General features: G+C 56.0%; 3 protein-coding genes across 10 annotated transcripts in view; 2 read left to right on the top strand and 1 right to left on the bottom strand.

Moving 5' to 3' along the window:
- The window catches only part of PLCB2 (phospholipase C beta 2), a 19,855-nt gene extending 4,202 nt beyond the window's left edge, over positions 1-15,653 (top strand). Inside the window, exons 3-32 of one of the 7 annotated variants that reach the window (XM_059372511.1) lie at positions 419-487; positions 1,136-1,276; positions 1,433-1,512; positions 1,612-1,665; positions 1,776-1,851; positions 4,217-4,317; positions 4,477-4,643; positions 4,746-4,892; positions 5,050-5,207; positions 5,505-5,587; positions 5,863-5,947; positions 6,526-6,688; positions 6,812-6,921; positions 7,043-7,139; positions 8,208-8,292; positions 8,433-8,557; positions 9,097-9,251; positions 9,773-9,937; positions 10,539-10,638; positions 11,149-11,253; positions 11,393-11,487; positions 11,611-11,686; positions 11,925-11,969; positions 12,086-12,308; positions 12,409-12,583; positions 12,709-12,785; positions 12,879-12,974; positions 13,440-13,497; positions 14,181-14,267; positions 14,612-15,653. In XM_059372511.1, coding sequence (XP_059228494.1) covers positions 419-487; positions 1,136-1,276; positions 1,433-1,512; positions 1,612-1,665; positions 1,776-1,851; positions 4,217-4,317; positions 4,477-4,643; positions 4,746-4,892; positions 5,050-5,207; positions 5,505-5,587; positions 5,863-5,947; positions 6,526-6,688; positions 6,812-6,921; positions 7,043-7,139; positions 8,208-8,292; positions 8,433-8,557; positions 9,097-9,251; positions 9,773-9,937; positions 10,539-10,638; positions 11,149-11,253; positions 11,393-11,487; positions 11,611-11,686; positions 11,925-11,969; positions 12,086-12,308; positions 12,409-12,583; positions 12,709-12,785; positions 12,879-12,974; positions 13,440-13,497; positions 14,181-14,267; positions 14,612-14,815 — 3,402 coding nt within the window. In that variant the 3' untranslated portion in view covers positions 14,816-15,653. The other 6 variants (XM_059372506.1, XM_059372508.1, XM_059372507.1 and 3 more) reach the window with 6 other exon arrangements.
- A 5,044-nt stretch (positions 15,654-20,697) lies between these two features.
- On the top strand, positions 20,698-21,846 carry ANKRD63 (ankyrin repeat domain 63). Its single transcript, XM_059371174.1, has one exon. It carries the CDS (start codon positions 20,698-20,700, stop codon positions 21,844-21,846), a length of 1,149 nt encoding a protein of 382 aa, XP_059227157.1.
- Positions 21,847-26,156: 4,310 nt separating this feature from the next.
- Positions 26,157-62,278, bottom strand: PAK6 (p21 (RAC1) activated kinase 6). Of its 2 annotated transcripts, XM_059372504.1 has the most exons (11): positions 61,773-62,278; positions 60,900-60,982; positions 49,369-49,486; positions 38,411-38,619; positions 36,832-37,491; positions 30,704-31,216; positions 30,458-30,591; positions 29,980-30,106; positions 29,729-29,854; positions 29,151-29,285; positions 26,157-27,766 (listed from the first exon to the last, which is right to left on the bottom strand). In XM_059372504.1, exons 4-11 carry the CDS (start codon positions 38,612-38,614, stop codon positions 27,599-27,601), a joined length of 2,067 nt encoding a protein of 688 aa, XP_059228487.1. In that variant the 5' UTR covers positions 38,615-38,619; positions 49,369-49,486; positions 60,900-60,982; positions 61,773-62,278; the 3' UTR covers positions 26,157-27,598. The 2 variants fall into 2 exon arrangements, with proteins under 2 accessions (XP_059228487.1, XP_059228488.1); XM_059372505.1 differs by lacking the exons at positions 60,900-60,982; positions 61,773-62,278 and adding an exon at positions 50,047-50,134.
- Positions 62,279-67,737: the final 5,459 nt, after the last annotated feature.

The raw sequence follows: 67,737 nt of genomic DNA, 5'->3' as shown, positions 1-67,737 counted from the left end.
CCCTGGGAGAGGGAAAGGAAAAAGCCTGTTTCGCTACCTGTGGTTCTGGGAAACTTGAGGGCTCAGACAGATCCAGAAGGGTTGTAGGGATGTAGGGGAGGGAGGGGGAGCTTGGGGTGAGTCCAGGAGAGTGTGGGCAAAATCGCAGGCCACAGCTCCGGTGTCACTTGAGTGGCCAGGGAAGGAAAGGACAGAAGAAGGGAGGAGGCTCACCATGAACGGGGAGAACTTGATTGGTGGGAAGGGAAGGTTGGGGTCCACCAACCTTCCAGGGGCCACCCTGGAAAGTCTTGGCTTCTACAGAAGGCAGTCGGCCAAGATGTGAAGGGGCATTGGAAGTTCCCTCCCCTCTGTTCTTCATTCTTCACTGATCTTTTTGTCTACATCCCTTCTTTGCTCCTGCTGGGGCACGCTCCAGGAGATGGAGTTTCTGGATATCACCAACATCAGGGATACCCGCTTTGGGAAGTTTGCCAAGATACCCAAGGTAGGCGGGCCCAGTGGCAGCCCAGGCTCAGCATGGCCACAAGCTCTGTGCGGGGAGAGCAGGAATCCCTGTGGAGGTAGCAAGCCTGATCTCTACAGCAAAAGGAAGAGTTCCCAGGTTGGGCAGCAGGGCCTCCTCCCTGAGTTGAGGAAGGGGTGTGGCTGCCCCTGAGCTTGCCAGAGCTTTGGTACCAGGGAATTATGAAGAGATGTCAGGTGGCCAGGTCCTGCCCCCAGAGCAGCTCAGACTACCTGGGAGTGTGGCTTATGCCCACCGCACTCCCCGTCTCGCTTGCCTGTATTTGTCTAAAGCTGGCAGGAAAATTGGAGGAAGGGGCTGGCGGAAAGCAGGTTTCTATGAGACTGGGAGCTAAGAATCCATCTCCAAATGGAAAATGGCAAACACGATACTCAGCACACCCAGGCTGGGCTGCCGGCTTCATCTCTTCCTGTGGGCTCTTCGCCCACACTCCAGCACCTGGAGTCAGGGAGGCCAAGATGCTGAGGCCCACCCATGGGGGGATGGGATTCCACCCTAAATGGCCACCGTTCTAGTGGTTCTAGTGCGGTGGGGAGGGAATGGGAGGACTGCAGTGGAGAGGGGACAGGGGCACGCTTCTGATCCTCACTGTGACTCTGCTTCCTGCAGAGCCAGAAGCTCCGGGACGTCTTCAACATGGACTTCCCCGACAACAACTTCCTCCTCAAGACACTCACTGTGGTGTCTGGCCCTGACATGGTAGACCTCACCTTCCACAACTTCGTCTCCTATAAGGAGAATGTGGGCAAGGTGCGCCGAAGGGTGTGTGGGGAGGTGTGCGGCGCAGGCCTGGGGCTGGGTACCTGGGGTAGCTCGGGGTTCCTGCAGGACAGGCCTGGGCTGCAGGGGGTGGGGGCATCCATGTGTGACCAGGGGTTCTCACTGCTGTGCTTTGGGGTCCTGCAGAGCTGGGCCGAAGATGTGCTGGCCCTCGTCAAGCACCCACTGACAGCCAATGCCTCCCGTAGCACCTTCTTGGACAAAATGTAAGTGCCTGTGTGCCCGGCCTCTGTGTGCCTGACATCCGCGTGTGGGCTCCATGTGCCAGCCCCAGGGCCTTGATAAGCCACTTTCTGCCCCACTAGCCTGGTGAAGCTCAAGATGCAGCTCAACCCCGAAGGGAAGATTCCTGTGAAAAAGTGAGTCTCCCCTGCTCTCCCTCTCCCCACACTTCCGCCCAGCTCCGCGAAGCCTTCCTTCTCCAGGTCTGATCCGGCTCTTTGGCTCCTGCCTTTCTCTGCTCCTTTAGTTTTTTCCAGATGTTTCCTGCTGACCGCAAGCGGGTGGAAGCTGCCCTCAGCGCTTGCCACCTCCCAAAAGGCAAGGTGAGTGGTTTTCCTGGCCCAGCCCAGGCCCTCCCCTGAGCTGGCCAGGCCCGGTTGGGGGTGGCAGGGCCCAGCCAATAGCCTGAAAAGCCAGTTAACCCCAGAGCACTGGTTTCTGTTACAAGGCACAGAGATCCCAGGGAGTGGGGATGGGGTGCCTGGGTCCAGAGCAGCTGGGTCTCTCTGCCTACACCTGGGTGGCTACAGAGGGCAGTGGTTGGTGGACTGCGTTTAGGGCAAGCACCCAGGGTGGGGAAGGGGTTAGTTCTGCAGAGTGTGGGGGGAGGGGAACAGACCAAGTCTTGAAGCTGCCAAGATCTAGCCTTTAGCTCAACCCAGGAAAACATTATTTTTTTTTCCCTTCTGATTAAATGATTTTTAATTACAAGATGTAGGCTGGGTCACCCCATGAGGGACCTTCTGTGGATTACAAAAAGGAGCCCTCTGGGCAGATACAGCCTGAGCCCAGGGTTTGCGCCTGGCTAGGGAAGTGGATCTCAAGACCCCGGGGCCCCCTTGGCCAGAGCCTTTGTATGGGGTACCACCTGCACCCCATGGGGTTTTGCCTCATGATAAGAATTTGTAATTTATAAATAAAACTAAGACCTCATCCGTCACCTGTCCACAAGGGGCCCAGGAAGACTCCTCCCTCTCAAGTCACAGCTCAAGCATTCTGGTGCCCCCTTGATGTTGAAGGTCACAGGAACGCAAGCATGAGGGTGGAGAGAGGGTGGGAACGGGCTCCTGCGGACGGCCCTGCTGCCAGGACCTCTACTACACTTCCACCCTCCTTCTCTCCTGCCTCCTGAGCTCCCGCCTTGGCCATCCTCCTTACGTGTCAGCTCTCCTTGTGTCCCAGTAGAAGTCACTGACCCCTCTTCGCTTGGAGCCAATGGGTCCAAGATCCAGTCTTAGGGAGATACGGTCTGGCTCTCTTGTTCAGACCCTCTGCTCTAGCTCCAAATTAAGCCTGATATTACCCTTCCAGATCCTGGACTATGTTTAAGGGGCTTTTCTGGGTTGGAATGCAAAGGCACAGATGCCCCACAGACCACTAATCTCCTTGCAGTTTCTTTCTATAAAGTTGCCTAAGCTGGACATTACAGACTACGTGACCTTTGACATCAGGCTTCAATCCTTTAGCATAAGGGTTTCCGGGTTCTTCCACGCTCTAGTCCAGATCGGCATGTTGTGCCTTTTCACCGCTGAGTGATATTGCGGGATTTGGAGTTATCACCTTTTGCTTCTGTGTTCATCAGCTGATGACCTTTGGGTTGTGGCCACATCTTAATCATTTCGAATAAGGCTGCTATGAACCTTCGAGTGCATGACTTTGTCGGGAAGTGTGTTTTCACTCTGTATACCTAGAGGTAGAATAGCTTGGTCACATGGAGACTCTGTATTTAACATTGTGAGGAACTGCCAAACCATTTTCCAAAGTGACTGACCACTGTACCATCATACCGACAATGTCCGAAGGTTCCCATCTCCTCAATGACACTTGTTATTGTCTTTTTAGAATTGGACTTGTCCTGTGGGAGTGAAGTGGTATCTCCTTGTGTTTTTGGTTTGCGGTTCCCAAGTGACTAACGAGATGGAGGATCTTTTCATGTGTTCACTGGTCATTTGCATATCTTCTTTGAAGAAATGTCTGTTCAAATCTTCTGCCTGTCTTTCCACTGGGTTTTTTTGGTCCCTTTACTGTTGAGTTGTCCCTTCCTGGATATTTGATTTGCAAATATTTCCCCCTCTTCTGTAGACTGTCTTTTCGCTATCCTTCGAAGCACAGAAGTTTTTAATTTGGAAAAAAAAAAAAACACAAAACTTTTTAATTTGGATGAAGTCCAGTTTGTCTTTTCTGTGGCCGCTCCTCGTGCTTCCTGGCGCCTCCAGCCACTACTGTTGAATTGTCTATTTGCCTTTCATTGCTGTCAGGCTTTGCTCATGCACTGGGGGGCTCTGCTGTTAGGTGCGTTGTTTCTATTCGAGATACCTCTTTTGGAACATCTGCCCTCTACTTAAAAAAAAAAGAAAGAAAGAAAGAAAGAAGACCACCCACAGCTCTGGCAGACCTGCTTACTTCTAACCCTTTCTTCTTCCTTCTGTGGTTGTTCCTAGTTCTGATCCTGCCCCAGCCAAGGGACTAGCCAGTGTCCAAGTTCAGGGTCAAGACAGACCAGCTCAGCATGCTCTCTGCTCAGCAACCAGCCCCTTGAAAAGTGGGTGCTCAGGAGCCTGCTCCGTGCTGCTCTGCCTGCCCTGAGCCCTCCCTCTGACAGGCTCCCTTGTACAGGTCTGGGCTTCATTTGTGGTTTTTAGCATGGAAAAGGTGGGTGCAGCAATGATCAGGTCATTCTTCCCCCAGAACGATGCCATCAATCCTGAGGACTTCCCAGAATCCGTCTACAAGAGTTTCCTCATGAGCCTCTGTCCTCGGCCAGAAATAGACGAGATCTTCACTTCCTAGTGAGCTTCCGTGTTTGGGCTGGGCCTGGGGAAGGGGCTGGTGGCTAAAATCCCCTTGCCTTGCTGGGAATTAGGTGGCTTTTCTGGAGAAGGCGGTAGTCCGTGCTCTCTAGCCCCGGGGTGGGGGGGCCACAGACCTGTGCCCTCTCTGGCTTGCAGCCACGCCAAGGCCAAACCCTACATGACCAAAGAACACCTGACCAAGTTCATCAACCAGAAACAGAGGGACCCCCGTCTCAACTCTCTGCTGTTTCCACTGGCACGGCCTGACCAGGTGCGGGGCCTCATCGACAAGTATGAGCCCAGTGGCATCAACGTGCAGAGGGGTGAGGACTCAGGGAGCCCCTCCCCTCTGTGGCCTGACCCGCCCTGCTCAGGGGCTGCAACCCTGACAGCTCTCCCCTCCGGCCTCTGCCCCGCACCCCCAGGCCAGCTCTCCCCCGAGGGCATGGTGTGGTTTCTCTGCGGGCCTGAGAACAGCGTGCTGGCCCAGGACAAGCTGCTTCTCCACCAGGACATGACGCAGCCCCTCAACCATTACTTCATCAACTCCTCACACAACACTTACCTGACAGGTGACCAGGGTGCTCTCTCCTCTTGGGGTGTGGGTGCAGCTCCTGTTCCCCTGAATCCATCCCTCTGCGGGGCGAGCCAGCGGGCTGCAAAAGGACAGACGGTGTGGGAGTGGGCGGGGGCGAGCTGGACCGGCCTCTCCCCTCTGCTCTGGCTCAGCCGGCCAGTTCTCTGGCCTGTCGTCGGCCGAGATGTACCGCCAGGTGCTGCTGGCCGGCTGCCGCTGCGTGGAGCTGGACTGCTGGAAGGGCAAGCCCCCTGACGAGGAGCCCATTATCACCCATGGCTTCACCATGACCACAGACATCTACTTCAAGGTCAGACTCGGGGCGGGCATGGAAGCTGGTGGCAGTGGCACTAGGGAAGGGCCCCAGTGTAGGGATTAGGGGAGCGGGTGAAAATAGAAAAGAAGGATGGCTGGGAGGCCTCAGATCAGTGAGGGGACTAGAGGGGACCCTAGGAGACAGGGCCAACAGGGACCCTCCAGTTCTCTGCATATTGAAACTGGGGAGTGGAGAAGGGTGCCGCTGGGGGCAGGGGTGGGGTGGGGTGGGGTGGGTGAGGAGGGACCTGGGCCACTGACCACCTCCCCACCTGGCCCTCTTCTCCTCCAGGAAGCAATTGAAGCCATTGCAGAAAGTGCCTTTAAGACCTCCCCCTATCCTGTCATTCTGTCATTTGAAAACCATGTGGACTCGTGCGTATCAGACCAGACCTGTTTGGCCTCCTTCTCTCCCCTGTCCCCATCTCCTGCCCGCATCTGCTTTCCCGCAGCCCTCCCCCACCTCTAGTCATGCCCTGCAGCTCTCCCACCGCCCAGGGTGTTCATACAAGCTCCTCAGGACCTCAGGCTCTGCTGCCTATGTCCCTACCTCCCTGCATCCCCAATGAGATGACCTGGGTCAGGGGTCCAGAAGGATGGACAAGAGGGGGTGGAGCTGCTGAACCCTACGTCAGTTCTGCTCCCTGCAGACCCCGCCAACAGGCCAAGATGGCTGAATACTGCCGGATGACGTTTGGGGAGATGCTGCTCACAGAGCCCTTGGAAAAGTTCCCAGTGAGTGGACTTCACTATGGGACATCTGGGCCTGGGGGCAGGGGGCCTGGGGAAGCGTGGTGGCCAGGTTAAGGAGGCAGATGTCCCCAGAGGATGCTGGGATTTATCTGGGAGGATTGTGGGGCCAGGATCCTATCACTTACCATGTGTCAGGCACTGTGCTGGGCTTTAAGGGGCCTGTTAGTGACAAAGACACAGTCCTAGCTCTCAGGTCACTCACCTTTAGTGGGGCCATAAACAAGTAACCAAGCCAGCGCAACCAGTGGCTGCTATGGGAGTACCTGGGCATCAGGGAGGGCTTCCTGGAGGAAAGGATGGCAAGCTGGAATCCAAGGGGTAACTGGATTTATCTTGATGAGAGTAAGGAAATGGCATTCTAGGCAAGTGAGGGAGAAGAGTGTTGTCTGAGGAAACTGGGTAAGTTGGGATGGCAGGAGCACCGCTCAAGATGGGGGAAATTGTGGGAGGCGAAGCAGGGCAGGAGAACAGGCAGGGCAGATGGAACACAGCTTGGGAAGAAGGAGCTTAGGCTGCACCCTGAAGGCATGGAGATGGTGCTGACCATCTCTCTCCCACAGTTGAAACCAGGCATCCCCCTGCCCAGCCCTGAGGATCTCCGAGGCAAGATCCTCATCAAGAACAAAAAGAACCAGTTTTCTGTCCCAGCAACCCCCAGCAAGGAGCCGGGTGGGGGTGCTGAGAACAACTGCCCACCCAGAGCCTCGGTGGGAGAGGACCCAGGTGTGTCAGCCCGGGTGGCGAGGGGTTGGGGTGTGGAAGCGCCTAGAGGGGGAGAGAGGGGCTGGGCCTGGAGGCCACGTGTAGGGACCGTGGTCCCAGTGCTGAAAGATGTGCGTGTGGCAGTGTGGGCTGGTGAGGACGGGGCAGAGCCGGAGGAGGAAGAGGTGGAAGAGGAGGAGGAGGAGTCGGGAAACTTGGATGAGGAGGAGCTCAAGAAGATGCAGTCGGATGAGGTGTGTAGGGGGCAGCCCCGAACCCCTCCTGCTGTCCCCAGGGCGGAGCCCTCCAGGAGCTGGCATGGGGCCACCTCCCTGGGTTGCCCTCCCCTTCTCCATCCTCCCCTCTCCTCCCTAGGGCACAGCAGGCCTAGAGGTGACAGCTTACGAGGAGATGTCCAGCCTAGTGAATTACATCCAGCCCACCAAGTTCATCTCCTTTGAGTTCTCTGCCCGTAAGTGAGCACGTGGTGGGAGGAAAATGCTAGCGGGAAGCTAGGCTGGACTCAGGAGAAGGCCCTTGAGAAGTATGTCCTGACAGTAGAGCAGCTGGATGGGTGGGAGGAAGGGGAAAAGGGAACCCCCCTTTCTTGGACGTGGGGGCTCTATTTATAGAAAGAGCCAGCAGAGGAGGCAGGCAAAGGGCTTTTTTCAGTGGCAGTGGCTCCTAGCTTCCCTGTGCTGTACTAAGGCACTTGGCACCAACCAGAATGCTCTGGAGTGTGTCGGTGACAGGCAGGCCACTTAGGACAGGCCATCTGAACCCTACTGGCCTGGGGCTCCTGCAGCCTCCTGCAGGCTCTGTGGCTCCTGGGGGGCCAAATGGTGCCTGGGGCTGGCCCACGCCCAGGAGCACTGACCCCGCAGGGCAGGGCGTCAGAGCTCCAGAGAAGAGCCACAGGCAGAGAAACCGGCCAGGGTACATCTGCCCCTCCCTCGCAACCCTCCCTCTCTGTGTGCACACACACTACTTAGCTTCACTGCTCTTCTCAGCGGGGCGTGCCCCTGAGGTGGACACCTTTTTCTACACACACTTGTGCAGTGTAGGCCTCTACCGCACTGACTGCTAGGGCCTGGAACCCGCAGTCCGCAGCCCCCACCTAGGCCAACCCCGGGCATGCCTGCCCCCCCCCACCTCCAGTGTACACCTCCCACCCATGGCCCCAGCCCTCACGTTTCAGCCAAAGCTTGAGTGCTCACCCTCTGCACATCCTCCCGTCTTCCTGACCCCCTGGGCTCCCCTTCTCTGTGCCATCCCAGGCTTGCGCCCCTCACCCTCCAGAACTGTGGCCCACACCCCCTCCGCGTGCATATCTCCCGCCCATATCCTTCACCCCCAGCCCACCGTTACCCACCCAGACTGCATAGCAGTTTGGCCTCTTCAACACTTGAGCCTGGGGGGATTGCTAGGTTGAAGGGATGTCTGTGCTGGAGGGAGCTACCCCAGAAGGGAGGGCAGGGAGGAGGGCCGGGGTCGGGGGAACCCACCTGACAGCCCCCCCCCACCTTTCTCTCCCACACAGAGAAAAACAGAAGTTACGTCATCTCGTCCTTCACAGAGCTCAAGGCCTATGACCTGCTCTCCAAGGCCTCAGTGCAGTTCGTGGAGTATCCTTGAGGCCTCCCTAGCCAGGGTCCCCAGGTGGGGCGGTGGGGTGGGGAAGGCCTGGGGACAGGGTGCACAGAGGGAGCTGCTGGGTCCTCCGGGTGTGGACAGGCCTCGGGCTAGCTCCTCAACTCCCAGGTAGCTACAACAAGCGCCAGATGAGTCGCATTTACCCGAAGGGCACACGCATGGACTCCTCCAACTACATGCCCCAGATGTTCTGGAACGCCGGTTGCCAGATGGTGGCCCTCAACTTCCAGACCATGGGTGAGGGTACTCCGAGGCCCCTAAGAACCTGCACCCGCTCTCTGCCTCTCTTACTTTCACCCCATTCCTGGGGGGTTGTCTTTAGAACAGACCTGGAGTCCTGAGGTTGGCTGAGGCTGTGGTAGCACATGTGGGCATGTCAGCGGTTAGGGATATAAATGCCTTGGCTCGCGCCTATATGATGGCACATGTATGAGTGAGTACACATGTGATGAGGCCAGAGTGCTGGCCCAAGTTCTGGCTGCTGTGCCTGAATGAGCCCACAGAAACCCTGGCTTCACTGGTCTCAGCCTCCACTGTGAGTAATGGACCGACCGTGGCCTTGCTTCCGCTAACTTCCACCTGTCGAGCCTTCCTGAGTGATGAGACACCCTAGAGAAACAGGCTGGGTCATGAGAATCCCTCATCATTCTAGTCCACCCAAGCTTCCCGTTCCACAAGACGGGAGAGGCTGAGGGACGTAGGAGATCGAGACTAGGTGCAGATGTGGGGCAGGGCCTTGCTCACAGAGTGCCCTTGTCTCACAACCCCCTCCCCAGACCTGCCCATGCAGCAGAACATGGCATTGTTTGAGTTCAACGGGCAGAGTGGCTACCTCCTCAAGCATGAGTTCATGCGGCGGCCGGACAAGCAGTTCAACCCCTTCTCAGTGGACCGCATCGACGTGGTGGTGGCTACCACCCTTTCCATCACGGCAAGCCCCTGAGGCAGACATGTGGCTGGGAGGGCTGGGACACAGGAGCTCTACTCCTCCACTCCCAACCCCCTCCCCTGATATCCTGAAAACTTCAGCCCAAGCCAGTTCTTGCAGTAGAGAGTTGCCTTGGAAACTGCCTCCTCCTCAGCACTGGAGGCTGCCTCTTGGTCCCCATGGAAACCAAGGGGAAGGGCTGAGGCTGGGGTGGGGGAGGGGAGAAGAGTGGGCAGAGTGGGGCTGCAGGAGCCCCAGGACCTCGGGGAGGGAGGGTGCTGTTTTCCTTCTTTGCCTGGGGAGGAAGGTGGGGAGGCCCATGACTCTTCCCTGAATGCTGGAAGCACCTAGTGGCCCAGAGCTTAGCCGAAGTCCTTGAGCCACATGGCCCCAGCTGGATGGGGTTCTTCACAGTAGCCAAGAACAGGTGCTTCAGCTCCAGGAGCTAGAGGCTCTAGGTTAGAGGCAAGAGCTCTGGGTGGGGGGTGGTAGAGAGCTGAGGCTGGCCTCCCATGGGTCCCCAGGTCATCTCTGGACAGTTCCTGTCAGATCGCAGTGTGCGCACATATGTGGAAGTGGAACTCTTTGGCCTTCCCGGGGACCCCAAGAGGCGCTATCGCACGAAGCTGTCACCCACCGCCAACTCCATCAATCCTGTCTGGAAGGAGGAGCCTTTTGTCTTTGAGAAGGTGGGGAGCTAGGGCATGGCAAGGGCTGGGATCTGTCCCCACTTCTTGGCCTCTACTCATAGAAAAGAGAACTAAATAACAGTCCTTGATTTTTCAACTCTCCCTACCCCTCGCCCTGTGCCCTCCTGATTTTTAAGAGTCCAAAATTCACATTTACTGAAATTTACTTACTGAACAATTTTATGTGTGAATCTGTGTGTGTATGTGCACGCGCAGGTGCACGTGTGTTCACGCACATGTGTGTTCATGTTAGGATGAGAGGCAGAAATGTGAACTCCTAGTCCAGGGTACAGAGTCCCAGTCCAGCAGGGGTCTTTTGTCCTGATTCAATACTCATTGGTAAGGCTGTTCAGGACTGTCTGCACCAGGACCCCCAAGCCCTGGGCTGCCTAGCCAACCCTTCTCCCCTGTGTGGACCAGCCATGGCATGAGCTAAGAGGATGCCTATGTGTGTGGCCTAAGAGTGTGCCCTCTGTCCTCGCCAAATCTGGTAACACCTGCCATGTTCTCACACTGACACTAAGACTTCTGAAGCCAGGGACGTGGGCAGCATGGCCATCCTCTCCCCTCCCCAGCTTGTCCTGTCCCAAACTCTCCCTAGATCTTGATGCCTGAGCTGGCATCCCTCAGGGTGGCTGTACTGGAGGAAGGCAACAAATTTCTTGGACACCGCATCATCCCCATTAATGCCCTGAATTCTGGTAAGGATGGAGTCCTTCTTTGCTGTTGCTAGTCAGTCTGAGACCAAGGCCAGCATTAGGAGCCTGTCCCAGCGCTGCAGCAGCTTCTGGGGGTGTCCCTGAGACCTTACCTAATCCTCTCACGTAGAAGGACTGGGGCAAGAAGAGGAAACTGACAGCAGTGGGGCCTCTGCCACAGAATGCCTATAATTTTCTGGAACTACTGGGGCAATTTACCAAGGACCTGATACTTATGGGAAACCTAAGATGAGTTATGGGTTTATAACACTTTCTCACTTAATCCTAACCATAACCACATGAGGGAGATCCTATTCACCCCATTTCACAGCTAAAGAAAATCTCAAGAGCTTTAAAGGAAACTGCCCAACGTCACATAAGGAGGAAGGTACAAAACCAGACTCAGACTCTGGTCTCCCTTCCTCTAAACCAGAGGCCTTGAGTACTGGGCTGCTCCTACAGTGCTGGGTGGCCTTGGGCATGGCTTACCGCCCAACCCCTCCTGCCCAACAGGCTACCACCATCTGTGCCTGCATAGCGAGAGCAACTTGCCCCTTACCATGCCCGCCCTTTTTGTCTTCCTGGAGTTGAAGGACTATGTACCTGACACCTGGGCAGGTAGGTGGTCCACTCCACCTCTTCCTCCTCAAGCCAACCTCCAGAGTTGGGTATGATAGGATAGTCTGGGGGTAGGTGGGATGGGGGTGCCTTCCAGGGACAACTCCACACCAGTCCCAGGATGCCCCTATGCACCCAGATCTCACCGTGGCTCTGGCCAATCCCATCAAGTTCTTCAGTGCCCATGACAAGAAGTCTGTGAAGCTCAAGGAAGCCATGGAAGGTCTGCCTGAGGTCTGTGCTGCCTGGTCCAGGAGCTTTGCCCTCGGAGGGAGGATGAGGGAGGGGCCAGGGTCCTAGGCTGAGAGGCAGAGAGAGCTGTTGGAGCCTTGTTCTTAATCTATTCTCCCTACACAGAAACCCTTCCCACTTGGGAGTCCAATTGTCCGCCCGGTCAACGGGGCCTTGGCCCCAACGAGCAATGGGTCTGCAGGTATGCACCGTAGTATCCTCCCGCAGAATGGAAGGGCCTTGACCTCTCCAGCGGTACCCACAGAAATATCCCCCCAAAACACACTTTCACTTGGGATGCGAAAGACTGCTGGGAAAGTGCGCTGCAGGGGGTCCATCCTGCCACACCCCCCACACCAGGGGTCGGGGAGGAGCCGGCCAGAACCAACCCCCCACCCCTACCCCGGGACCCCTGTCAGCCCACCCTGTGGCTCTTGCAGTAGCTGGGGCCAGGGCCAAGGAGGAGGCTATGAAAGAAGCTACGGGTAAGGCCTGCTGAGTCCGAGTGATCTTGAGAACGAGCCCGGGGGATGGTCCAGGACCCCGTGGGGTGGGAATGGGGGGCTCCCGGGCGGCGCGCACCTCACCCCGGCCCCCGCAGAGCCCCAGACCGCCAGCCCGGAGGAGCTGCGGGAGCTGAAGGGCGTCCTGAAGCTGCAGCGGCGGCACGAGAAGGAGCTGCGGGACCTGGAGCGGCGCGGCGCGCGGCGCTGGGAGGAGCTGCTGCAGAGGGGCGCGGCGGAGCTGGCCGGGCTGGGGCAGCCCAGCGCGGGGGGCTGCGGGGGCCGCCGGCTCGGCCCCGGCAAGGGCTCTCGAAAGAAGAGGTAAGGGCAGCTGCGGCGGCAGCGGCGGGCTCAGCCCTCCGGCGCCGGCGGGCTGGGGGCGGCCGAGGGCTCAAGGCCGGTCCCCACGTGGCGTCCGCAGGACCCTGCAGTGCGAGGAGGCCGCCGGGCCCGCGCCGGGCGAGGGCCGCGAGGGCTCCGAGGGCGCGGACGCGCGTGCGCGTGAGCTGCAGGACCGGCTAGAGCTGGAGCTGCTGCAGCAGGGTGAGGAGCAGTACGAGTGCATCCTGAAGCGCAAAGAGCAGCACGTGGCTGAGGTGCCTGCGCGGGGGGAGGGGCGGGAGCCACAACCCAACCAACCTGCCCCTGCCCCTGCCCCTGCCCCAGCCTCCGCACAGCAAAGGGCTTCTCTAACTAAGCCGGTCCCTGCACTGCCCCGCAGCAAATCGCCAAGATGATGGAGCTGGCCAGAGAGAAGCAGGCGGCAGAGCTGAAGACCCTCAAGGAGACCCTGGATATGTATGATTGCCTCCCACCCATGCCTGACCCTCACCTCCCACCGGGAGGGCTCAGGTCCCACAGAACATCTCCCTGATATTTGTCTCTCTGTAGTGACACCAAAGAGATGAAGAAAAAGCTGGAGGCCAAGAGGCTGGAGCGGATTCAGGCCATGGTCAAAGTCACCCCTGACAAGATGGCTCAGGAAAGGTGCGCCCTTAACTCAAACTCCAGGGCCAGTCTGAGCAGAGACCACACTAGGTGGGAAGGGGACCTCCCTGTAAGTGGATCCTGACTCGCTTCCCAGAGATGTGCCTGTCCCGTGGCTCTGGAAGGTCACCCCATTTCTGTCGCCTCTGATCAGAGCGTTCTCCATGGGCCACAGAAGCCATCACCCTGAGCAAAGAGAGTTTCAGGGAAAACTAATCATAGGAACAGGATGGTGAAACCAAGCCCTCTCCTCAGACAGCCCCTGGAGCTCCCAAAGGCCCCTTAACCTCCTCCTTGGCTTCCTATGATTACCACCACCGTCCTGCCCCCCCTCCCACCCACCCTCGGGCGGTATCTGCTCCTATGGTAGAGTTCTCATTTGGTCTACACCCTGAAAAGACTTGGTCATACCCAACTCTTCCTAGGGGCCTCTTGCCCTCTCTGAAACTCTGATCACCCCAACAGACTGAAGAGAGAGATTAACAACTCTCACATCCAGGAGGTGGTGCAAGTCATTAAGCAGGTGTGTAAGAGCTGTGTCTTTCACACACACACATACACTCATGCTCTACATAGAAGGGATGGGGTGGTCCCAGGCTTTTAAGTTGTCTTCAGGAAGCACACAGTCCTGAGTGGCCCATGCAGCTGGGGATGGGAGGAGGCAGTGAAGGGAAGATGGAGCTCCTGGACCACTCCAGGGTTCTGGCCTTTATGTGGAGGTTAGGGTACCAGCCTAAAGAGATCTGTCTCTGGCCAGCTGCCCTGGATGAAAATGACAAGGGCTAGCTGGCCAGGGGAGGATGGCATTGGGATGGGTGGGTATGAGGGAGTGAGGGGGACTTCCTGAGGCTCCAAAGAGTCAGAAGAGGAAGTAAAGCCCTGCTGAGAATGGACTTAAAGCTCTCCTGGGTCTATTAACAACAGTAACAGAGCTGGCTGAGCTGGGTTGCTTGGGAGGGGGATTCTATGGGGTCTGTTTACTGAATCCAGATCTTGTGTGGTATGCTTTAAGCCAGGAACTGTCTCATACAGTCCTGCACAACCCAGCAAGACAGACTATTATCTTCATTTTATACATTTAAAAAGAACTGTTCAAAGGTTAACAAATTTGTCCCAAGTCCTATTGCTGGATAAGGGACTAGCTGGATTCCAAGTCAGGTTGCCTGTCTGGGCTGTCCTGATTCCCTGCCTCTCACTCCCACCCAGATGACAGAAAACCTGGAGAAGCACCAAGAGAAGCTGGAGGAGAAGCAGGCAGCCTGCCTGGAACAGATCCGGGAGATGGAAAAGCAGGTGTGACAGGGTCTACCGCCCTGCCCGCCAGGAGAATTGTCCTGCACTGGGGAGCTGCCAGTCAGGAGATGGGTGGGGGCAGGAAGGGAATTCACCCCTTGCTGGTGGCTGCAGGTCCTCATTCCTGCGGGATCCTGGGGCCCTTTAAGATGAGGCAGCTCTACAGCTCTTTACTTGGTTGGGATCCCCTTCTCTGGCAGGCTCCCTGATGGTCTCCACTACCCCTCACCACCCGTCTCCTGGAAGATCTGAACAGACTGGGCATCTCCATGTTTGACTATCCAGGGGAGGGACAGTGAGCAGGTGGGCCCCTCCTGAGCCAGGTGGTGGTCTTGTCCCTACAGTTCCAGCAGGAGGTGCTAGCAGAGTACAAAGTCCGGATGAAGGGCCTGGAGGCTGAGGTGAAGGAGTCAGTGAAGGCCTGCCTCAGGAACTGCTTACCCTCTGAGGCCAAGGACAAGCCTGAGAGGCCCTATGAGGCCTTCAGGGAGCTGTGTGACCAGGACCCACTCACAGCAAAGGCAGGCGCCGAGGAGAGCCGCCTCTGATGCCCTCACCCCACTGGGACATTCTGTAAGGATATTCACTCTTCTCTCGGATGGGGTTCCATTCCCCCAGGAGGATAGGCCCATTCTAAGGCTGGGGGAAGCTGGGACTCTTTTGGACTCTGGAGTCCCTTCCTCAACAACCAGGCTAGAGGAGGAGGCCGGAAACAGGTACCATCAGGGCAGGGGCCCATCTGAGGTTTCAAGGTCCTTTCCAATCTGACTTCCTACTCCTCATCCTTCTTCTCTGCCTCTGAGTGTCTCACATTTGTTGAGGGCAAAAGGATACGGACTGAGAGGCAGAAAATGGGGTCATGGCACCACTCTCCTTTCCTTAGTGTGTCACCAGTGACGCCCCACTCTGGACTCTGTGTCCTTTCCTGGAGGGTTAGGCCTAGCTGTCTGGAGCCTCCACTGAAGCCCCTCTAGGTCAAGCAGGACCAAACTCCTAACCCTTCTGCTGTAAGCCCCTTCTCAGACCTGTCTTGAGTCGGCCACCTTGTCAGTTCCCTGATACAGAGCCTGTCCGAGCTCCCTGGGGACAGCTGCTTCCAGGATCCTGGGCTGAGGTCCCTTCCCTGGCCTTCTGCCTGTGGGGGATGGGAAGCTGACATGGAAAAGCTGCCTCAGCTGTCTGCTGAGACGACTGGGCCTCTGGCTAGTAGGGAGAGCTAAAGAAGGCCTTTGGGGGGACTCTCCTAGGCCTGGTGGGGGGTGGGTACATCCTCAGTATGTACCCCTGCTCAGGCTGCCTAATAAGGTTAGCATCATTTTTCTCACCTTTGAGAATTATTTATTTTTCTCCTCCTCACTCCTACTAAAGAGAATCCTCCTCCCAATATTTCCTGCCTAAGCCTGGTCTTTGTTCTACAGCTGAGAAATGGGGGGTTGGATGGGAGTATGCTCCTGAAATGAAATGGCCTGGGAGAATCCCAGGGTGAGGTCCCTTCCAGAGCCCAGTGAAATCGCCTTGCTTCTGGGCCTGAAGGGGATTCACTTCCCTTTCTGTCAGCTCTGATGCCACAACCACTGGAAAATGAGGTCTCCCCTCTTCTCCACCCCCCACCTAGACGTGGCCCTTCCTTGTCTCTACCCTCAGGGCTGTAGCAGAAGAGCCTAGGGCAATTGTGCCCCCTTCCTCTTGGGGAGTTGTGAACTTCCAGGCCACCTGGACCCCTTTAGGCAGGTGTAACAACGGTCAGATTCTACACCAGGTGGTTATGGTTGAATCCAACACTTGCTCGAAACGGGTTTGTAGGCAGCTGTTCACTGCACCTGTGGCGTGATCCCAGATCCCAAATGGGAACAGGCACTGGCTTGGGGGAAGGCAGGTGGGGATTGATTCTGGGAAGAGGTTGTTTTCTCATCAGAGAGTTATTACAAATGCCATTAGCTATGAGCCCCGTGCCTTCGGAAAATAAACGGAACCACCACCACTACCCTCCATCCCTCTGGGGCCCTGACCTCTGGGATCCTAGTGTTCCCTGGTTACAGGTTGGGACTAGGGGCCCTGCCCAATCACAGGAGTAAGGCCTGTCATTGACACATCTGGTTTTCACACGCACTGGCTATAGTCAAGAGTGGGATACCTGTACCCCAGAGCAGTGCCCTGTCTTTAGCTCTCCTGCTGGGCACTCAATTGCCCCATCTCTCTGCCAGCCCAGGGATATAGCCTTACAGGAATGATGATCCAAGCTAGAGGAATTCACTGACCCAAGCACGTGGGCATAAGCCAGAGCCAACACCAAAAAGAGCCCACTGGAGAGTCCCTAGCTTCTGCCAATGACTGCTGAGGGCAAGGAGACCAGACCAGGCAGAGTCCTTGGGCCCCCAGGGTGGAGCTGGGAAGCCCAGGAATGGACTAGGAGAGCACAAGAGGCTGGGAGCTTCCCAGGAGGCCCAGATACCCACCTCTCTGCTTCCTGTACTCTGGAAAAAGGGTGGCCCTGGAGATGACTTCATCTCTGGCTGCAGGGGAAGTGCTGGGGAGGAGTTAAGGCCCTCCCTCAGGGCCCAGGGTAGGTGAATCCCTGTTGTGTACCCGTGGGCCAGGGGCAAGGTTCCCTGTCCACTCATTGTGCCTTAGTTTCACTTTTTACGTCAAGGGAAGGGTTCCTACCCCCTTCTCAGTCCCATTGCTGACTCAGATACCAGAGTCCCCTGCTGACTCACCCCATCCCCTGCACCCCCCACTCCTCCCCAGCTCTCTGGATCTCCCAGCCATGTGCCACCAGGCCCAACCCTGCTGAGCTGGTGCAACGTGACAGGCTGAGGGGGCTGGTGATACTTGAGGAGGAAAGAAGGGGGTCTGGGAGGGGGTGGCCAGCGGCAGACAGAGTGACAGACTGCAGACAGGAGCCTAGGAGCCTAGGTAGCACGCCTCTGGGAAGACGCCCTTTTGCCAGCCTGGGGCCTGCAAAGGGTGAGGCTCGGCAGGTGGAGGGGAAGTGAGTGGGGAGTGCCGATTGTGCGCCTGCCTGCTCCCTGCGGCAGCTCCTTCTCCTGTCAGCCTTCGGCTCCCTAAGCGACAGCTTCTAATTCCGGCTGTCGGGGCCTCAGTGCTCTGCAGCACACGCGCAGCGGGTTTTTTTTTTTTTTTTTTTTTTTTTTTTTCAGTTTTGCTATTTCTTTTCTGTTCAGAACATACTGAGCCTACGGAAAAGTCAGAGCAAAGGCTCTGGGGCCTGAGACATGCCACCATCCCATCCCAACACAGGCCTGGCAGGGCTGGGGGTACCAGTTGGAGCAAATGCACTGGCTGCTCCTTCTGGACAGTGGCCAGCAGGGCACTCTGGGCCAGTCTAGGGCGAGGCCCTAACAGGGCCCTGCTTCCGCTCCTCAGCTTCCCTGCAACTGTCTCCACCCCAGCAGGAGGGACACAAATGAGGCAGAGTTGTCTCAGAGAAGCTCACAGAGGAGGGGCCCTGGTTCTTTAGGACCAAGCAGGCACCCATGCCATCTTCCCACTGCTTTTCTCCTCTCCCTGCACTGGGTGACCTCCAGCTTGTCAGGCTGGCCTGCCACACACAGATTCCAGGGTTACCTCCTTCTCCGACTCTGGAAACAGAAGGAAAGGAAGAAAGCAATTTCCCTCATGCTGCAGAAAAGGGCAATCGATTCATGAAGGGAAGAAAGTCTTTCTTCTGCTATCTGAGTAGAAGGAGAGCTTTCCTGCAACCCTCCTGGGGTTGGATAGTCTGTGTCCCCCCCCAGGGTGACACTCCAGGTGAGGCCCCCACGTCTGGGGGTGAGACGTGGCTTTCTACACTCTGAATAACCTAACCTTACAGCTCTTTCCGTGACACTCCCTAGCTTGATCTTGCCTAAAACAGGCAGAGATAGCACTGTGGGCTTCGTTTTGCTGAGAAGGAAGGCCTTCAAGCTGGGACTTAATTCTGAGGTCAAATGCCGTGCCCTTTCCGTGGCACCATGAGAGAAAATCGGCAGAGCAGGGGGATTAGAGAACGCAAAAATGATAAAGGGGGTAGGGGCTTGACAGTATATACAGGCATACATCACATGCACTGCCCCCCCCCACCCCAGAATAGAGGAAAGTGGGAGACCCTGCTCCATGGCTGTGCCCAGGATGCTAGGTGGGCATCCCTGAAGCCTAGGAGCTAGAGAAAGGCAAGAAGCCTGCAGTGCAGGGCCCTGTGTGCTCTTCACCACTCACCTATCTGGACCCACTGTCTCCTTCCCAAAGGCGAATCCTCTCCTTGCCCAGAACCTTTTCCCAGACCGCATCTTATCAAGGCTCCGCCCAGCCTCACAACAGCTGTATCATTCCCCTTATTGCCTATCTTCCATAGGAAGGTACTTGGTAAAGCAGCTCTCAGTACTGTCCCCTAGAGGTGTTTTTCCTGCTTCCATGTCTTTGCTTCAGGAACCCTGTCTGGAATGTCTTCCTTATTTCCTGGAAGCCAGATTCTCCCCCGCCCCCCATCCTTGAAGACCACCTCCAGATTGCCCTGGAGCACCTCACACCTCGCTCTACCTTTCCCTCTAAGCAGTGGCTTGGTTTTGTTTGGATATAACAGGTGTAGCCAGCCCTCTGCTGATAGCCTCTACACTTTTATGCTGATCTTGTCATCCTGCTTGTGAGGGATGGTCTCTTCTCTCCAGAACTGAGCTTCTGCTTCTGTATTTCCTACAGCTGGGGAACACAATGCCCAGCTCGGGAAAAGTCTCAGTAAATTCTGTTATGAGTTGATAACTGATTCACTTCTTTAGACTTCACAAATAATTCATTCTACCCCCCACCCCGGTAGCCCCCTCTGAGGAGCCCTGACTCCCCTCAACACAGGCCTGAGCACCACTGCCCCCCACCTCAGGAGGGAGAGGGGATGCGGTTTTTCCACCCCCCAGTGACGCTGGCTCTCTCCTTCCCTTCCAAATGGGTCAGCTAGTAGTCAAAATCAGAGCCCGGTGGGCTGGGGGTGGTTTTGTGCTTGGGAGGGAGACGAGGACCGTAGGGGAGCCTTGCGTAGGTCTCTCACATTTTTCCGGGGTGGCGGCCGGCCCCGAAGCGGTGGGGAGGCGGCGCGGGGGAGTCGTGAACGCGGCAGCAGCACTCTCGAATCCCCAGGCGCCCGCCCTGGCGGCCGCGTCTCGGCTCCGCCCGCCTGTCAGCCGCCGGGAACCGGCGCTCGGGCGCGTGGTCGGGGTTGGAGACGTCGGAGATTGGAGGGCGCAGTCTCCCCGCCACCCCCGCTCCGAGCGAGCGTGTGCGGGAGGAACAATTGTATGCGAGTGCGTGATTCGCTACACTTCGAGTGGCAGTTCTCAGCCAGAATAAGCGCCCCTCACCCCGCGCGCAGCGCAGCGCAGGTACCCCCACACCCCCGCCAATTACTCGCTGTTCGCCTTTTGCCGCCGCCACCCAGCTCCATTATGGTCAGTTCTGCCCTAATGGGGTCCCATTTCCTTCCTCCTGGATCGCTGGGAGGCAGTCCTCCGCCTTCCTCGACGGGCGCGAGGTCCTAAGTTTGTAAGGCTCCGAGGGCACTGACTCCGGTAGGGGCGGAGAGCGGGGAGACGAGACGAGACGACTGTGACTTTGGGATTGGCCTGGCCTGGTGCATGTGGCCCCCCAGCTAGCAGCCACCGCCCGCGCCCCGCAACCGCCGCGGCAGCCCCAGGGGAGCGCGGAGGAGGAGCCGCTCCCCGACTTCGTGGCCCACGAAAGGGTGGGGGTCAGGGGCGGTCTCTCCCGCCAGGTGCGCTCCTGCCCTGACGGCTCAGCCCGCTTCCCGGGCAGCCATTGCCATGGAGACCCCCGAGGCTATAAAGCCGGATAAGCAGGCAGGCGGCGACTTCCGCGCCACTGAGCCCCCCAAGTAAGGAGCAAGCGCCCCGGTGTGGCCCGGCCCCCGCGAGCGGGGAGGAGGCGGAGGAGCGGCGCCAGCAGCTTGAGGAGCGGCGCGCCCCGCCAGGGCTGGATGCAGGCGCGCACGGCGGGCGCCACCGTCTCATCGGGGGAGCGGGGGCTGTCCCGGGTGAGGGTGAGTGGCGCGGCTCCAAGCCACAAGGGGCGGAGGGGCACCGGGCAAGCGGAAAACAGCGGGACAGACAGAAGGGGGCCGAGCTTTGGCTCCCGTAGTCTCGTGGCGGGCCAGGCGCGGAGCCCAGAGTAGCAAGCAACCTACACCTCCAGGCGGGAAGCCCTGGGAAGGAGCTGCGAGACGCCAGGCGTGCGGCCCAGGAGCGGCGGGGGAAAGGGATCCGCTGGGGCACAAGAGTGGAAACGTCGGGACCCTCGGCTGCAGCCACCCACGCGCTGAGGGAGCCACACCAGAGCACCAGTGGGGCCAAGAGCCCAGCGGGGCGCGGGAACAGGGGCGCCCCCGTGCGGAGCTGCCGGCCGCCTAGGAGCGGCGGCCGGGGCCATGCTCAAGCCCAAGGACCTGTGCCCCCGAGCGGGTACGCGCACCTTCCTGGAGGCCATGCAAGCGGGCAAAGTGCACCTGGCCCGCTTTGTACTGGATGCGCTGGACCGCAGCATCATCGACTGCCGCGCGGAGCAGGGCCGCACGCCGCTCATGGTGGCGGTGGGGCTGCCGGACCCCGCGCTGCGTTCGCGCTTCGTGAGGCTACTGCTGGAGCAGGGTGCGGCCGTGAACCTGCGGGACGAGCGCGGTCGCACAGCGCTCAGCTTGGCGTGCGAGCGCGGCCACCTGGACGCGGTGCAGCTGTTGGTGCAGTTCAGCGGCGACCCCGAAGCGGCCGACTCGGCGGGCAATAGCCCAGTGATGTGGGCGGCGGCGTGCGGCCACGGGGCGGTGCTCGAGTTCCTGGTGCGCTCTTTCCGCCGCCTAGGCCTGCGCCTCGACCGCACCAACCGAGCGGGTCTCACCGCGCTGCAGCTGGCAGCCGCTCGCGGCCACGGGACCTGCGTGCAAGCCCTCACCGGGCCCTGGGGCCGCGCAGCTGCCGCCGCCGCGGCCCGGGGCTCCAACTCCGACAGCCCCCCCGGCCGTCCGGCTCCCGCGCCCAGCCCGGAGCGCCGACGACCCAGTCCCCGCCGTTTACCTCGGCCTCTCCTGGCGCGCTTTGCGCGAGCTGCCGGCGGCCACGGTCATGGCGGCGAGGCTGGGTCAGGGGGCAAGGGCTCCGGCCGGCACCGCGCACAGGGCAGCGAGAGGCCCGAGCTGGGCCGGAGCATGAGCCTAGCACTGGGTGCTGTAACCGAGGAGGAAGCGGCTCGGCTGCGGGCGGGAGCACTGATGGCCCGACAACACTCGCCCCAGTCTTCAGGGTCCGGGCGGTGGCGTTCGCAGGAGGTGCTGGAGGGAGCGCCTCCGACCTTAGTGCAAGCCCCCATTGGCCTGAGCCCCCACCCGGAGGGCGGCCCCGGCTCTGGCCGTTTGGGTTTGCGCCGACGTTCCACAGCTCCAGACATCCCCAGCCTGGTCGGGGAGGCCTCAGGGCCCGAGAGCGGCGCGGAGTTAGAGGCCAACGCTCTGCCCCACTCGGTGCCTGGGCCTCAGCCTTGGCAGGGGGACACGGAGGCCGTGGTGCTGCACGCTCAGCGGTAAACAGCGTCGAGGTTGAGCCCTGCTCCTCCTCTTCTTATGTCTCTCCTCTGCTGGGATTTCTTTTTTCCAAGTCCCTCATTTTCCTAGCAGTTTCCCTGGCCTGTGATCCCATAATCTGTCCCCACTGCCCAGACAAGACCCCTAATCTTCTCTCTGAAAAGAAGCCCTATTTTATTTATTTATTTATTTATTTATTTATTTATTTATGCTTGTCGGTATTCCCTGCCTAGGTCTCTCACCTTCCCTACAGCGTACCTTTCCTGTCCTAGAGGGGAGGAATAGAAGATGGATTCTGGAGACTAGACAGCCTTTCAGCCAGGAAGATGGACCCCCTACCCTGAGCCCTAAGGCTCGGTTCTGAGCCTTGCCGACTCCTGCTGGGTCACCTCCTCCTTACCCCTTTCATACATCGGCAGCCAGGCAGCAGAAGAGCTTGACTTGTAGAACAAAGACCTAGTCTCCCCCTTTGCCTAGTGATGTGCCCCGTAATGCCGCAGGCTACTGAAGTCTCCCTTCCTAGGTGTTGGAGACAGAAAGCAAGGAGACCAGTCTTTGAGCCCTTCTGGACAGGAGGGCTGATTATGAAGGAATCTGGAGGTTAAGGTTTTCTGGGGGAAAAGCTCCTGCCTCCAGAAGATGAGATCATATTTAGGGGTGGGAGAGGCCCTGGTATTGAAGGCTAATTGTCCCCTGAAATAGCTTCTGGGTAATTTCAGCTCCCACCGGCAGACCCAGTTTTCAGCTTCATGATGTGGGGTCATTGGACTATAGCAACGCCTGTGGAGCCCAGCTCCCAGCACCTGAGCCCAGCTTCAGCTGGGCGGCATTTGAGTTTTACCTTTGAGGTCTCACCCCTCAGGGTCCAGCCTTATTTCCTCTCACTCTTAGAGCCTGAAATGGAAAGGACTTGGCCCTTCCCTGCTCCCACCACTTCCCAGCTCCCCTGGCAGTGCACGTGGGTTCCCCCCTAGGGTGGAATGGTTGGGAAGGCTTGGTTTAATTGTATTTCTTCCAATCCTCAAAGAACTCGTGTTTTGAGTCTTTGTATATGAAGCCGAAAGCAGCGGGTCTGATCCGAGGCTTAAGAACCTGACAATATCTCTTTAAATAGAAGCTCTGCGAGGGGGATAATTGACTGAAGTGTTTGCCACGTTAAACGGCGGCGCGCGGGAGTCGGGAAGCCCACACGAGCCGCAGGTCCGGGTTTAAATTACATCAAACTCCTGAGAGAGCTGGAAGGGGGCTGTTAAAGGGCTCCTGCTTCTCGCTGGGCCTTTAATGGAGGGCAGGGCGGATGATGGATGCTGGAGGTCGAGACCAAGGACCCCTGCCTCTGCCGAGGAGGCGCGTGGGACGCTGGCCCGGCCCAGCTTCATTACTGGGCAGATTAGTGAGTCAGAGGCAACCGTGGAGAGGTGGTTAAATGCCCTTTCCCGGCAGGTTCCTTCCTCTTCCCTCCCTCCCTGCCTTCCCCTTTGTGCAGGCCTGAGAGGCTGGCGGGGGTGGGGAGAGTTTTAGCCGATCTGGAGAACGCGTGCCCCAAGATCTTGCGAAAGCGCTAGCACAGGTATCTGTGCGTCCAGCCCGCAGGATCGTTGGCGCCTGGGGGCTCTCTTTGTGAACCCTGAAGGTTGAACGTGCAGCGCCTCACCCGTCTGAAGTGGGGTCCTTTCAAGACGTTGATCTATATACGCCTTTGCAGAACGGAAGGTTTCTCACGTGAACTCTAAGGAAACTGCCCGGAGCGAGAGTGATCTGTGCTGAGATACTGGTCCCGGAGGTGAGCGGCCCTGGTGTAGGTGTCAGACTCCTCCCAAATCTTTCCACTTCCCTAAGGTCTGCAAGGCCGCGCCCTCTCCCCGCGCCCTGCGCTGGACGTGATCTCTGGTGCCCCCTGGTGGCAGCGCTGAGCTTTCCTCGCGGCGCCCGGGCTAGCAGTTTGGACTTCTGGTTTTACTAGGGATCGTCGCAATGTACTTCTCCCTCTGTGTGCATTGACCCATGGAACCCTCTTCCTCTAGCAGTATGTTAAATCCGGATACTTGAAGTCATTTCCCAGCAGTGAAGTGAGGGACAGTAAACACAAAAACTCGGATTTGGAATAGCAGGAGCCCAGACCTGTCTTCACTAAGGACCCCAAGATCTTCCAAGTTAAGGCTCCCAAGTTCAGAGAGCTTCTGCTCTGTTCTGAACAATAGGAGTCTCCAACCCCTTGTTTATAATTTCTGAAGCTTGGGACCTGCACTGTTTTCTTCTGATGAGATTTGCTTTCATTTTGGGGTGTTTTGCCCTCCCCCTACTCGTTTCTTCCCATACACCTGCCTCTCCTCAGTACCACTGTCTGGGCGGTGGAACAATACAGATGCACTTGAAAAGCCAAAAGGAGAGGATCTGGGGTGGGATGGGGGATAATTGGACATCCCAAGTACAAACTCAGTTTTTTTTGTTTGTTTGTTTGTTTGTTTCCTGATCCTGGCTTGCTCACTTATTCCCTGTCTGTGTTTAATTTTCACGCAGGTTTTTTTTTTTTTTTTTAAGATTTTATTTATCTATTTGACAGACAGAGACCACAAGTAGGCAGAGAGGCAGGCAGAGACAGAGAGATGGGAAAGCAGGCTCCCCGCTGAGCAGACAGCCCAATGTGGGGCTCCACCCCGGGACTCTGGGACCATGACCCAAGCCCAAGGCAGAGGCTTTAACCCACTGAGCCACCCAGGTGCCACCTTCATGGAGTTTTTTTTAATGGTGTAAGGATACAAGTATTTGGCTTCTTCAGAACATAATAAGGTCTTGGTTGAACATTAGGTAGGAGGTGCTGTCATCTTTCAAATGTCGCTGACCTGTGACTTTCTGGTTCATTGTCACCCTGGGGCCCTCCTTCCTTATTGAATAAACAACCATGAGGGCTCATCTCCACCGAATTGCCAAGGGCTTGGTGGTTGAAAGCAATGTTCTTAAAAAAAAAAAACCCACAGCAGATCTTTCCTGTCTGCACTGAATTGTGTTTGACTGACTTGCTGTTCTTGCAGATTCTTACTGGGCCCAGCTCTGTGCAGAAGTTCCCTGTGTCCCTGCATTTTGCTCTCCTGCTCTTCCTACTCATTGTCAGCCCCAGAGCTTTGACGCTGGGCTGGGGTCCTCTCGAGCTCACTCCACTTTAGAAGAGACTTTTCTAAACCATTTTCTTTTCCCAACTCTTGTTGCTTTCATCATTGTGCAGAATTGCCCAGGCCACTGGATCTCGGTACCCTAACATCAAGCTCAGAACTAGTCTGTGTGGGAGGCTAAGTGACGTACACATACGCTTTTGGAATGACACTGTGGTGGAAGGACTATTAGAACTCAGAAGAATAGTTAATAAATCCAGTATTATTCAGTTGCAAGAACTGGCCTCTCTTTGCCTTGCCAACGGCTCCTGATTGGGCGCTCCCTTTGGGGTGGCAGAAGGGTGTGCTTGCTTCCTGGCAAGCTTCCATCTTCCATCAGCCTCCATCCCTGCCTGTCCCACTAGGCACTGCGGCTGCATCCTGGAGGCAGGACTGAGTTGGTGGACTAAGACCCTCCGACCAGGGCAGCTGTCTGGGTGGGACTGCTTGCGGAGAGCAGGAAAAGGTCGGCATGACTCCTGGATGCTGCCTGAGAGGTTTCCCTGAACCCTGGGCTGGGGTGGGGGGAGCGGAGTGGAGGGGGCTGGGGGACGCAGGATGAGCTCTCAGGAAGGCAGTGCTGGAACCAGAGTCAGAGCTAGAAGTTGAAAGAGAATTCCAGCCACCTCCCCTACCTGCAGGACTAGCACCAAGGTCTCTTGATTTTCAGCCACCAAACTGCTCTTTGATAACCCCTCAGTTCTGAGAACCGAAACAGACTGCTTTCTCTCTGGAAGCAGCTCCAGGCCACTTCCTAGGGAAAGCCTGGGGAGAGCAGCCTCTGACTTGCCTTAGAGTGAGAAGCGAAAGGGAGAAGGGGGGCACTGAGGCAGAAAGTGGTTATAGCCCTGGTGGCTATAACCGGAGCCCCTCTGGTACCAGCAAGCACAGCCCATGGCCCTGGGCCTTCCTGGCGGGGTTCTGGTCCCTTGGAAGGAGAGCTCTGTCTCTTTCTCATCTATTTCAGCCCCGAGGGCCTTTCACTTCCTGTTTCCCTCCTTATCTGCCTTCACGGGCCCACAGGCCACCAGGGAATTGGGTTTTCTGTGGACTTGGAGTGGCTGCTGGGGAGCTTACATGGTGGGGAAGGGGGCAACCAGACCCCCACTGCAAGTATCCAGCTTGAAGACAGCCTGGCTCCGTTCTCAGAGACAACAGCCCAGACGTTTTTGAACACTCAGTTTAATTTAAAACAGGCACAAGTGCAAACAATTCACAAAAGTTTCTAGGGAAGATGCTTTTGTTTTTTAAAACTCTGACCTTTAAAAAAGTCCTTGCAATTTTTTTTTTTCCGGCCCCAAAGCAGGCCATTGGGGAGCAGAGGAATCTAAAAATATTATCTAGATAGGGTCCTGACACCTGAAGTTCTTCCCTGGATTCCCTGACTCACAATATCCCTGAAGGTGGGGAGGGAAGGGGGAGGAGGGAAGAAGCAAGGGCAAATGGTTTGCACAAAGGGGGTACCCATTTTCTTGACAGGATGGGGCCCCAGGAGGTGGTTCACCTCCCCCCAGACCAAGATTTTGAAAAAGAACAGGTCCTTGATGACCTGGTTATTGAGAGGAAGCTCATAGCCGAAACACAGTGTGTTCCCTCACCATTCCTGTCTCGGCTCTTAGACTCCAGCGTAGAGGAGAAACTTGGAAATTTGCCAAGCCCCTAGGATGTATTAGACTCAATGCAGCGCTGTCTGCTGGTCAGGTAGAAGCAAAGGACTTGGGAGGTGGGAAGCCAGGCCAGGAAAGCAGGTCCCTTTGGAGTAGAACTTAGTGGCAGAAAGATTGGGAAAACTTTACAGAAGCTGGCTGTGGGTGACCTGAAGGGAGCCAAGCTGTCAGAGTGACCATCTGTCACTTACACACACACACACACACACACACACACACACACACGTGCACGTGATGTTCTCTCCATACTGTAACGTGAGACCACGTTTACCACCAACTCCATTCTTTCTCTTTTACCCAGAGCAACGCTCCACCTCCTTCCCTGGCCTGTGAGCAGGCTGGTCACACTTTGGGGCAGGCTGTGCAGGGAGAGTGGATGTCAGTGCAGGTGAGTTGGGAAGCAGGTGCAGGTTGGACTGTACCTTCAGGAAGTCAGACACGAGGGAGGAAGACAGCTTCAGGCAGTAGAAACCTTCCCCGTGGCCCTCTCGAGACCCCAGGGTTTAGAGTTGGAGCTGAGAACAGCAGCTATCCTGGGGAAGACCAGCAGTCTGCCCTCTTGGGTAGCCTGGGATGCTTGTGTACATCTATCTTTAAAAAACTGCAGCAGCCTTTTCGGCTGGGTTGGCCATAGTGGCCAGGAGTGCTGGTCTCCAAGTTTCTTAGAAATATCCCTGTGCAAATGACAAAGGGTCATCCTGTAGAAGGGGTCTCCGTCATCCCAAAGGCAACTGGGGACTCTCTTGGGAGAGAGAGAGACCGAGGGGCAGGTCCGGCCTGGCCCAGTGGGCGGAAGGGCAGGAAGGTGTGGGTGGGGTTTCACATTCAATCTTTGGAGAGAATACTGAGAGAATGAGGCAGGCAGGCCCTGCTGGTGGGCTGTCAGCCCAGTGTCCCCTGCCTGGGGGTATTGGTGGCAGGTGCGCTCTGCAGGTGGGCTCAGCAGGTGGAGGTCTGCTTGCGGTAGAGCTGGATCAGGGGGACCAGGCACTCAGGCAGCCCCGTCTGCAGCAGGAAAGGGTGGTCCAGGAGCTCCTGAGCCGTGGCTCTCTCCTGGGGGTCTCGCACCAGCATCCGTTCCAGGAAGTCTCGAAGCACTGGGGAGACCTGTGGAGAGAGGGCAGCACTGAGAGCAAGCTGCCGTATGCAGTCACTTTGGGGTGACTCGTCTGCCCATCCCCACCATCACTGGAAGGTCTTAAATTCTCTTGTTTCTTACTTCCTGGCCGCTCCCAAGCTCAGCAGTTTTCAGATCATCAATTAGGTAAAGAAACTTGGCCTCAGTCCAGAAAAATGGCTAGTTCACCTCTAGGAGGTGCTGCTGAGCAGAGGAAGGAAAATGCCCTGCTCCTGGGGAGCCCGGCTGCAAATACACAGCCCTTTCTCCACCCTGCTGCTGGAGGCTCTCAACCTTCAGGCTCTGTGGCTTTGTGGAAGGGGCATGGCATTGGTATTAGTGATCCAGTCCTGGGTCTATCCCTGATCTTTGACAAGTTGTGATTTTCTCTAGACGTCAGTTCTCTTATCTGTCCAATGGGCTAATGATAAAATGTGCTTGCCCTGTCTTTAGTGAAGATCAAAAAAGAGGCTAGGGGTGAAGTGTCTTGAAAAATAGAAAAGAGCAAAGTGAGACCTGACAAGGAAGATTTCTTTAATGCTCTAAGCCTTGGAGTCTAAGTCAAGGGCTTATCTTGGTTCATTTTGAGCCAGTATCTCGGGATGAGGCTAAGTCTTGGGCTGTTGCCCAAGGCTACGTCCTCTGGGCAATTAGCCAACTGGAAATCTCCTGTATGTGTTGGTCCTGGGGCTGGCAGTGCAGGCTCCAAGGACCAGTGGTCTGGGAAGATGTTTCCTGACTGTCCTCCCATCCAGCTGTGCAGGGGCCACAGGAGTATTTTATCATTTAGGGACTGGATTTCAACCCTCTGCGACATTTCTCACTCTGGCCACCAGATGGCAGTGCCATTTTGCTGCCCTGTGCTGACCTGGCTACCAGCAAGGGGTGTCCGCAGGTAAGGCCTGTGGGGTTTGGGTGGATTTGGCAGAAAAGGTTAAATGCATGTGCACTCACATGTTCACTGGTTTTAAGGGAAAACCTGTGGCTCAGATGTGGCCAGGATGTGCACTGGTGGAGGACAAACTGATCTGCTGAACGAGACTAGGAACACTGTGCCATGGGATGGCTCCCCTGACAGAGGCAGTGGAGGGGCTCCTGCTCAGTTAGCTTCTCTAGAATTCCTCCCCAGGATATCAGGGATTCCTGGCAGCCTTGCTTTCCCTTCTCTCAGGCTCCTGTCAATTGCCTGCAGGTGGAAACTTGTTCAAGGGGCCACAGGAGTTTGCCACAGGCTTTGTGTGGAGAAGGCAGAGCCTTTTCTGGGAGCCTCTGGCTTCCGTGGAAGGGAGAAGGTGGGCCTAGGAACCCAGGCTCCGGTCCCCTCAGCCTCAAGAAGAATGGGGTCAGCAGGGTCCATTATGAGCACTGACTGACCTTGTGAGAGTTTTTCAGCCTGGGTGGGGGGCTGTCCCGGAGCCTCTTCATGGCCTGCACTGGGGAGTCACTGAAGTACGGTGGCTCGCCGTCCACCATTTCAATCACCATGATGCCCAGGGACCAGATGTCTACCTGAAGGAAGAGAATGTCCGGGATGGTGCTGGCCAGAGTAGGGCCCCTGGGTAGCAGTGTGTTGCACAGGGACGGGAGCAGCTGGCCTCCTTCCTGGCCACCTGCCCTGTGACCAGTTACTTCCTGCATGAGTGCCCACTGACTGGAGGGACAGAGCTGTCAGCCATTCTTGGAGACTGGCCATCAGACACGAGGAAGCCTGGTCATACCCCACCTTGCCCATGAGCTGCAGGAGGGAACAGTTTGTGGCAGCAAAGTCATAAGTGAGGGCAGACCCATTAATGAGCTGGTAGGGGGCACTGGGAAGTGGGGTAGGGTATGGACTAAGTGGGAATCCGAAAACCAGGGCTATTTGGGGGAGGGATGTCTCTGCAGGGGCCACAGGAGCTGTTTGTTCCCAACTGGAACTTCTGGGAGGATGGGGGCATGGAGGGACTGCTTACCTCAGTCGCATACAGAGACCTGGAGATCACCTCAGGAGCCATCCAGTAGGGGGTTCCTACCAGGGACTTCCTCTTCGGCACATCTTTGCTGATCTGAGCACAGAAGCCGAAGTCCGAGAGTTTCACCTGTATTTGAGATGGGGCAGGTCGCGGAGGACAGGGAGTGGTGAACTAGGAGCAGGAGCTGAGTAAGCTCCAAGCTCAGACACAGGGGGCGGGGCACGGGCACGCCAGGTTGGGGAGGGCCCTACCCTGCCATCAAGGGTCAGAAGGATGGAGTCACTTTTGATGTCCCGGTGGATCACACCCTGGGCATGCAGGTAAGCCAGAGCCTGCAGCACGGCCTCACACACAGTGGCGATCTGCTCCTCGTTCAGCCTGGACAGGGAAGGCCAGGCCACAGACAGAAGAAGACATGAGCTTTAACAGAACTGCAGGGCTGGGCAGATCGGGTGCCCCTGGGCCCAGGCCCCATAGCTCCCGGGCAATACACGCAGGGGTCCAGTCAGGCCAGAGCCTTGGTGGAAATGGGCCTGGACCGAGGCTGGAGACCCCCACCCCACTCCCCTGAACCCTCCTGGGTCTGTAAACCCGAACGGACAGGGGGGTGCTCACGGTGATGTGACAGGCACCCTGAGTTTTCCTGGCCTGAGGCTGCTCAATTCCCCTGCTGGGACAATGATGGGAGCAGCCAGTGCTCAGAGCCCAGCCCCTGCCCCAGCTGCTCACCTGACTTGGGAGACGATGTCCGTGAGGGCCCCGCCCTGCAGGAACTCCATAAGCACCCACAGCTCCTCACCCACCAGGTAGCTCTTGTACATCTCCACCACGTTGAGGTGCTGGTAGTCTCGCATGATCACCACCTGGGGAGCAGAATGGGGAGGGAGGGTACCTGAGTGCTGGGCCCGGTGCCCATGGCCCCGCTCCCGGACAGTCATCCTCAACGCCGGACCCTGTCCCGCCATCTCCTCCCACCTCATTAAAGAGCAGCTCCCTGCGCTGCTGCTTCCTGAGGTCCATCATCTTGACAGCCACCTGGCGGCCCGAGTGCTTCTCCCGGGCCAGGCAGACAATGCCCGTGGAGCCCTCGCCGATCTTCACGTAGCTGTCCAGCAGCATCCGGGGGTCACCCTGGTCCACCACCATCCTGAGCGCAGCCTTGAACTGCTCGTGTGTCACAACACCTGTGTCCTCACCAGCCAGGGCGCCCTTGGCTGCTGCAGGGTCCTGGGGCAGGTACAGGTTGCTGGTGCTGATCTGGGCTTGCCTGGTGCGTGGGGAGCCCGCGGGGGAAGACCGGCCTGGGGTGGGGCCGGCGGCCGTGGGGGCTGTGCGGAGGGACTTCTGGGGGCTGCTGGTGTCCGAGGTGGTCAGAGGGCTGAAGGTCCCCATGGGTGGGTCCGAGGGCAAGGACTGGGCCTTGGCCACCAGGCTCGGTGGGGGGTCTTTCTGCAGTGGTGGTGGTGGTGGTCGGAAGGAGGAGTTAGGCTGCAGGGAAGGAAAGAGGAACAGAGAAGGATTTGGCTGTGGGAGCATTTGGAGTGACCTTCCCAGAAGCAGGGGGTGACCTCTGGACAGGGGCGTGTCTGGCAGGGCATTGGACCAAATAAGGGAGGTGCCATGGGCAAGGATTTTCAAAGGGAGCCGAAGCCGAAGTTCATGCTCAGGAGCTCAGCCCCCAGCATTCCCAGGTGAGCGGCTCTTTATATCCGCTCTGCCTCTCCCGGGAAGCCGAAGAAAGCAGAGTCTCTGGGGTGTCCTCTGCTGGGTATTTCTTCCTGGGTAATTGACAGCCAGACCCCAGGGAGGCCACCAAGAGGCCGTCTTCCCTCTGTACTGCTGGGCTGTGTGGGGAATCTGGGTCAGAAGCATTCTGCATTCCTGGGGCACTCTCACCCAAGGGCCCATGTGGGCGGAAGAGGCCCTGGACAGTGGCGGGGGGGCGGGGGGGGGGGGGTCGGTGGACAGCACTGCAGCTGGGACTGCTCCCCAGCCCAGGGCAGGGAAGCCACAGCAAGGGGTCTGCTAGCCCCACTCGTGCCTGACAGCAGGAGCTTGCGTGTCTGTCCTGAGAGTATGTCCCCAACAGAGGACCACAGAGCTGTGTTACCCTCTGGGGGGTTCATAGGTATGTCTGCCGGGGTTGGGAACTGGTGCCAGAGAGATCTGGAATTAGGAGGCCAGGGGAAGGGAGATTTCCTAGAGGCCCCCAGAGCAGCCTCTGTCCCAAACAGGACTCCTGGCTGATGACTGCCCCGCCCCCAAGGAAGGGAAGGGGGCACGCCCTCCCCAATCCTTATGGCCTCTGGCAGGGAGGGAGGGAACGAGTGGCAGACTGGGCCTCAGTGAGCCCAAGGCCCAGCCCTGAAGCCTCTGAGGCTCCTGCCTTTCAGGGCCCAAGCCCTCCAGCCAGCCTGGCAGGAAAGCATTCCCTCCTTGGGTTCTCTCTAAGGAGCTGGTGAGGTGCAACGTGATCCTTCCCAGGGATTATATGATTTTAGAAGGGGCACCTGGAAAGGGCCCTAAGTAACCTAACAAGGGACACTTGAGGGGCTGCAGAGAACTTGCCAGAAAATCTCAGAACCCATCATATGGCAGTTGTCTAGTTGCCCACTGGGTCCTGGTCCAGATCCCCAGAACTGCAACAACCTCCAAGAAATCTCCCTAAGTGCTTAGCTTGGGCCAAGGGACCCCAAGTCTGGGCCTTGGATCCCACCAGGCTCAGTAGAGCCCTGTCAACATCTTCTGACCTTCTCCCCAGGCTTCAGGGTGCCCCCCCTTACCCAGTGCCTGATCTTGCCTAGAGAGGAGCATGTACACAAGTGCCCTTGCCAGCAGCGAGCCGAGCTGTGGCAGTCTGCCACCCCCGCCCCACCTGCACACTCCAAAATGTGCACCAGCCTCTGGCAGGCTATGCCTGGCGCGGGCTCAGCCTTCACAGCCAAGGAGCCAGGAGAGCGTCCCAGCACTGCTGCACAACTCCATCCTGCCCGGTGAGCACCTCTGGGGGGTAAAGAGACCCTCCCATGTCTTTGCCAGCACCCGACCCTCACCCACGTTTCCCCACTCTGTGTAGTGGAGCAGTGGGACCTCTGGACTTGGGGTCATGACCTAGACTCCAGTATGGCTCCTGCTCTGACCAGCTGTGACTCTCAGGCAACTCACTTTCTCTGAGCCCACCTTGTCTGTCAGGGCACGGTGATCTGGGGAGCTGGAGAGAATGCAGAATCCTGCTCCAGTAAGTCCTTAGAGCAGTGACTCTGCATTTTAACGAGGCCCCTGGGCTCTGATGCCAGAGGACTGTGGACTACCACAGGAGCAGCTTTGGACAAATGGGCTCTGTGATTCCTCGGCCTCATGGAGGCTGTGGGAGGGCTGGGACTGGGGGTGCGGGGAGCATGGTCACGTCTGAGGCTGGGAGGCCATGTCCTGGGAGCAGAGGTTTCACAGGACAGCACCCTACACAGCTCACTTGGTCACACAGTCACCGAGGCAGCCCCCAAGGCCCAGTAAAAAGGTTGCCTGCTGGCCTGCAAGGTGCGGCTCACAGAAAACATGCTCTCTGAGCATCTGGGTCGGACTGGATAGAATGTGGGAGCCCAGAAGCATCTAGAGCTTCTCTTGAGGTTGCTTTCATCACCCTTGATCTGTCTCTACCTGGATGTCAAAGGCAGGCTCTAAAATAATTCCCTTCACCTGCTGGCCTCTTGGCCCCCTACATAGGCCAGCTCTGTTCTCTGGTTGAGCTGGCTTGGGCGGCGGGGTGGGGGAGGTGAAGCCAGGCCCTGAGATGGGCCAAGGAGGGGATTTGCTCCCCCTCCGCTGTCAAGGCCCCTATGGAGACACTGTTGCAGGCGCCTGCTGAACTCAGAGGCCAAGGGTGCAGCAGGGGTGACTGGCTGGCTGGAAGCAGCAAAGAGCAGGGATCCAGCCGAGGGCCCATCCCCAATGTGGCCTGGGACATGGGATGCGGGGTAGTCTGGTCTTCACTTCCCCAAGCTCTGGACCCGAGCATCCCTTTGTTACCCTCTACAAGAAGGGAGCTTTGACTTAATGTCACCACAAGAAAAGTCCAGAGGAAACCTCTTAAGCCATACCAAGAAAGGGAAAGGGGGACAAAAGATGGAGTTAGTTGTTACCAGCTCTGGAGTTCGTTTTGTGACTGAGACATCTTCTTGGGTGGGAAGCCACCAGAAGGGGCGTGCATGTGGTTACAATGACGCCATCTTTCCTGCCTAGACCATGGCAACAGGGCCAGGCTCTCCAGCCTTGGGCTTGGGGGGCTATAATCTAAGTGCCTTGGAGGCAAAGGCCATGTCTTTAATATTTTAAAAATAATAAAGCCGTTTATTGAGGGTGTCCCACTTCGACAAGGCCCTTAAATGCATTATCTCATTTAATTCTCATAACCTCTGGTTGTTTTATCTTTGCAAGGGTGCTATTATTACCTGTATCTGTCGATAAGGAAATGGGCTCAGAGAGGTTAAGTAACTTGCCTAGAGGCACTAAATGGTAAGAGCAAGGTTGACTTCGTTCCTGGTTAGCCTGACCCTTCATCTCTCAGCTGTGGTCCTAATGGATGTCCTTAACATATAACAGAGTACAGGGTACACAGCAGGTGTTTAACCAAGATGTGCTGATTTTGTTGGGGTCTTTTGACTTAGCCTTTTTGCCTAAGAGGAACCACTTCTAAATCTCCCCAGTTCCTGTCTTAATGCTTTGGCCTCCCTGCCCCAGTCAGGCCTCGAGGTCTTTTGTTTTTAGTCAAAGTGAGTAACTGTGGCCACGCTTCCTGGTACAAAAGCCCTAAAACCACACACCCTTCTGTAGCCTCTCCTGGCCCGAGGTGGCAATTGGTGGCTTGACCTCCAGGGCACCAGTGTCCAACCAGGTGCTGAGGGTCCTGAAGCAAGCCCTGGGGTGTACGGAGGTGCAGAAGGCTGGCTGTTGGTTTGGTCTGGTGGGTCCTGGGGCTGTGGGGGTAGGGTAGGAAGCTGGACGCAGTGGTTCTCAACTGGGGCTGATTTTATTCCCTACCAAGGGACATCTGGCAATGTCTGGGGGGCATTTCCGGGTGTCCCAGCTGGGAAGTGCTATCTGCGACTAGTGGGTAGAAGCCAGAGATGCTATTACATATCCCACAATGCACAGGACAGCCCCTAGGACAAAAGATTACTTGACCCAAATGTCACTGGGGCAGGGGGTGAGAAGCGCTGGCCCAGATCAGTGGAGAGGAAGTCTCTCTCCTGGCTTTTAGAGGCCTGACTTGAAAGTATTTCTCTAGAAATATATGCCCCAGGTGCCGGGAAGGAAACCATTGCCCTGGGTTGGGAATGGTGGTGTCTCCAAGCCCTAGGCGACGATCCCGTTTCCACTGCACACCCTGCTGCAGTGGCCTATGGTAGATCCTTGGTAAAATGCAGGATGAACAGGCCTACTGTGGCTGGCTGGACAGCCTGTTCCCTGCTGTGGGGTACTGGCAGGAGCTCAGAAAAATGCAGGTCACGCCCAGCCCAATGTTGATACCCCCTTTTTCCAAATCCCCCAAACCCCGCCACAGGATTCCCAAGAGGCCAGCGAATAATCAAGTTCCAGTTCTCACCTCCTGGGTACTTGTTCGGCTCTCCACTCCCCACTCCACAGGGGAGCCCAGCCTGCGTCCTTCATCCCAGTGATGGCACAAAGCCCAGAACCTTCCCTGGGTGCCTTGGGCTGGCAGTGACTTAGAAAGGTTGAGGGTCCAGGCCACTCCCCAAACTCTCCACCCAAGTCCTGGCTGGAGCACACTCAGATATCACCACCGCTGGGGAGGCGCCAGGCTTGTTCTGAAAGCCCTTGGAGGACAGGAGCTCTGTCACTCGTGTCACTGTCACCCGTTGTTTCTTCGGTCTGACTTCCCAACCTCGTGCTGCAGCATAAGGTCATTTCTGCCTGCCCCTCGTGAAGGAGGTGCAGATGCCATGATCAGGAAGCCCTGGGGAGCAAGAGCCCGAAGGGCCCTCTCACTGCTGCCTTCCCTGACTCTCTCTCCACCCCTGGGACTTCCCCAACCCTCTCTGAGCCCACCTTCTCAATGGCCAAATGGGAAAGGATGGTGCTGTCACCACAGACAGGACATCACAGGGCGTGGAAAAAACAAGTGCAGTCTCCTCTGCCCGCCAAGAAATGTCCCTTCACTGTTTCCTATTTCACAAGAAAAATCTGTGCATTCCAGGCTGTGGCACGTGCCAAAAGTTGGCTTTCCTGCTGCTCCCGGGCCTAGGCAAACTCAGCCCCCCAGCTTTTCACAGAGCACACAAACCCCAAAACAAATCATTACCGAAACAGTAAATGAAACAACCTCTCCAGAAAAGCGGAGGGGGACGCCTGGGTGGCTCAGCCGGTTAAGCGTCGGCCTCTGGGTTTTCCATTCAGGTCATCATCTCAGCGTTGTGGGACTGAGCCCCACATCAGGCTCTGAGCTCGGCAAGGAGTCTGCTCAAATTTCTCTCTCCCTCCACCCCTCCCTGCACTTGTACTCTCTCTCTCAAATAAATAAATAAGTAAATCTTAAAAAAAAAAAAAAAAAAAAAAAAAAAAGGTAGGGGCAGGGGAGGAAGGGAAAAATCCTCCTCACCAGAGAAGGGGTTCACATGAACATCTGTGACTCCTGAGGGAGAAGCAGTTCAGGGAACCTCTGGTCGCCCTCAGGAGGGCACTGGGGCAAGCGAGGGGTGGAGACAGAAAGAAGCTCTGAGGAGAGGGAGGCCGAGACTCTGCCCCCAACCAGTGTTGGAGCACCCGTCTCTGCCACGGCCTGGCTGGGGATGTTTGGGCTTATCATCAAAGGTGATTGCCTCCCACTGTGATCCACCCAGACACACAGTAGGGGGCAGGAATGAAAGTCCCTCGGAGGCCCCCCAGAAAGTGAGTGGGCCTGCAACCTCACTTGGACTCACCAGGGCTAAGCGTCTGGAAGACCAGAACTCTCAGCTGGTTCAGGATAGACTCCTCAGCTGAGGCTCTTGATCATTCTGTTCTCTTTCGCTCTCCCTAGCCTGACCCTGTAAATGGGGAAGGCCGGGCTCCCCGGCCCTGCTGAGGGCTGCCCCACCCCCACATACCTTGTTCTGGGAGGGAGGGCCCGGCTTGCTGCTGCTTGCAGTGGCCATGGCCGTGGCAGGAGTAGACAGGAACATGCTTCTGAACAGCCTGCGCTTCAGGCTGCTCTCCTGGGTCTTGGGGCTGGGGCTGCCCTCCCCGCCTGGCCTGCCTGTGGCCGAGCCCACCAGGCAGGACTGTGGCCGGGCCTCCTCGGAACCATGCCTGGCAGCCTTGGTCCTGCGCCTGCTGGTGGCTGCGGGGGGCGAAGTGCCAGGTGGCGAGCTCTGTAGGCAGGCCCCCAGCTGCAGACAGCGCTGCGTGGCGCCCTGGAACTCTGCAGGGCCTAACGACTGGGCCTTTGTGGCCAGCCCATTGGGGAGGACCCTCGGGCTCTGTGGCTCTGGCCACGGCATCGGCCTGCGGCCTGCTGGTGTGTCCCCGTTGCAGCTGAGGTAGAGGCCATGGGGGTCAGTGTGCTCAGACTGGGGGCTCTGCAGGTACATGTCTGGGTCCATGGCCCAGTGCTCGTCCCCCAGCAGCCCCAGGGACTGTGCCCGCCGCCGGCTGGTGGGGCTGCGGCCACGCAGGGTGTTGGAGCTGATGACCGACAGCTTCTGGATGTCATTGAGCAGCCCTGAGATGTAGCCGTCCGTGGGCACCGAGCTGCCCCGCACCACAGTCTGTGGGGGAGAGAGAAGAGCATGAGCCAGCGGCCTGTTCATGGTAGGAAGCCTCCATGGGGTGGGGTGGGGGAGCTTCTTGGGGAAGGACCCCTAAGGACCTCCCTTCCTGTGTCATCCATCTGGTCCATAACTTTTCAGCTACTCCTCAGGACCATGGCAGGTCAGACCCTTGCGGGGGTGGCGGGGCGAGGGGTGGGGCAGGAGAGGGGACAGACCCTTGTGGGGCGGTGAGGTGGGGGGGCGGGGAGGGAGTCAGAGAGCCAAGGAGAAAGCCTATTGTCATGGGGCTCGCAGTCCAACAGCACAGACAGGGGGTAAACCCCTGAAATGGAGTGGGCAGCTGAGCTTGGGGAGCTGAGGGGGTGGGGTGAGGGAGTCCCTCTCGCCTCGGGGGGCCTGCTGTCATTCTCTAGCTCTATCTGCGGCTTTATGGGAGATATATGGAGCTCCCAGAGGAGGCAGCAACCAGGGCAGGGCTCTCCTCCACGTACACTGACAGGCCCCTGACTCCAACTCCTCTTGCCCTTCTTGACCCACACACCAAAATCCCCCTGGTCTGGGAGTCCCAGCCCCAGCTGCAGGTCCAAATATTGCACAGGACACACTTAATGCTAAAAGATTATGTGGTGTTACCTGAAATTCAAATTTTGCTGGGCATCCTGCAATTTGATTTGCTAAATCTGGCAACACTCTCAGCCTACAGAGAAGGGCACCCCAGGCTCCTTCTCCCTGGAAATGGAGTCCTCGCCCCAGGTGAAGCTCATGGGGGGCTGGGGATATGAGAACAGCCCATTGATCGATAGCTGGTGATGAGGTGGTCCCTCCAGGGCCTCTGTGGTCTGGCCAGGCATGGGCTTCTGCGGAGTGGAAAAGGCTGACCTCAGCAGCCCCGACCTCCCACCCCTGCCCACCTTACCTTCATGGGCTGGAGCTGCACCCGCGTAATGCGAGAAGGGTCCACCACAGGCTTGGGCCGTCGCAGGGTGTCCAGGATGTTCTGCCATTGTGGCGGGAGGCCCACAAACTTGCCTTCTTTGGGGTCGAAGGAGGTGTGGACGCGGTGCTGGAAGTTCTGTGGGGCTGAGATCTCAGGGCGTTTCTTCTTTTTCTTTCGGAACATGGTGCCTGCATGGGGAGGATCGGGCTGAGCTCTAGAGGGGCTTCATGGCTGCCTGGCCCTGGGAAGCCAGGTGGCTGCAGTGGGTGCTGGGGTCCCCCTACCCCCACCCCACTCAGGGCTCCCTCCCGCCAGCCCAGGGCTTCCCCTCACCTCACGTCCCTACTGCTTCACGGATATGGCTAGCTCCCAGCGAAGCAGTCCCAGAAACAACAAAAGTGCCAGAAATAAGCCAACACAGACTATAAACAAGGAAAAGAGGTGTCTGTCTTCTTGTCTGTGCCAAGTCTCCTGCCGAGCAGGCAGACTCTGGGGGTGTGTTTTTATAAGCTCCAAAGCCCATTACAAATATCATTCCACTGTCGAATAATTTAAAAAGGGGAGAGAGGGAAGCAAGCAGGCAAATTCCTCTTATGAAGCAAGTACGACTTTGACTCTTAAACCAGGTAAGAATAGGGCAAGAAAAAGAAAATTTGAACCAATCCCACGTATGAACAAAAGTGAAGGTCCGAAACAAAATGAATAGACTGAATCCAACAGTATGTTACAGGGGTTTTTTTGTTGTTGTTTAACTCAGATTAGTCCTGTGATGGTCCAATGACAGAAAACCTATTTATGTGATAAACAGCATTCATAAAAAGCCAACATGTTATCCAGTCTGGGGCCACGTATCATAGGACCAGGAGCCCCCAAAAGGGCCCTCTTGGTCACCAAGTGCTTGGCCCTAATTCCAGCAAGGTCCTGAGTCAAAGGCACATCTGGTGTGGGTGAGGACAGCTGTCAAGGCGTAAGTCTCCCCAGGGAAGAAAGCGCCTCTCCACTTTGGGCCCTTTTCCCTGGAGTCTCAGAACTCCGGGCAAAATATCACTTGCAGCCAAACCTCTGTCCCTTGCTGATCTGGACTTTGCCTAAGGCTCTCTGAGCAATGTCGACAGGGACGTGGGCATGCAGATGTGAGACGGGGAGACCACAAACCCAGCGTGAAGTGAGGACTCCGGCTTACCTTCCAGGAGTCCCGGGCCAAGACCACATGTGGATGGAAGACTCATTTGAATGCCTCTGTCTCCGAAGGAGCTCAAAGCAGCTCAAAGGGGTTTTTTGTTTTTAATTTTTTTTCCTTATCGTGGAAAATACACTCAGTGGGCTCTACTGTCCCTTGGAAAGGTCACTTCTAGGTTTTAAGACGCAGACACGTTTGTTTCTTGAATTGCATGATTGCCTCATTCATCTGTCCCACAGCTTTGCCATGAGGAATTCAGCACCTGTGAGTCAATGTGAATCCACATCCTGTGTCTTGGAGTGTCAGCCGCCTTGGTGGCCTTGACACTGGGCCAACTACCAAATGCTCCCTGTCGGCAAACCCACGTGTGCAGGAGCCCCACAGAGGGAGCCCTTAGGAATGAAATACACCTGCTGAGCTGCAGGCGATTGAGGGGAGACTTCCACTAATTTGGGGAGACTCTGAGCAAGCTCCTTAAACGATTTGTGCCTCAGGGCTCTTCACTTATAAAACGGGGTTAGTAAAGGCTGCCTCACAAGGCCTCAGGAGGCTTCAGTGGGCAGACCCCCAGTGAATGGGGGCTGATTCTCTTTTTGTTGCCTCTCTGTGCACCTCAGGGCCCTGCAGTTACTGGACGGGAACAGATCCAAATCCAAGAGAGATGCCTAATGCCTTTCCTTGCAGATTCGCTGGTCGAAGGACCATGCCTCATTTGGGGGACCCGGGAGCCTCACTGCCTCTCCATTGTGTAGACGCTTTGTGGTTTGGCCTCCTACCTCTCAGCCTTTGGCTCCCAGAGTCCTCATTCTGCAGTCCTGCGCTGATGGCCTCACAGATAGACCCTCTGCCCTAAATTAGCTTCACTGATGGCTTCACTGCCGCCTCCCCATCCCCCTGCGCCTCTCTGTGAACTCAAACTCTTTTGCAGGTGTGGGGACATACCCACAAGCTAAAGAAGAGTGGGCTAATACTTTTAGCCCCAAACATCCTTCTTCCCAACTCTCCCAGCCCCACCTGAGTACCCAGCTTTTTCTGCAGGAATGCATGGAGACAGTAGCATTAGCAAATGGTAAATGGCTCTGGGATCCCCCTCCTGAGAACAAGTTTTTCCCAGAGGCAGTAGGACACTGCAGAGTCATAGGACCCAAGGTTGTGGTAGTGAGGGTGGGGAGCTGCTGGAAACAATGACCTGAGCTCAGGTTTTGGAGGAGGGGAGAATAGAGCCAGAAATCAGGGCCAGTTACTTTGCCAACAGAAATCCCCACCTCAAGAGAGGCTGCTAAGACACATCTAGAATGTGGTGAGGCTAATACTACCTGGGACAACACGATTGTGTACCCAGAAAATCGAAAAAGATCTACATACAAACTGCTGGAATTAGATAAGTGAATTTAGATGGTCCCTGAATCAAGGTCAATATAAAGAAAAAAATCCGTTTTTATTTCTTCATACCAACAGCAAACAAATAGAAAATATATATATACATATATATTTTTTAAAGATCCTGTGGTACAATGGGGAATAGATTCTTAGTCTCAGTTTCGTGTTCCTGGCATACAACCCCTAACATCCTTGTAATCCCAGATGGAAAGAATGTTCCAACTTCTGGCCCTGTCCCACCTCTGGGGAAGGAGTGGGGCTGATGATTGGGTTAATTGTCAATGGCCAATGACTTAATCAATTGTGCCTCTGTAACGAGGCCTCCCTAGAATAACCCCTCAATGACAGGATTCTGGGAGCTTCTGGGTTGGTGCACACATCAAGGCGGTGGGAGGGTGAGGCAGCTGGGCAGGGTGTGAAAGCAGATCTGTGCCTCCTACCCCATCCCTTCCCATATGCATCTCTCCCATTGGGTTGTGCTTGGCTTGTATCTTTTATGATGAGTGAGTTCCGTGAGCCATTCTAGCAAATTATAGAACCTGAGAAGGGGCTCATGGGAACCCTCAACTCGTACCCAGCTGGTCAGAAGTACGGGAGTCCTGAGACTTACAACTGATATCTGAGGCGGAGGGCGGCTTGTGAGACTGAGACCTTGGGGTCTGTGCTTACTCCAAGTACTGCCAGAATTGAACGGAATTGTTGAATAGCCAGTTGGTGTCTGAAAGTCAAAGAAATGGCCGCAAGAGAGAAAAAACCCTTCTCATTTGCTGTCAAAAGTGTTACTAGGGAGACAACCCCTCAGACACCATTTCCCATTTTACATTAAAAATGTCAAATCCTAGGAATAAACCTAGTCAAAGATGTACCAGTTCCCTACATTGAGAAGCAGAAAACATTATTAAAGAAATTAAAGAACATTCATAGATTGGAAGACTCGATGATATAAAGATATCAATTATTTCCAAATGAACCTACAGATTTGTTTCAATCTCAATCAAAATCCCAGCATAGTTCTTTTGGTAGAAATTGACAAACGGGGAGCCTGGGTGGCTCAGTCGGCTAAGCATCTGCCTTTGGCTCAGGTCATGATCCCGGGGTTCTGGGACCGAGCCCCACATTGAGCTGCCTGCTTAGTGGGGAGCCTGCTTCTCTCTCTCCCTCTGCCTTTCTCCCTGCTTGTGTTTTTTCTCTTGCTCCCTTGCTCTCTCTCAAATAAAAAAAATCTTAAAAAAAAAAACTCTAAAAAAAAAAGAAATTAACCAGCTGACTCTGCTCCAAAATGTACAGAGAAACATAAAGAATCAGAAATAGTAGACACCGTCTTGAAGAACAAGGTTGAAGGATTACACTACTAAATATCAAGATTTATGGTAACAGTACAATAATTGATATAGTGTGGAACTGGCACAAAGACTGACAAATTGCCCAATGGTAAGAAGAGAGAATCTAGAAATAGATCCAGCCATAAAAGGTCACTTGATTTATGACAAAGGTGACACTGCAATATGGTAGGGAATAGATGATCTTTTCAAAAAATGTAGCTGAAACAATTAGATATCCATATGGAAAAAAAAAAAAGAATCCTGAAAAATGAATTCATGTCATACCCCCAAATTAATCAGATCTAAATGTGAATGGTAAAATAATAAGCTGGAGGCAGTGATGGGGGGATGGAAGAGGAGGAAACCCAGTCTGGCCATCGCCTGCCCCAGGTCCAGTGTGGATGACTATGTGAGGGCCTAAGTTTGGTGGGCCATCCTGTAACCCCTCACATGCTGGGGCCAAAACCTCCACACCCACGGGTCCCAGGGATAAATTAAACTGCCAAGGTTTTCTTTGCCCAAAATAAAATTCTTGATGGCAAATGTTAGGAGGAGGGGACTCTTCCTAGGATCTTTCTACCTTCCATTCTTCCTTCCTCCCTTCTTCCCTCCCTCCCTTCCTTCCAGATTTTATTTATTTGTTTCGGGGGCAAAAGGTGGGAGAGGAGCAGAGGGAGAGGGACAAGCAGACTCTTTGCTAAGCGCTGAGCCCAATATGGGGCTCCATCTCAGGACCCTGAGATCATGACCTGAGCTGAAAGAATTGGACGCTTAACCTTGACTGAGATACCCGGGCGCCCCTCTAGAATTTCTTTCTAAAGAAAACAGAACATTTTAGAATAAAGAGTGATCATGAGGTCTGGGTTTCTAGGAGACACACTCACCCACTCAGGGGTCCAACGCTGCCAAGTCATTGAGTGTGAAACCCCTGAGACGCAGACATCCTACATCTCACCATAAAACAGGCCCTGAGTACTTGGAGCATATCACCCCCCACCCCCCAAGACAGAGGCATGGGTTTTCTGTTTCTAGGGCTCCATTTTCCAGCCCAGTTTCCCACCTACTGACCCAAGGCTGAGGGCCCAGGGGCCGAGGGAGGGTGGTTGCTGCTTCCGCCATGGGGCCGTAGTACTAAACCAGCCCGCGCCAGCCATTCAAGTTGCAGTCCCAGTATCTCCACCTCCTTGCATGCACATTCAATTCACCTAGTAGACAAGCTTTCCTCAAAGAAGACACCCTGAGGGGGGAGGAGGAGGGAGGGAGGAAGGAAGATGATCCCGCTGAGAGCCAGCCCTGCCTTTTCTTCTGCCTAACCTGATAGAAATCACCTGGACCCGACACTCCAACACTCCGCAGACACTCCGCAGTAGAAACAGCCAGAAACAAGGCACCAGCTCAGGCTCAGGGTGCCCTCTGCTGCCCCAGACCCTCCTGCCAGATTCCTCATCCCAACAAAGGGGAGAGAGGTGCCCATGCTGGGATCCATCCTTGTGATTGGGGAATGCTTTGAACTTCCAGCCGGCCCCAAACTGGACCAGAGTGGGGATGCCCAGCACCGGGAGGGGGAGGAGCCCTGCCCAGACCAGTTTGGGAAGGAATCTCCCCAGGCACAGTTCCTACTGAGGCTGCTTCCTCCAGCCAGAGACTGGCAGATGGGGAGCCTGGCAGTTCCTGGCAGACACTTTCTGGAGGAAATCCTGCCACACCCAGCTCCCGAGGGTGGAACTGGGGAGAGAGTTCGGAAAGCCACAAGCCGGGCATCCCTGAGGGGCACGGCTGTCATGTCAGAGAAGCAGGAGCCGCAGAGGAAATGTGCTCGGCTCTTTCCAAGGATCAATTCATTTCATTTTCCTGCCAACCTGGAGGGTAGGAATTCCTATTATTACCCACGATTCTAGATGAGGCTCAGAGAGCCTAAATAACTTGCCCAAGGGGACAGAGTCTGGAAAGGACTGAGTTGGGGGTCTGAACCTATATTTGGTTCTAAAGCCCCTGCTCTGTCCACCATGCTCGTTCTGAGGGAGTTGGGCTGTTGTTCCTCTCTTTCCTGGGGGTCTCCATGAACATCCGTGGGGCCGAGCTGCCTGCACAGAATCATAGAGAAGGGGGAGGGCAGCAGGGCCAGCTCCTTCAATCAAGATTGCTAGGCCTTTTCCCTGGGCTTCTCTGTGAGTCAGAGGCCAGAGGAGATTGGGGCTGTCCTGACTTGTCGGCTGACCCTTACTTTGTTTGGCATCAGGTTTTGGTTTTACCCTGCAAGGGGTGGGTAGAATGTTCCAGAGAGCTCACGTGGATGGCTGTGACATGAGGGCCTTGCATATATCAGAAAAGCTGCAGAAGCAGGAGGGGTATATTCTCTCCAGCACGGATCCACGGCCCCTAGGGATGGGGGGGGGCGGTCTTCAGCTGAACGCCAGGCAACCTGCAGGCTTGGCTCAAGGAGTGGGGGGCAGGGCTTTGTGGTTGATGCCACTGTTCCATGACTCCAAGAGGTCTGGGTGCTGTGGTGAGGCTGATCTAGAGACCACATCGGGAATAAGCAAAAGAGCTTACTGTGGGTGGGTCACCCTCTCAAACTGCTCCTCTGGGGGAGGAGACAGCCACTTGCCCAGGCTTGGCATGCCAAAGCCATCAAGCTGTTTCCCCAGCAGTGCTGGTGGCCCACTGAGTCACCTACCTTACCTTCCACGCCCAGCTTGGAGTGGGGTTTGGCTATTGCCCCATATCAAATCCCTTTTAAAGGAAGACTTGTAGCCCACTGAAGGGATCCACAAGAAGGGGCTGCAGGCTGGGGAGTGGCTTCCAGAATGTGAGTCTAGAGGAGTTTGCAGTTAATCTGGGGGTGGCGGGGGGGGGGGCAGGATTTAGTTGGTTGTGTCAGTCCTGAGATCTTGGTAAATTCTGAGGAATGAGGTCGGTGGGATTCCCCTCCATACTGGGTGACTGGGAAGGAGGCATCACGGGCTCCATTCCAAGTGCTATGAAGCCAGAGTGGAAGGACACATGGGCTGCCTCTGAAGGAGGCTTGGTGGCTGCTTGTCACTACTGTATGCTGGCTTGGGGTGGCCCCAGAGTGTGGGGCTCCTGAGTTCCTGCTTGCAACCTCAGCTTACTCTCTTCCTTTCTAGGCTGTAGCATTTTAAGTGGTGGCCAGGTAATGGACCATTTCCCTCTGCCAGCTTCTCCAGGTAAATGAGGAGAGAAACAGTATCTGTTCTTGCTCAAGGGGCAATTTGAGGTATTTGTAGTAAATACCCACTCAGTCAGTCATCACTCAGGAAGTGCTTGGTGTAAGTACCAGGCTCTGGGCTGATCATATCACAAACAGGCTCTGCTCCCCACCAGCCTATAAGGCAGGGCTGTTATTGTGCCCATTACACAGACAAGGAAACCCATGTTCACAGAGATCAAGGCATTGCCCAAGTAAAGCAGCAAAGAAGAGGAAGACCTGTGTCTGTCTGACTGATGTGAATGCTGCTGCAGGCAGCTGCCACCCGCCATCACCAGCCCCTGTCTCGTTCTCAGACCCATTCATGATGCTTTGGGAAGTCACTATTCTAGAAGCAAGATGCTGAGATAGAGGCCAGCCCCCTGCTTCCCTCCCTTCCATCCACCCATCCATCCATCCATCCATCCTTCCTCCCTCCCTCCCTCCTTCCTTTTTTCTAAAAGTAGGCTCTATGCCCAGCATGGAGCCTGATGCGGGGCTTGAACTTACAACCCTGAGATCAAGACCTGAGCTGAGAACAGTAGTCAGACACCTAACTGACCGAGCCACCCAGGCAGGCACCACCCCTACCCCAAGCCCAAGTTCTAGAGCACTTAGAAAGGTACCTCCACTACTGCCACCATCCAGGCACAGAATGGCCTAAAAAGGACCATGTCACCTCCAGAGCTGGGCCCTTCTTCTCAGTGATTTGTGGCTGGGTTGCCCGACCTCTTTGTGACCCACGTGGGAACTGTCATCCCACATCCACTTCTGTGAAGAATGATGGGCCTCACTGGACCCTGGCCGAGAATACCAGCCTTTCACTGAGGTGTTCTTATTGGCCGGGAATATTTTTCTCAAATGTTACTTTCTGGAGTTTGTTTAAATGTAAAAGTATGCTATTCATTTATTAATTCAATAAATTCATTTATTGTATATCAACTCTGCTCCGGGTCCTAGGGAATGTGGTGGATACAACAAAGTCCTGGGGCTCATGCAGTTTGGCTTGCTTTTCCAAATAGATGATGCTAGACCCCACCACCTGCCAGAAGAGTGCACGTGCTTGGGGACTTGCTCATGGGGTCTAGCCTCTCCTCTGTCCCTGGTCAACTTTCAGTCACTCAGTGGCATTCCTGTCAGGGACGTGCCTGTGGCCTGTTCTTGTGGCCTGCTAGAATGTGTTCAGTGATGGGGAGCTCCCCCATGCTCCCCGAAGGCCCCTGACCTCTGTCCCTCTGTCCTCTTGCTGCTCATCCTTTATATGGAGCTGATCTCTGTCCTCCCTCAGCCTCTAGCGGGGATCTGAGCCTGCCAGGTCTACCCCTCTTCACATGACATGAGTCAGGAGACTCCTTTCCTGGCCACCGAAGTCTCACCAGGGGGCAGGACCTGAAGAGAATTTCATGTGCTTTTCTGCTCAATGGTCCCCTGCAGGGTGGTTGGGTCCTAGACCCAGGCTGTGCCCCTCACTGCGATGGCTTGCGGGCCTCATAAGATCTGCACAGGGCCTCTGTGCTGAAGTATGCGGGGTCCCCAGGATGCTCAGCAAGACCTTGAGGTTTCTTTGTCACCCTGGACAGGCCCAGAGAAAAGCTGAGTGTGCAGGGCACAGGACATTATGCTCATAAGCCAAAATGCCTCAGTTCCCTGCCTTTGTCACCATTCCCACACTACAGGTCTCAGCAAATCCCCAGGGGAGAGATAATGGGGCTGTTGTTGAAAAGAATATGATAATAAAGCTCATTCAATCTCTTGTGTCAACACTCCAGCTGAATGAGAGGCCAAAGAGCCAGGCTGGCCAGCCAGGAAGGTCAATATTGACTCAGGCCTGCCTCAGGCCCACTCCAGCCTACCAGTGCTGTGCTGTGGTCCAGCAGTGGCCCGAGCCAGAGCAGCCCCTCTGACCCCTGTTCACTGCACTTAGAACCCACAGCAGTGGGCTCTCCCTCCCTGCACAGTACTATCTCCATGGCAAAAGTAAAGAATGGCCTTCCCAGGAGGGTTGTAGGCCAAGCACCTCTTCCCTTTCCCCAATTTTTAGCAGCCTCCACATGCAGAGGCCAGAGTCCTCATCACAGAGTCCTTAGAGCCTGGCCAGAAAGAGCCCCTCGAGTCCCCAGTCATAGGCTTAGGGCCCCTAACCACACTAAAAGATTACATTTCACAGCTCTTATTTTCGATATCTCCATTTTGTTCCCCTCTTTCTGCTCACACTATTGTGAGACGGGTCAAACCTGCTTTACTGGGAGCATCGTAAAGATGACAGGTGGCTGTGGAGAGGACAGAGGAGACCAGAAAGGGAATATACACACACATACGGGTGTAAAGTGTGTGGCATATGTCAGATGCTGCGCTAAGGGCTTCTTAGAGTGCATTTAAGGGCCATAACCCTACAAGCTCGATATTATGAGCTCTGCTTTACAGGTGAAGAAACCAAGGCTCGGAGAGAAAGGCTGTCTGAAATGGTAAGTGTGGAGCTTGTATTCAAACCCAGTGTATCTAAGCTTCTCTCATATGCTTGGTACCCAGAGAAGTCAAACAACCTTCCCCAGGTCACACAGCCTCTGAGGGCAGAGCTAGGACTAGAAGCCTCAAGCCAGAGGCTCCCTATGCCCAAGGCAGCCCTGTGGCAATGGTGTGTCTGGGCCTCCCACGGACGTGTGAGCACAGGTGACATGTACAGGTGTGTCCGGGTCTCCCACGGACATGTGAGTACAGGTGACACGTGCTGTCTCAGCCTCCACAGCTGGATCCTCTTCCAGAAATGGCCCCTTCTCCAGGCCGCCTCACTACCTGCCCTCCACGGACCCCCTTACTTGACTTTATTCCCATGGCTTTGCTCTTACACCCCAGAGTCTCCCGCCACAGAGCCAGACCATTCTCAGAATTCTCCAGAATTCAGGGCTTGGGTAGTTCAACCTTTCCTAAGTAATAATTAGAGGCTGGAGAGGGGGCTCACAGCCAGGGCTGCCCAACATTTATTATTTAATCACTGGGACATATCACAACTATCCTCTGAGGCAGGCTTGATTTCCATGTTTTATAGGTGAGGCCATTCAAGTTTGAATAGACGTAAAACAACTTGCTTGAGGAATAGAAGGCAAAGTCAGAATTTGAACCCAGCTCTTTCCAATTCCAGATGTGTTCTCAGCTACTGTCCTATGTATTATGGTATATGCTGCAACCGTTCCAAAAGAGCCGAGCACAGACATAGGCTTGATCCCCCTCTTTTCCCCTGCCTAGAAAAAGAGACCAGGGGAGCCTAAAACACACCAGAAAAGGACATGACATAGAAAACACAGCCCACACCCCGAGAGCTCTTCAGGTCTTAGCCCTTGGTGTTCCTAGCAGCATCTATATCCCAGATGGGGGTCAGCTGCTCATCATCTGCAGGTGTGGGAAAAGCTAGATCTATTTTAGCAGGTTGGAGATGTGGGGAATGAGCTAGGAGGCAGGATGTGCAGAGCAGCACCTCTGCCTGGGGCTGCCCCCTGGCAGGCTCTGCACAGACCCTTCCTGTTTGGGAGCATCTTTCCCAAGCAAGAATTCAGGGCATCAGGCTTGGTGACACCGTCTCGCCCCAGACAGGCATCACACCTGAGGCCAGCAGAGGCTGGGCCAGGGGCAGGCAGGGCATCTGCTGTGGGCTGGGCTGGTGGAAGTTATAATGCCCATCCACTAAGGATGGAGAAACGGCACCTGGAAGGGACCACTGCCCCTGCCTTAGGCTACCAAGAACATCCCAGGAGGGCCACCTGCCTGCCCACTGCCCCGTCCAGCCTTGTTCCTCAAGGAGGTCTGAGAAGGCTCCCAGACACCTTACCAGGGCTGAAGCCTCCTCACTCACCTCCTGGCCGCCTTCCTCGCCTCCTCTTCCTCCCGACTCCTCACCCTTTCGTTGGCAGAGCTCTCAGGCACCGAGGAGAGGGAAGACTGAGGACCTTCCCTGGCCAGTCCTCCGAGGCCTGGGTGGAAACAGATGAGAAACGCATTGTGACAAATGTAGTAGGTGTCTCCCTGGATTTTGCGACTGGCCGGAATCCAGAGCATTCGGAACCGCCCCAGGCCTGCCTCCCGACAGAGCCACCATCTCAGGTACGAGGGGAGGTGGCGGGCTCCCCGCGCCGCGCACGGGGAGGAGGGGCCGTGGGCGCAGCAGGGCTTTGGGGCCCCTGTCTTCACCGCGCTGGGACTTAGCGCGGCCACCAGCCCCACCTCGCAGGCTCCAGTGGGGCGCCCTCTGGGAAGCGAATCCCCCAGCCCCGCGCCCCGGCAGTCCCGGCAGCCGGGCCGGAAGCGCCCGCGCACACGCGGAGGTCGGTCCCGGTCCCCGCGCTCAGGGCCCCTCCGCCCCGCGCCCTCCCCACGGCCGCTCCTGGGTGCACCGGGCGCCGGCCAGCCCTGAACTTTGGGGAATGAAAACCCAGGGAAAGGGGTCCCCGCGGGCGGGAGAGCTGTCGCCGCGTCCCGGGCCCCGCCCGGGGAGAGAGGGTCGTCGGTCTCCCGGGGTGGCGGGAGCACCCACCTGCCCAGCGAGAAGTCCCTGGAGAGCTCGGGGAGGCGGCGGGAGCCGGGCCCGCCCTCCGCGGGAGGGACCTCGGCGCCGGCAACGGCGGAGAGAGGCCGTGCTGACTTGTTTGTGCAGTGCCGGCTTCACCTGGCCACGAGTTTGATTTCAGGGTGTGGCCTCAGGTAGGACAGGGCGCACACAAAGCCCGGGAAAAGTCGCCGAGGGGTGCAGGGGCCGCGGCCAGGAGCCTCCTCGCCGGAGGGGCGCTCCCCACCCCCACCCTCTTGCTCGACCCTTTTCCTCTAATCCCTCGGCTCCAGTTCTGACCGGCCCTTTGCCATGGGACCCTGATCCGGGTCGGGCCGCTGCGACCTGCTGGTGGCCCCGTGGCCCTTGAATGGCCGCGCAGGGGCCTGACCTGGATTATCTGCTGAGCTCCTCCCGCTGTAATTAACTCATTAATTTGCATTGCAGATGCACATCTGGAGGCCGCAGCCAGACTCCTCCTGGATTCCAGAGGTGCAGCGGGGCGAGGGCACCCACCTACATACGCTGGGGAGTCTCAGCCCGAGGCCTTAAACCTGACGTCTTGGTCTGTCTGGACCTGACCCTGAGACAGTTTTGAGGAGTTCCCATGCGCGGGCAGGAAAGCCAGGATTTACAGAGGTTCAGACTGCCTTGTCAGACCTGGCTATGATCTGCTATCCTCTGCCCCAGAATTTCCACCCTTCCACCTCCCCACCAAGGGGACCTCTGGAAAAAAGAAAGCCTCCGCGTGCCCTGCAGTCTCAGGGAATGGGCCTGGTGACAGAGCTGGCATCCCCTGTTTGTCCCCTGGAATGACCTGACCTGGGAGCAGGAAGGTCATTCAGTGGGTCACTCCTGGCTGCATTTTACCCTGCTTCTTTTGAATTAGAGGGTAAAGATGCTGTGGGGGACAGGAAGGGCCACCTGTCTGTCCTTTTCCTAAACAAGTGAGCAGACCCTTGCTGTCCTAGACTTGGCCCCCCGGGGAGGGCTGTATCCCACTTGGTACTGAGAGGATTCTGGCATGGAAATTCCAGTATATTTAGCCCTTGAGTGGCTGCCCCCAGGCAGTGGCTGGTTGACTACCAATGTCACAGTGGGGACTGAGGACAGTGCTGAGATTTTCGCCCTTGTTGGTGGCCTCAAACTTTCATTATTGAGTTCACCATTGCCAAGTCTTGTCTTTATTCACTGATTCTTTAGATCAATGCAATTTCTAGATAAAGCATTTGCATATGGGCACTATTGCTTATGAATGATCTGCTCTAGGCTCCTGCCAAACCCAGCTAAGAAGGCTAGGGGGAAGTCGCCAGCCCAGAACTCCTGTACCCTGTGTGGCTACACCACAGCCCCCCACCCCGGGGAAAGTATGGTGGTGGAGATGCTGTCCCTGGTGAGCCCTAGGTTAGTGGTGTGGAAGCTGGGCAGCTCAGCGCAGGTCCCCTGCCTGCCTCCAGACACTCATACTTACATTTAGTCTCTGCTCCTTTCCTTGCCCTCTGCCTCCTTAAACCTGACGTCTTGGTCTGTCTGGACCTGACCTTGAGACAGTTTTCTCCTATTTACATCTTTCCCAAGAGGATTCCTTCACTTTCCTCTGACAGGACCTGATCCTGTGAGCCAAACCCTGACCTCCTGTGGCCCCTCAGGAAGCTGCCTGCTGACCCTAGGCTCAGGGGAACATGTGGGGAGGGGGCAGCAGGTACAAGGGTGACTTTCCCCACAGAGCAGGTACCTAGCCGTGTAGGAATGCTGGCTCAGTGCTGGCTACCAGGAGCAGGTTGTGCTGGGTGCGAGGGCTTGGGAAACTGGTTGCTGAGGATTTTAGATGAACCGGGAACAAAACAGCATGACGTTGTTGAGCCTAGATTGAACACCCTAAATTATTTTTTACTGACTCACAAATGCACACATGAATTATTTTCTTTTAATACAAATAACTTAAAAAAATACAAACAACTTATATACCAACACCGGCTCTCCAAGCAGTACTCTTGACCTGTTGAACTACGAAAAAGTGTCTGATCATTAGAATATTATCAGAATTGAACTGGTATTTAATTTGATTTGAATCTAGGCTTGGGTGTCCCAGAAAGACTACTAGACAAGTCTCATCCTCACCCTGTAGGAGTGACTCTAGGAAACCGTGGGGTCCTTTGGGAGCAGAGGTAGGTTTGGGGCCTCAAGAGAGGCAGAGATTCTCAAATACAACTGGCCTGGGAGGTAATGAATCTCCTATCACTGGAGGGGTTCAAGAACCCAGATAACTATCAGTCAGATACGCTAGAGAAAAGGTTTTCATACTGGATACTAGGCAAGACTAGGGGACCTCTTGGGCTGATCCCAACCCCAAGTCTCTGCGTGTCTAATTCCATCTACAGGTGGGTCTGCTGCCCTGTGTTGGATGACCTTGTGCAAAATGGGACAACTGGCATGTGAAGATTGGGTTCTCAGTGATTAAGTGTGGCATGTGAATTCCCTCCCCCACCCCCCGCACCCCATCCTCTTCTGACCTACGCACCAACTCAGCCTTGCCCAGGCAGTGGCAGGAACAGTCTGGGGGACAGCGTCTCCTCCAGCAGCCCTATGCCTCCCTCTGGCCCTGTTCCCAGGTGGCAGTGCTGAGCATGAGGACAGGGACCAGGTACAGCCTTATTTGAAGAGGCCTCCTACTTGTCCATGCACTGCCATTCTGCAGAGGGGACAGGAGCTCTGTGCAGGAACCCTGACAACTGACATTTCACCGTGGGGGACACCGCTGGAGCCTCTCCAGCTCTGGGGCACTGGCCAGCAGTACCGTCTGAGAAGGCAGAGGAACAGGGCGGGTACGGTACGCCCAGCTAGCTCTCTCTCAGCCTTTGGCTGTTGGGACCTGTTGGAATATCCGAGCACCTCCAGCCAGGGCTGAGAGCCCAGATTAGGGCCAAAGAGGAAAGATACACATCTGCTGTGGTTTAGAAACAAAAACACATTATCCTTTCCCTGTACCTTTCTGCTCCATGCCTTGAGAATCTTCCTTGGGGATCAAGAACTGCTGACAGGCTCACTTACTCCTTCCAGGGCTCCTTCCTCCGGGTGACTCTGCCCTCCTCTAGTAACCGAACTAGTAATGCCTGCCAGTGAGTATTTACGCATGTCTCTCTCAAGTCTTCACAACAGCCCTGGCACAGAAACCCTATACTATTATATTCTCACTTTGCAGGTGAGGAAACAGGCTCTGAGTGGGTATGGAAGTAGTTCAAGGCCTTGTAGTCACTGAAAGGTGAAGCCAGAATTTCAGCCTCGCTGTATCTGCCCTCAGCTTGTGCTCTGATCCGGGCTCTTCAGAGGTCCCTGGTTCCAAGGACTGTCGGATATGACTTGACCATGTGGGGTCAGGTCAGGAAACAGTTGGCAAGAGTGGGGGAGAACGTTGGCCTCCTTGTGTCAACTCTGACCACCACCCAGGAAGGGTGGGGCACGTGACACAGACTGTTTCTGGGGAATATTGCTCCCCCATTTCTGACAAGGGCATGAGGGCCCCTGCATGACAAGTGGGTATGTGGGGCAGGGAGGCCTCCGTTTCTTCCACCCTGTCCCTGAGCTCCCTACTAGGAGCCAGGCGCAAGATTTTGCCAGTCACGAAGTCCCTGCAGCAAGCCATCTGGCCTTCACAGACCTAGACCAGGCTGGGCGCTCTCAGGCCCGCATGCACACCGCTAGGCCAGTGGGCACTGGTGCACCCACTTGCTACCCGGCTGGAGGAGCTCCTGGAGTCTGGGTCCCAGGAGGGGTAGCCACTCACTCAGCCTGTAGCCCTCAGCCCCAAGAGAGAGGCACACTTGGGGAAAGACCCCTTCCTCTCCCTCTCCTCCGGGGTGCCTGATACCTGTCCCTTCCTGCTCATGGGGCAGCCTGGGCCAGTGCCTCTCACCTGATGGGATCGCCTGTCTGTTTCTGCTGATGGGGCCGAGAGGCAGGTGCAGACCTCTGAGGGTCTGGGAGTATGAATGGAGGGAGCCGACACTGCCAAGCCCTTGGGGCTCTTAGGCGGGAGAGAGGTGGGCAGTGTGGCTGGAGAGACCCAGGGATATTGCAGGATTGGAGCCCTGTGCCTCTCTAGGCTTCCAGCATATCTCAGTCTCAGTTTCTTGATGTGCATAACAGGGGAGATGGTGTCCTTCTCTCTTGGAAAGGAGATAGAATGGCGAGGCTAGAGCCTTGGGGGACCAGAGTCCCGAGGACCTGCACTCCCAGACAGGGTGAGAGATTCTTGACCTCCAGCCCTCACAGCTGCTAAAGCGACCCAGGCAGAAACTCCCCTCCCCTAGGCTGTGTGCACACACAGCTGCTACAGGGAAGCAGTAAGAGCCCAGTGTGGGGGCTTCAGGGGCAGAAGCCCTGGGTTCTTCCAGGGGAAACTCACGGCTATGTCAACTCATGGTCTATCCACCACAGATCCCAGAGAGAGAACACTAGCCCCGGGTGGCAGCCCCACCTGGACCCAGTTAGGTGTTTGGGAAAAGCTTCTGGGACTCACCTGCCCAGCGGCTGGACAGATGTGTCCTTATGCTGTGCTGAACCTCAGCGGAGGTGAGCCATACCCAGAAGCCTCCAGGCATCTCATCTGCCTTTTCCTCAAGTTCCGCATCTGTACTAGATTTCCTGTGCCCCTGGGACCACAGAGGCCTGTCCTCCCCAGATGCAAACTGCCCCTGGGGGCTGAGCTGGCCTGATAGCCCTAAGCAGCCCAGGGATGTGGATGAGCTCTCAAATGTGGGGGCCACTGTCCACCCACCTCACAGGGCTGAAGCAGGGACAGAGCCAGCGGCTGTGACACACCCTTCCCAGCTTCAGGGGGTAGGGGCTACCCGGGGCGGGGTACTGGAAACAGAAAGGGCCACCTACCTGCCAAGGGCACTCGTTTTAGAAACATGATGAATTCATTTAATATCTTCTCACTGTGATTGCTTTGTGCCCTTGCTCTTAATGGGCTCCAAAGCTCCATCCAGATGTCTGTTGCCGGTAGTTTCACTCTCTGGCTGGCATCTTTGCTGGCAGAACTAACAGCTGGAAGCTGCTTGGATGGAAACCCTTCATTGTCCTTCCCTCTCTCTTCTGAGCCTCTCGCAGTTGTCCCTGGTCTAAGGTTGGGTCAGGCCCATGTCTGGCACCCAGGCCCTGGGTCCCAGGGCCTGAGGACAGGTGAGTTGGGGGGAGAGCAGAAGGCTGTGTCTGACCAAGTGAGGGTAAGGCCAGAGCCCCAGGGAAGGGAAGAATCTGAGCACACGTGCTATTGGTTGCCTAAGCCCCATCTGCAACCCTCTGGGGGTCAACACCTTAGCTCTGGATGTGCCAAGTTCACACATTCTGGGCTGTAGTGCTCCCAGAATTCTGCCTTCTGCATCAGCCCTGGGTCAGTGTTAGAAGGCATGACCTGTCTAACTCATGGGTGGGCTCATGTTTAGAGGGGCCTGGAGGGCCCAGGAAGCTACTGCCATCCCTTTGTGGGGGCTTTCCTGCCTTATTCTCTGGCTCATGCTTTGACTACCCCAGGGATGGTGCCTAAGGGAACTTGATATGAACATGGACATGAGAGGGGTCCTGGTGTGCACTGCCGTCCTCACTAGTGGCTGGGATGATGGCCTTCATCAGGATGAGGAACTGTGTGAGGCCAGCTCCTCCTGTCTGACTCTCCTCTCCTCCATGGGAGCTCTGCATGCAGGCTAACTCCTGGCCTTGCCTTCTTGCCTCTGGGCCTGGCTTCATCCCTCCCCAGGGTATGGGACCCCATGGATCTGGATCCCAGACATACTGTCTTCCAGCAAGACCCACCATAACAGAAAATAAAAGTTTTCTAGTCCAGCTTGGGCTTGGTGACAGGGTGACCGATGACAGATGACAGGCCTCCTGCTTCTGGGATTTAACCTCTGGTGATGGCCGTTGGACATTTAATTTCCTGCCTGGGGTCACAGTATATACTGGTGAAAAGACCACCGGAAATAAAGGGTCTCCTGTGGGCCGCATCTGAATTCTGCCCCAGAATCTCTTTCATTCCTAGATACCTTCATCATTGCTTTCTTCTTTGGCTTAAGACACCGCCAGCCTTACAGCTAAAAGGTAAAATGCTTTGTGGGACAAGGAGAACATAAATCAATCCATTTACGAATGAGCTGGGTCCGTTTATCAGAGAGAATCTGGGAAGGGGGCTGGGGTGGGTTGGGGTGGGACAAAGCCTCTCCTTGGGGGCCATTGAGGAATGAACTGGGGCTGAGCTGGGGCTGCACGCTAACAAGGTGCCAGGGGGAGGGCGGCAGGGGGCAGGTGTGGCAGGGCTGGGCCCCTATTGGGGCAGGAGGCACAGACAAGCATCAGGACCTGTCTGGCCTCTTAGTGTATTGGGCCGCGCTGTCTCCTCAAGCCATCAGGTTACACTGCAGCTTTTTTCCTGCCCCTGCTTTGGGGGGCACCTTGGATGCCGCTGCTGACAGAAAGGCAGCCTGGGTAGTAAGGGGGTATAGGACTGGGAGGTGGGGACCCCCAAGACCTGAAACCAAGGCTCTGCCTCCAGCTAGCTGTGTGATCTCTGGACCCAATTTCCTTCTCTGGGCCTCTGCTTCCCTTTATAAAATTAAGGGGCTTGATTAAACATGCTTAGGGAATCCTTTTGGCTTGAAGGTGCTATGACCCTCCAAGGCAGTGAGCTACTTTCCAGGGCAGTCCTTTCCTCCTTTGTACCCACCTCCCTGACCCCAGACTGGGCTCTGGCTGCCCGTGAGGCCATGGAATAAATGGTCCCCTGCTCCCACTCCCCTCTGTGCCTTCCTGTGCAATTCCTCATTTGAAGGTAAAAGAAAGAAAATGGAGGCTGGAGGCTCCAGGCCAGGAAGCTGAAGCAGAGAACCAGTCCTCCCAGTTTTAACACTGCAGCTGCTCCTACAGCCATCAGGAGGGGGGCAGGCCAGCAGGCAGCAGGCAGCAACTTAACTTACCTTGAGTAAAGGTGACTGGGTGGTTGCTATTTGCCCCCCGGGGGCGAGGGGTGGAGCAGGCTGGACTGGTCCTGGGTGCTGGGATGGAAGACCAGAACAACTCACTAGCTGACCTGAGGTTTCCGGACCTGCTTCCCTGAGCACCTGGAGGTCCCTCTCTCCACGTCCTAATCAGCCTGACTCTGCACGAGAACCCAGATCTGCCTCCACCTGCTCAGCCAGCAGCCCCCGGGGGCTGGAGTGCTCTGAGACTTGGGCAAATCAGAGCCAAGCAGAAAGACGCCAGCATTTGCTGACTGAGGCAGCACTTCAAGGAGGGAAGGTTGCCACAGAAAACCCACAGGTGGGGACGCCTGGGTGGCTCAGTTGGTTAAGCGCCTGCCTTTCACTCAAGTCATGATCCCAGGGTCCTGGGATCGAGTCCTGCATCGGGCTCCCCGCTCAGCGGGGAGTCTGCTTCTCCCTCTCACAGTGGGGAGTCTGCTCGCCCTCTCACTCTCCCTCTCCCTCTGCGCGCTCTCTCTCTTTCAAATAAATAAAATCTTTAAAAAAACAAACAAACAACCCACAGGTGTGCAAAAAATGTCATTGTCTTCCTTCTATGAAGACCTGGTTCTCTGCACTGGCTGATGTGTTACAATGAGGTTTTATAGAAAATGCCGGCCAGCATGGGTATCCCTTTGCTGGGGCTGATGTGGCCCCATGCAGTTACAGGGGAGCCAGAACCCATTTTTTGCATGCTAATTGCTCCCCCTGCATACAAAAGTATGTCATGTTCTGGTTCGTACTTTGTTCTGGTTCTTTCAGGTGAAGAGAATCTGGGATTCCCTTTTCCAAATCCAAAGAACAGATAACTTTGGCAAAAAAAAGCATAAAGTCTCTTGAGTCTGAACCTTATGGTTCCTGGGCATTTCGAAGTCATCTGCCGAAGTGATTGAGAAGCCCCCTGTGGTCTTCGGTCTGGCCCCCCGCATGCAGCCCCTCCAGGTTTGTGCTTCAGGTGGGGCTCATGAGTATATAGTTCCTCAATGAATCAGGGCCACCCTGTGATAAAATTCCAGCCTCTTGATTCCTTCCTTGTCTCTGGCCTGTTCTAAGTCCTTAAGACCTGAAACTAGACCCCCGCCGGAGAAGGCAACTCTGAACAGACTCAAGTCATTCCTTAGAGAAACTCAGCGGCAGGCGATCTGCTCTCCAGGAAAAGCTGGAGCCGGTGCTGCGTGGCTTCCCCGCCTTCTCCCTCTTCTTGCATTTGCCTGTCTCCCTGAGCCCGCATCCTCTGCCCACTGCTGTTCACACCACTTCTTTCTTTGCCTTGCATTCCCAACGAATCTGTTTTTGTCCATCTTTTTTAAGTTCTGTGTTAAGAGCTATCTCCCAGTGGTGGTCTAAATTTATGAATTCGCTAGACTGGATGGGTCACGGAGGACAGCTTCAGCCAGGAGTCTGGGGCTCAGGGTGGGAGGAAGAACGCCACCACCCCGTGGCTGGCTGATCAACGCTTGGTAGCTCAGCTGGTTTCTGGTGGGCTCGGCTCCAGGTTCAGCTTCCCTTTCCACTCCTCTGTTAAGAGCTGTTAGCACCCCAGGGGAAGGGCTGGGTCCTTCATGTATCAGCACTTTCCCCCACCGCCTCTCCCCGCCACCTGGGTGTTGTACTTAGGAGTCAGGCAAGCCCTATTCCCTCCCTGCAAGCCAGGGAGCCAGGACCAGGTGCCAACTGCCATCTCCACGTGCTGCCTTGACCCTACGTCTTGCCAAGAACAGACTAGTCGAGTTCCCCCTTATCTCACATCTCCTGCTGTCTCACCTTAGCCCTGAGGGGACCCTCAAGCAGAGCTCAGAAGGGGACAGCTGCTTCCAGTCAGTGTGCTCTCCCGGGGCAACAGGGCCAACTTGGCTTCAGGAAGTGGAGTTCTTTCTGCCTCCAAAGCAGCTCCTCCTTCCATGCTCCATTCTAACCTGTGGGCTATGCCTGTTTATAAGGTTTGCCAGCAACCTTCCTACTGCCTAAGGCAGTCCTGAATCCTGGGCCTTCCCTCTGGCGATGTGGAGGGTCTCCTATGGGAAGGGCCCTGCTCAGGCCACCGGACAGTGCACCCAGGACGCTGTGTGTTAGAAGCATCTCTGGGGGCGCCTGGGTGGCTCAGTTGGTTAACCGTCTGCCTTCCGTTAATCGTGTCTGCCTCCTGCTCAGTGGGAGTCTGCTTCTGGGTCTCCCTCTCCCTCTGTCCTTCCCCCTCCTCATGCTCTCTCTCTCCCACTCTCTCTCAAATAAATAAAATCTCAAAAAAAAAAAAAAAATCCAGAAGCAGCATCTGGGGGACTGTTTGGGTAAGAGGCACAGTCTCTCAGTGTCTCTACCTCTTTCCTGCCCAGGCTGCCTCCCACAGAGGTGGGCAGGTGTAAGAAAGCCAGCCATCCAGAACCCTCCCTGAGCCCTCTTAAAAACCCAGGCAACCTTTTCTCCTCCTGTCCCTCCTGCCCCTCCTGTCCCCTGTGCCCTGGCCTCTATCTTCTGCTTTCTCCTCGCCCAGGCAGCTGGTCTGCTCTGTGTCTGCCCTCCGTAGTCTCTGCCACTCTGCCCCTAGCTGGTGACCAGCGGCTGCTCAGCTCTGCATATGTGCCCGAGGCTTGGCATCACCTTTTGCAAGGAGGCAAATACCCCCACAGCTGGGTCATTTTCCTCATACTGCAGCCAGGTGTAGGGATCAATTGCACGGGAGACACTTAGGATTCTATCTGGACCACAGTCCCATGTGCTCCTCCAGGACCGAGGGCATTCCTGGTCATCCTTGGGAATTGTGCTGAGTGGGCTTTGCTGTGTCTAGAGCCCTCAGGCCCGTCTGCACCTTCCCTGTGCCTGGTACATCCCAGAGAGCTCAGCTCACAGGCAATCAGTCTGTCTTTGGGGGACTAGAAGGTCTGTGCAGTCCCCACACTCCCACCTTGTGCCCATTCTCGGGTGTGCAATGCAAAGCACTTCACCCCAGTTGGGTGTTTCCAGAGCTTGCTCCTGGTGCCAAAACCCTCTGGGCTAGGCACGCCTGTCCATAGGGTTCCCAGGTTTGCCACTCCTAAGCTGCAGAGGAGACCCCTTGCTTGGCCCGAAGGCCTTATTCCTAACTCGATGAGCTTCTGTGGAGCTGAGTCCATCCTGGAGCCCTGTTCCCACCAGAACCAGCTTAGGGAAAACCCTCAAGCAGGACCCTCCAACCTTGCTGTGGGACACCAGGGAAAGAACAAACTGTGTACCCTGGATTTGTCTGGCTTCTCGGTGAGGCCCCAGCACTTTAAGCCCCAAATTCAGTGGGTTTGACCCCGTGGAGCCAACCAGGTCATTAACCCTGCAGCCAAGCTGGGGAGCCTGAGGCCTGTGAGAAGGGCTGGTGCTCAGCCAGGCAGCCCCCCTTGAACCTGACCTGATGCCAAGTTTCAGAGTCGGAACCTCTGCCAGGTCAAACTCTGCATCAGGGCGTGACTGGGAGCTGGGTCCCAGCAAAGCTCCATAAATATTTGTGTGATGACTAGTTGAGCGGAGTATCCCAGAGGTGGTGGGGTGAGAAGGGCCTCCCTGAGGGGCATCCCGGGGGGCCCCACACCAGCTCTGCAGGGCAGGAGGGGGAGGTAAAGGCAGGAATAGCAGAAACAATCCTTTCTTCCTCCACCCGGGAAGCCAGACGCCAGCTTAAAAGGGGCTGTTTCCAAATGAACCAGGAAAGGCGGCAGCAGGTTGGGTGGGGTGTGGGGGCTCCTTGTCCTAGAAACCCGCAACCTCTGGCCCTGTCCCGGGCGCTGAGCAGCCCGGACACTTGGGTCCCCCCAGCCCTGCCTGTGGAGCCCGAACACACCGCGGCCGCAGGAACCTTACCGTGGCCACTGCTGGGGGGCTGCTGGGCCTCAAGCTCCTCACTGCGGGCTGGTGCTTGTCTCTAGCCCAGGAAGAGGCACTCCCTTCAGGCAGGAGAGGAGAAAAAGGAAAAGAAGGAAACCTCGGTGCTTTGCTCGCTGAGCCGCTTCTCCTGAAGGCTCCTGGTTGGTGTCGTCCTGCCTCTGCGGGCACACAGCCTTCCTCCCCCTGATGGCTTACTCACCGGTGTGCCCGTGAGGCTGCCAGCTCCACGGGGGCGGCCTTGGGGGTGGGGGGATGCGGCGGGAGGTGGCCCACGCCCCTCTGCCTGACACACTGGAGCATGCTCTGTGGGGACTGGGGGGCTCCAGGGGCCAAGCGGTGTCCCCAGCCGGGTCCTGAGTGCGGGGAAGCCATGTCCCGGCCTGCCCCTGTGCAGGGAATGTGTCCCTGTGGGCTGGCCAGAGGACACACTTAGGTGCTGGCTGGCACTACACGGGCGAATGACGGAATTCCTTGGGTGGAGGCTGTCAGAAGAGGGGGTGGCCAAGGCTCAGTCTGGCCCTCTGGCAGGTTGGCTTCCATCCTTGGGCTGCCCCTCTGGACCATTCCCTACTTGGAAATCCTCCCGGGTCTCTGTCTTGGGGGCTCAGAGAGGGCCTGGGCCTGTCTGAGCTGGAGCTTCATCCCGTTTAGGCTGGGTGCCTCGTCGTCCTTTTCCACAGCACCCACATCAGGGCCTGGGTGGGCCCAGCATCAGTTAGGACAAAGTGCTGCCAAGCACCCCCCCCCCCCCCCGCGCCGTCCCCAGCCCTCTGTCCTCAGCTGAGGGTGTGGGGGGGCATGCACACTCCCACACACACATGGGGCCACACCCAGCACAGAGCCACCTACCTGCCCAGGCCAGCCTAGCCAATCCAGCCTTGCTCTTCAAATGCCACTCTGACCCTACAAGCCACTCGTGTACAGCGGTGTCCTGTGGGAGGTGAGTTCAAAGCCAGCCCGGGAGGACTCCAGTTAGCACAGACCAGTCTCCCCTTCTCTCCTGACACCTCCAGAGGACACGGCAGCCCAATCACCATATCTGCTATTGCACTTGACCGGCTGGCATCTCTCTCCCGGAACCTCGGCCCCCCACTGCATCTTCCATATCCTTACAGGGTGGCAGCGGATTGCTGATAGGTCCCATCTTCCTCCGAGCCCCAAGGAGAGAGAGGAGAACTAGAAGGGGCGGGACCCAGGTGCAGCTCCGAGATTTCAGCTCCCAGAACAATCAGACGCAAAAGGGAAGGAAGAAATCCCAGGCCAGCAGGTGACTCAGTGCCGGTGGGCCGGCTTAGTCACCTGGATGGCTGCTCCCAGCTCCTGGCACATCAAGGCCGGTGCACTCCCCCAGCTGCTGTCGACAGCAGGGCTGTCAAAGGGAGTGTGGCCTTGGCCCGAGAGAGCCAGCTGGCCCGGGGCTGCCTGGCAGGCTGTACTGGGAGCGGGAGCGAGCTCCGGCCTCCTTTCCAGCCGCAGCGTGCCCCTCCTCCCCCATGCACCCAGGCTCACTTTGGGATTTCTCCATTAAATCCTCAGGCAACGACCTGCTCGTTTGGGGCGCGGAGCTGCTCCAACGTTGCTTGGCAATTTTGATATCGTCGGGGGTTGCTATGGGGAGGAGGGTGATGTCATTGACACAAAAAACCCACTGAATTTACAAATCAGCTGGGGCTGGAGCTATTTATAAAAACACGTTTTTCCCTGCCTTCCTTTACTGAGGGGGAGGGAAAGGAAGGGCTGCCTGCCAGGCTCAGTGGAAGCCTCCCCCAGCCTGAAGAAGCCAGACACCCCCCTACCCCTCTGCAACCCCCACGCCCTCCCCCACACCACAGAACTGGCTGGCCCCGGCCACAGCTGGGCTGAATGCCCCTTTCAGGGTCTCAGCTGGTGTCGGCATGAAGGGCACCGGGAGGACAGCACACGGTGGGTGCTGGGCAGCAACGCCAGCTTCCTGGGTGGGCAGGGGCCAGAAGCCAGCCACTCAGCCGGATTGTTTGGAGCCAGGGGGATGTGCGGGTCGGCAGCTTGAGCCCCTCTGAGTGCCTGCAGGCCAGCTCCCCTGAATACACCAGGGGGAACCTGGCCTTCCAAAACGCACTCCTGGTTTCTGAGTCTTGCTGTATCCTTCCCTAGCTCCTTTTCTCCTCCCAGTGTCCAACGGGGGGGCCCCCGAGTCCCCCGGTTTTGGCCCCCTGCTCCTTTCTCACCACACTCGCTGAAACACCATCTTGTCCGTGGTGTTGACTGTCAACCTGGGCAGGCTCTCCCAAAACTCGTGTCTGGCTCCCCCACTGCAGACCCCAGCCCTAATGAGCCAGGGGCCCAGCTGCCAGGGCCCGCTGTGGCTGACGGCTGGTGGAGACTGCTGTTCTCCTTGCCCATCCTTCCCAGCCCTAGGCCCTTACATCCAAGGTGGCACTAGGTTGCTCACGTTATTTTTGAGAACACTTTCATAAATCTCCCAGAGTGAAGCAATGTGGTATCTGGTTAAATATCTGGTATCTGGTACCAGATTCTGAGTTTCCACAATCCTGAGTTCAAATCCCAGCTATTGGTCATCAGCTGAGTGACCTTTGGCCTGTGATTTAACCAGCTGGACTCAATTTCCTCATCCACAAAATGGGGATGCTTTCACCTCCCTCCTAGGGCTGTGGGAATTAAATGAACAAAGCTCCTGGCATAGGGACTGCTCATCCTGAAAGCTCAATAAACATTAATCTTTGTCTCTACTTCCATGACTGTGTTTTTTTGTCACTTGTCCTTAGCCACCCACCAAAGGGTGGCGGGTTCACCTTCTAAAACCATGACCTCCCACCCCCCACCCCATTGCCTCATGAGCTAAGGTCACAAGCTGCACACACAGACACTTCGACTGAACTGCACAATACTGGACCTCATGGCATTAAGCACAAAAATTTCGTTAAGTCAGGTCCCCCAACTCCCAGCCACGGAACCCACTCCAGCTCCATCCCAAGCAGGAAAGGAGAGTTTTGGTGACTGTCAGGTAATCGAGTCCTAGTCCTGATGAGAAGCCTGGAGAATCAAGGCCAGGGCAGAAGCCAGCGCTCCTGGCATCAGGATTGGTCGCAGCTGGTGCCCTACCACGTGTATCACCGAGGGTACCCCAGCATCTACTCCAAGAGCAAGGGGAGTGGCTGGCAGGCTCAGGTCACGTGTATGTGTGGGGGGTCCCCTTGGGCACAGTGCTCTTGTTCTCACCCATGAGGTGGGGAAGAAAACTAGGGTGCTGTTATTGAAGGAAAGGGGAATGGGTGCTGGGGGCCAAAAACCAGCTGATGCTCCAAACAGCATCTTTGCTATTTTTTTTTTTTAAGATTGTATTTATTTATTTATTTGAGAGAGAGAGAGAGAGAGAGAGAGAGTATACACGATCGTGCCCAAGAGCAGAGGGAACGGCAGAGGGAGAAGGAGAGGCAGATTCTCCGCTGAGCAGGGAACCTGATGCAGGGCTTGATCCTGGGACCCTGAGATCATGATCATGCCTGAGGTGAAGGCAGCAACTTAACCGACTGAGCCACCCAGGCACCTCTTTGTTTTTTTTTTTTTTTTTCCTATTTATTTTCAGTTCCTGAGCCTGATGATTGCTAATTGCTGATTCTTTTATTCTTCTTGTCTTCCTGAGCTTCTGGAAACGGATGGCCCCCATACGCAGAGACCTCCTCTGCTCCATCCTGTGGTGTGACTTCCTGATTGGGTGAGAATACCTGCCCACTGAGATCCATTTCTTTCACAGGTGGTGCAAGGGGCAGGGGGACCTGCCAGCCATTGGGAGACCCCCTGCCAAGCTTGACCGCCCATTGTAGGGACGGGTGGGCAGATGCCCAGAAGTTCCTGGGCCAGTGGCTATGCCCTGTGCCCTCTTTTATCCCAGCCGAGTCACATCTCTGCTAGTTCCAGCAGGCTCTGAGCTCCCCAGGGCAGGAAAGCCAGCATGGGGCTTGGCACATAGTAAACGCTCCTGGAAATGTGGTGGAATGAATGAACATCTGAAGAGGTTCTGTGCTCTGGCCAGCCTTACTTAGAATACGGTGAATCATGGAACTGAAAGGGATTCTAGAATCACTAACCTCCTCCCCCCTTCAACCCCCTCCCCCCTCTACAAGTGTGAAAACTGCAGCTCTGAGAGATTAAGTGACTCAGCAAAGCCACAGAGGAAATGAGAGGCAGAGTCATGACTGGAACTCAGCTTTCCCTCCTCACAGGCCTGGATTGTTCCCTTGGCTGCCCACACAGACCCACTCTGGCTGCAGCCCTGAGTGTGTGATGTCTCTGTAATTCAGTCAGAAGCAGCGTGTGCTGTCACTGGGGGACCTTTCTGCCTTTGAGTCTTGGCTCCCTGGGAGTGGCAGCCTTGAGAATCTGCCAAGACAGTGGTCTTACAATTTAACAGAAGTTTGTCACTTGATTCTTTTGTTCTTGAAAATGGAGATAACAGCCCCAAAGGTAATGTGCCTCATTTGAGGTCAAGTCAGGTTCAGCTGGAAGGATTGCTTACATCAGGAGTGTCCCGCTGCACGGTTTAAAGAAATCACTGGAGATGTGCTCAGAAAGGCCGTGCAGCAGGGAAGTCCGAAAATATTCATAAACAAATGCTTCCCAGGTTTTCCCAAAGGATAAAAGCTTCCAGAAACAACATTGAGGGTCCCAGTCTGTGGTAAAAATTCCTCTCTCTGGACGAATTCTAGACTTTTAAGTTCTTCTCCAGGCTTTCCCTTGTGCTGAGTGTGTATAGGAAACTTTCCGAAGACCTTCCTAATGGCTGTGTGGGCCTGTCTCCACCTGCCTACACTTGTCAACAGCTCTACTGCAGGGCCAGGAAGGGAGGGACAAATTCATCCCCTACCGGGAAAGGAAGGGCTTGGATTAATGACCATGTGTTGCCACTGGAGGCCTGTGCGTCCTATACTCTAGGCCAGCCTCACCTTAGAGGGGCCCCTAAGCCTCAGGCCTCCAGGAGAACCAGACCAGAGGCAGAGGCCCACCTTCAAGAGATTTTTCCAGATGGCTTTCTACATGGCAGGTAGGGTGTTTGGGAAGAAGAGGTTTCTGGGATACCTGCACACCCTCCAAGGTGTTGGTAGTGAAGGGTTAGGGTTAGATGGTCAATAAAGGTCCTCAGTGGGAAGGAAGCTTAAGGGCCTTGTTCGATAGGGGTGCTATGGGTCCCTTCTGTGCCCTCTCTCTGGCCCTACTCCTCTGTCCACCTTGTGAAGGGGGGAAAGGGAGCCCAGGGTCATGAAGTGCCCTGGGGGCTGGGCAAGGTGTGTGGAAGACAGATGGCAGGGGAATTTTCTCCACCATGCTCCGTGGAGTAGGGATGTCTGTGGGCTGCAGATTAGGCAATTTCTTCAGGAACCCTTTTCCTCAACAAAAGCAGATGGGAAAAGCCCAGGGGTAGTTACTGTTGCTGTGGGCTAACAGCCTTCCTGTCTGGCCTCTGACCCTCTGGCCTTGATCAGAAGGCGTAGTACTGCCTAAAAGTGAAGAGGGAATGCTGAGGCCTCCTGGTAGCCCTGTCTGGGCCACAGAACCTACCTGGATACCAATGGACATGGGAAGCTGGGAGGAGGCCAAGAGACCATAGTGCAGTTTTGGGAAGACTGGGATTATTCCCTGAGAAACTGGTTTAGCGTCCCCCATGCTTCCATCCCCATAGTGTGCCCCTGCTCTGGGTCAACTAGGGGGGAACAGAAGAGAGGATGATGGGGCATGGCCAGTGGGGAAAGAGACCCAGAGGAGAGGCCAGTGGCAGCAGATAGCTGAGAGGGCAGAAGGTGGGCGCCATTTTGTATGGTCTTCCCTTCTTGCCATTATGCTCTATCACGATGCTATAGGGGACATGAGGGAGAGGAGGACAGATCAGAATCTTAAAAGGATTAGGAATAACCCTGCTTGGGGACTCTGCTGTTGCCCTGCAGGAGATCCCCCAAGAGAAACAGGCTGAGCCTTTCCTGGGAGCATGGCCCCTTCTGTCAGACTGGCTGGGACCTCACGTAAGATGGGAGTGGGTTGGGGTGGGAAGCTTTCTGTCAGAGTGAAACAGGCACCCTCCCATTCTGGCCTTAGAAGTGAGTTGAGCTGGTCCCCGTGGTGGTGGTGGTGGTTTCAGGGGATCCTCCCTGAGGAGTTAACAACAATGTGAAGGCCGGCTCAGAAACCGGTCAGAGCTACAAACTAGAGTCCCAAGTATTGAACTCACAAGTGTTATCCTCTTTCCAACTGAGGGTGTGACGTGCCTTCCCTGTCCCAGCCCCAGTCCACCAGGAGCAGAGCTTTCTTGACACATCTCAGCTTCTGCACGAGCAAGGCCTTTGTAATCAATGTGGCAGCCCAGGTGGGACAAAAACAGCAAAAGGACACATAAAGGGGAGGGTTCCCACGGTCTCTATCATGTGGCTAAAATCTAATTTTCTTGGGCACAATGTATAGGCTATGCACTGGGCTAAACCCTTGCATATAATAACTCAATTAATTCTCACAACAATTTAATTTATCAATCTATTCAGTTAAGTATCTACTGAGTAGCTGCTAGGGGCAAAGGTGCTAGGTGCTGAGCATAGCTCGGTGAACAAGATAAGTTGCTGTCCTCATCAAGTTTACAGTCTAGGTAGGAACTATTATTCCATTCCAGAGATGAGAAAACTGAGGCCTCCTGCATTTAACTTACTTGCTCAGGTCACTAAGTGACAGGGCAGGGCACTGAACTGTCTGCTTCAGAGTCCAGGATGCTATTTGTTACCAAATGCTTCCTTCTTTTCTTCCCAACACCACTCACATGGCAGACACAGTTGGT

This window comes from Mustela nigripes, chromosome 13 (genome assembly GCF_022355385.1).
Source record: "Mustela nigripes isolate SB6536 chromosome 13, MUSNIG.SB6536, whole genome shotgun sequence".
In the NCBI taxonomy this organism is placed as follows: Eukaryota; Metazoa; Chordata; class Mammalia; order Carnivora; family Mustelidae; genus Mustela; species Mustela nigripes.
The sequence above is the reverse complement of the archived record's forward strand: the minus strand, read 5'-3'. Positions and strand labels throughout refer to the sequence as shown.

Coding starts and splice junctions, on each gene's coding strand:
- PAK6 (XM_059372504.1), bottom strand. CDS start 38,614: ATGTTCCGAAAGAAAAAGAAGAAACGCCCTGAGATCTCAGCCCCACAG. Junction 30,107..30,457: donor GACATCGTCTCCCAAGTCAG/GTGAGCAGCTGG, acceptor TTCCCTGTCCAG/GCTGAACGAGGAGCAGATCG. Junction 27,767..29,150: donor GGCTGAAAAACTCTCACAAG/GTCAGTCAGTGC, acceptor CTCTCTCCACAG/GTCTCCCCAGTGCTTCGAGA.
- ANKRD63 (XM_059371174.1), top strand. CDS start 20,698: ATGCTCAAGCCCAAGGACCTGTGCCCCCGAGCGGGTACGCGCACCTTC.